Source organism: Gossypium raimondii, chromosome 1 (genome assembly GCF_025698545.1).
Source record: "Gossypium raimondii isolate GPD5lz chromosome 1, ASM2569854v1, whole genome shotgun sequence".
Lineage (NCBI taxonomy): Eukaryota > Viridiplantae > Streptophyta > Magnoliopsida > Malvales > Malvaceae > Gossypium > Gossypium raimondii.
In genome coordinates this window covers 25,834,755-25,906,843 of record NC_068565.1, presented here as the reverse complement: position 1 = coordinate 25,906,843, position 72,089 = coordinate 25,834,755, and the positions used below count along the sequence as shown (strand labels likewise).

Sequence of the window (72,089 nt, the reverse complement as noted above, 5' to 3'; positions counted from 1 at the left end):
TAGCCCAATTTTAAGCCTAGTCGGAACAGTGGTTTTGGGACCACAAATCTGATGAGGAAAATTTTATTTCTTATTATATTTTTATGGTCTACAATTTCACAAAAATATTTCGTAAAAATTTCGTTCGAAAATTTCGACGTTTGAGCACTCAATTTAATCGAAAGGGCTAAATTGTAAAATGTGCAAAAGTTGAGTTCTAGAAGCTAGAGGTGTCAAATTGCTATGAAATTTTAAATTGGAGGTCCTTAAATGGTAATTAGACCATTGTTTATGTTATGGACAAAAATGGACATGAAATAGGTGAAATAGGATATTTTTAAGTTAAGGGCATTTTGGTAATTTAGTAATTAAAACAAATTAAAAAGACAAAATAAGGCCAAAATCATCATCTTCTCCATGAGTGCTGGCTGAATATCAAGTGGACTCCATGGCTAGGGTTTGTTCATTCTTTCAAGCTTCATGGTAAGTCTATTCTAGCCCCGTTTTTCTTGTTCTTTATATTTTTAGAATCTCGGTAACTTGCTTAAGCTATTTCTATCATTAATTCAAGCTGGAAATTATGTTTAAAAAATTACTCATAGATGAAAAGTGTGAATTTTGATGTTTCATGATAGAATATGAAGCTTAGAATTATGTTAAACGATTTTTGCTAAATGATTTTCAGCGAAAACGAGTGAAACGGTATAATTGTTAAAAATTATTATTGTTCATAAGTGCACTTTAGAGAAAGAATTTGATGTTTCTATAGAAGGAAAAATTGTTCATCATGTCATAAAACATAAGAAAAAGGAATAAAATTTAATTTCCGAGCCTAGGGCAAAATCATAATTTTGTGAAACTTTAGGGGCAAAAATGTAATTTTGCCAAAATATGATTTTTGGACTGGATTGAATAATGTGAGTGTAAAATAAGTTAAATGTGTTTGATTAGTGAAAAAGAAAAAAAATGAGAAAATGTGAAAAATTTCTCGATTGAATATTTGGAATAAAAAGGGATACGAATGAAGTGACAGAAATGATCACATGTGTGACATGGACTGTGTGTAGGTCACTATGTGAAAGTGAAAGTGATGGTCACGTGTGTAGTACTATGTGTTGGCTACTACGTGTACCGGAATGAAAGGTCGCATGTATAGTACTATGTGCAGGCTACTATGCGTACCGGATAGCTTCGATCACGTGTGTAGTACTATGTGCAGGCTACTACGTGTATCAGATATTAATGGTCACGCGTGTAGTACTATGTGCAGGCTACTACGTGAACCGAAAATTTTGATCACGTGTGTAGTACTATGTGAAGGCTACTACATGTATCGAATGATAATAGTTAAATGAGTGGTACTATATGCAAACCACCGAATGTTCGCTATTATACAGACATGTTTAACGGGATATGAGAAATTGAAAACAAATAAGAATATGTGATTGAAATGCGATGAGTTGCAATAAAGTCACTGGAGTGATGAAGTTTTGTACCGTGCTTACAAAATAAATTGTTATAGTGTTATGTGAATGAGTGAATTTGAAATGTAATAGATTTGGACAAAGGATGTTGACGTTAGTTTGAAAAATCACCAAAAGTTATAGGAATTGAGCTAGTGGTTGAATGAGATATGGAATTAAATCTTAATGAGTCTATTTTTACATAAAAGAAACATAGCAAGCAAAATAGTTATACATTTTGAGATATTTGAATTTTAGTGGGGCAGGGTCGGATTGATTTTGGAATCCCCTGTTCTGACTTTGGAAAATAATTAAAAATTGTAAAAAAATAATTATGAGTTATAATTTATATGCCTAGAATTCTTAATGAGTCTATTTTTAAAGAAAACAAATGGAAATATCATCCAGAATATGTACAATGAGATAATTCATTTTTAGTTAAGAGAGGTCAGAGATGTTGAGCAGTGAAATAGGGGAATATTTAAAGAATAAACTGTACTAATTCGGCATTCAAAAATTCTAAAAATTTTATTCTAAGAAGACATGTGAGTCTAGTTTTGGGGAAAATTAACGAAACTTAATTTGGAGCTCTTTAGCTTCGGATAAAAATGATTTAGTGACTCTGACTCAAATAGACAGCTTTGAATTTAAAAATAAGTGAATAGTAAAATTATGTATAATGCTAATTAAGCATGTTTTATACATAAAGGATGTGGAATGAAGAGGAGGAGGAGGATAATAAAATGTATGAATGAATTGTGTATAAATGGTCATATGCCCGATTATAATCGGTAAATGTTAAATTGAATGGTAAATATGTATTGATACTGAAGGACTATTGCGGTATTGAAAAGCAATAGATCAAATGTTTAAGAAATTTAGTCTTGATATTTATATGTGTGAAAATAATGGTATATGGATGATTATATCATTGAGGTTGCATTGATTATGTAACAGCCCGATTTCGACTCTAATCGGACATAGTGGTTTCGGGACCACAAGTCTGAGTCAAAAAAAATATAATATTTTAATATTATTTTGTGTGTTTATTATGTGTGAATTTAATTGTATGAAATTTTCGTGTTTTAATTTCGTCGTTTGAGTGTCCGATTAAATAAAAGCATTAAATCGCGTAAAATAAAAATTTAATGGTTAAATATGAAAGTGTCTATTTGTTGTTGTCTTTATAATTTGGAGGATTTAAGAAGCAATTAGTCCACCATTAGGTGAGTGGACGGCAATGGTCAAGAATGACCTTATAATATGTGTTATATATTATAATTTAACAAAGGTTCATTAAGTAAATTAATTATTATGGTTAATATATGTTAAATATAACAAATTTAAAACCATGTTATTCATCTCTTTTTTTTACCCAAACTAAGAGAGAAATATAAGGGTTTAAAGCTTTGGAATATTCGGCACTTACAAAGCTTGATTAAGGTATGAATTTTGTTCGATTTTTGATAATTTTTATGTTTTTGAGATCATTGCTTCGAGTACTATCCGACCCATGCTAGAATTTTTTATTTTGATGAATATTTTTAGTTATGCTATTAATGAATAATTGTGTTTTGTGATGTTTGATGATGAATTATGAAATATATGTTTTGGATATATATGTTTTGTATTGAAATTTTGATGATTTTGAGTCATTAGAGCTAAATTGCAAAAATAATAAATTGAGGGACTAAAATGTGAAATAAATGAAATGTGAGGACTTGTATGAACAATAGGTACATTCGGCCCTTGTATGTTGTGAAAAAATTTTGTGTATTTTGTATTTTATCCAATAGGGATTAAATTGTAAAAAGTGTAAATGTTAAGGGCAAAATGGTAATTTTCCCATTTATGTATTTTTGGACTAAATTGAATGTGTTAATAATTAAACTAGCTCATTTTGAATATATTTAGATCGAGAACCAAAGAAATCGGAGTTAGATCGGGGAAAAGCCAAAGTAACTGAATAATTGCCTGACTTCGATTTTTCATCGTCCCAGGTAAGTCTAATAGTGAATAAATGTTATTAAATCAGAATATATTTATATATTTATTATATATTCAATAAGTTGAAATTTATAGTATATAATCTGTAATGAACTTTATTGATTTTGGTATATTGAATTTATTTTATAAATTAGGTGTATGTTAACCTTGAGTTCATAAGTTGAATTAGTATTATTATATATATATATATATATATATATATATATATATATATATACAAGTGGTTCAAGGTATGTTTCAATTCATGTGAATTGAATCTAATGTTATGAATTAAAGATATTTATATATTGTTCAATATATGTGTATATAAATATATAGGGTTTTGAATTTGATTGAAGTATGGAAGTTATGAATATATGTATATGAAGTCTCAATATATATGTATATAATTGTATAAATTTTGGAATTGATTTAAGGTATGTATGTTATATTGTATATGTGAGTTTTGTTATATATATATATATATGTATGTATGTATAGGTTTTCGAGTTAAATTAAAGATGTGAAATACATACACAAAATGTATGAGGTTGAAGTAGTAAATGACGTGTATGTATAAATTCTTGAAATGAATTTAAGGTATGAACTATATATTATGGAATGAGTATGGTTTGAAGGGGTATAAACGTATATACAATTATTTGTATTGAGCTAAAAGTATGGATTGTAAGTACAGATGTAACCGGGCTATGGTTTGCCAATTTCTTGAAAGTGTGGTTAATGCTACATGAATTATACATATATGTTTTAAACATGTGTAATGCCAGTAAGAGTTATATGAGAAATTATTCTCGTATTTGTGATATTCAAGTTCTGTACCTAGCAGGCTTAATGCCGGTGAATTATTCAGACTTAATGTCTAGCAGGCTTAATGCCGGTGAATTATTCAGACTTAATGTCTAGCAGGCTTAATGCTTGTGTTCTGAAATTAGATAATTGCATTGATAAATTGAAATATTATAAAAATGTGGTTGTGAATATTCGGTTCAATATTTTGTTGTGTATATGCATTCGGCTAAGAGTATTTGATAAGTTTATTTATGCATTTGGACATATGAGTTGAAGTGAACATAAATTAGGTTAAATATAATTGTGGGAAACATATATGCATTCGGTTATATGTTCTTGATGAACATAAATATTTGATTATAAATAAAATGATAATAGAAAAGTAACTGTTAAAATAGTGAGTGTATGAGGTGTGGTGTTTAAAATAAATTGGTTTGGAAAATTTTGTAATTCTTTAATTTAATTGTTAAAAACTTACTAAGCTATCAATGGCTTACTGTTTATGTTTGTTTCTGTTTATTTTCCTTGTCTTATAGATTTTTTTGAAGTTGTTACGAGATCGGGGATCGTCAGAAAAGCTTATCACACTATCGATGGATAATCCATCTTCGGTTCCTGTTATACCTCAAGTGAGTGATCCGATGAGATTACTTAAGCCTTCTGTTGATAAAATTCGAAAACACAGGGCCGAAGAGTTTAGAGCCACTGATGATGATGATGATGCTGAGCGAGCTGAATTCTGGCTCGATAATACTATTCGAGTGTTTTATAAGTTATCTTGCACCCCTGATGAATTCTTGAAATGTGCCATATCTTTGCTACGAGACACTGCATATCACTGGTGGAATACACTAGTATCGGTGGTTCCGAAAGAGCGAGTGACCTGGGAATTCTTTCAGACTGAGTTTCGTAAGAAACACATCAGCCAGAGATTCATTGATCAAAAATGCAAAGAATTTCTTGAATTGAAACATGGTCGGATGACAGTGACAGAATATGAGCGGAAATTTGTGAGACTCAATAGATATGCTCGAGAGTGTGTTTCGACTGAAGCTATTATGTGTAAAAGATTTGAAGATGGGCTGAATGAAGATATTAAATTGTTAGTTGGCATACTTGAGATAAAAGAGTTCGTAGTACTTGTTGAATAAGCTTGTAAAGCCAATGAGCTCGGGAAAGAGAAGAGAAAAGCTGACTATGAAGCTTAAGATTCCCGTAAAAGATCATTTAGTAAATCATTCTAGTCGGCCTCAAGGAAATTCAGAGAGGATCATAGCCGATCTAAAGCTACTGCAGGGTTTCCTAAACATGATCGAGATCGACCCCCTGTGAGTTCATGAGCTACTTCAGTTGCTAGCGTTGGTAGTGTTCGACAAAATAGATCAGAGTGCAAGCATTGTGGGAAATGGCATCCTGGAGATTGCAGATTATATGATCGGTCTTGCTTTAAGTGTGGTTAAAAGGATCATTTCATTCGAGAGTGCCCGATGGTAGCTGAGCAAAACACTGTGCAGAATACCAGACCGAGTAATGTGTCAGTACGAGGTAGATCGCCAAGGAATTTGGGTAATGTAAGTGGTAGTCAGAGAGGGACAAAGGACACGGCAGTTCCATCTGAGGCTCGTGCACAGGCCAGAGCATATGCCATCCGTGCTCGAGAGGAGGCTTCTTCTCTAGATGTTATTACTGGTACTTTCACTCTTTATGATATTAATGTTATTGTGTTGATTGATCCTGGTTCGACTTATTTTTATGTGTGTGAGACCTTAGTATTCAGTAAGACTCTACCTATTGAGTCTACTGAGTTTGTAATTAAAGTATCAAACCCCCTGGGCCGGTGTGTTTTGGTCGACAAAGTGTGTAAGAATTGTCCCTTAATGATTCGAGATTTGTATTTTCCGGCTAATTTGATGTTGTTACCATTTGACGAGTTTGATATAATTCTGGGTATGGACTGGTTGACTTTACACGATGTTGTGGTTAACTGCAAAAGAAAGACTATCGATTTAAGGTGCCTGAATGACGAGATTATTCGGATTGAATCTAATGATCTGAATGGTTTACCAGTAGTGATATCCTCGATGTTGGCTCAAAAGTATGTGAAGAAAGGGTGTGAATCTTATCTTGCATATGTTCTTGATAGTAAAGTGATCGAAAAGAAGATTGAATCTCTGTCAGTTGTGTGTGAGTATTCAGATGTGTTTCCTGAAGAATTACAGGGTTTGCCACCTATTCGAGAGGTAGAATTTGGAATTGAACTAGTACCGGAGACGACTCTGATTTCAATAGCTCCGTACTGTATGGCACCGACTGAATTAAAAGAGTTGAAAACACAGTTGCAAGAATTGACAGATAGAGGTTTCGTACGACCGAGTTTTTCTCCCTGGGGTGCACCAGTTCTATTTGTGAAAAAGAAAGACGGAACGATGAGAATGTGTATTGATTACTGGCAGCTCAATAAGGTGACTATAAAGAATAAATATTCGTTGCCACGTATTGATGATTTGTTCGATCAGCTAAAAGGGGCTTCAGTGCTTTCGAAGATAGATTTGAGATCAGGTTACTATCAGTTGCGAGTTAAAGACTCTGATGTGCCAAAGACAGCTTTCCGAACGAGGTACGGACATTATGAGTTCTTGGTTATGCCTTTCGGATTTACTAATGCACCTGCTGTTTTCATGAATTTGATGAATCGGATCTTTAGACAGTATCTGGACCTGTTTATGGTAGTATTTATAGATGATATTTTGATCTACTCTCGTGACGAAACTTAGCATGCCGAACATCTGAGACTTGTGTTACAAACTTTGTGAGATAAACAGTTGTTTGCAAAGTTCAGTAAATGTGAGTTCTGGTTACGCGAAGTCAGTTTTCTGGGCCATGTTGTATCAGCATCGGGTATTCGGGTTGATTCGAGTAAAATTTCAGCTATACTTGATTGGAAACCTCCGAAAAATGTCTCAGAATTTCGAAGCTTTTTAGGGCTCGCTAGTTATTATAGATGGTTCGTGAAAGGGTTCTCTATGATTGCAACCCCGATGACAAAGCTACTACAAAAAGACGTTAAGTTTGAGTGGTCAGAAAAATGTTAGAAAAGCTTTGATCAGTTGAAAGTTCTTTTGACCGAAGCTCCAGTCTTAGTTCAGCCAGAATCAGGTAAAGAGTTTGTTATTTATAGTGATGCATCTTTAAACAGTTTGGGCTGTGTTTTGATGTAGGAAGGCAAAGTTGTAGCCTACGCCTCGAGACAGTTAAAGCCGCACAAAAAGAATTATCCGACGCATGATCTGGAATTGGCCGCTATTGTACTTGCGTTGAAAATATAGCGTCACTATCTGTTTGGCGAAAAATGTCATGTTTATTCCGATCACAAAAGCCTGAAGTATTTAATGACTCAGAAAGATTGAATTTGAGACAGCGCCGATGGTTAGAATTGCTAAAAGATCACGAGCTTGTGATTGACTATCATCCGGGAAAGGCTAATGTTGTTGCTGATGCCCTAAGTCAAAAATCACTATTTGCTTTGCGTGCAATGAACGCACATATGGCTATGTCTGATGATGGTGCGATAGTAGCTGAGTTGAAAGCAAAACCGTTATTCGTTCAACAGATTTGTGAAGCTTAGAAAGTCGATGATGATTTAATTGCAAAACGAGCTCAGTGTCACGTAAATGTTAATTCGGAGTTTTTAGTTGATGTTGAGGATTTTTTTAGATTCAGAAACCGATTATGTGTTCCAAAAAATTCAGATGATTTTGAATGAAGCTCATAATAGTCGATTTTCTATTCATCTGGGTGGCACGAAAATGTATAACGATCTGAAACAGCACTATTGGTGGCATGGTATGAAACGAGACATTTCTAACTTTATTTTGAAATGTTTAATATGTCAGCAAGTAAAAGCTGAGCATCAGGTACCTTCTGGATTGCTTCAGCCAATCATGATACCTGAATGGAAATAGGACAGAGTTACGATGGATTTTGTATTCGGTTTACCGTTGACACCGAGTAAGAAAGATGCAATTTGGGTTGTTGTGGATAGATTGACTAAATCAGCACATTTTCTTCCGGTTCGCACAGATTATTCGCTTGATAGGCTAGCTGCATTATATGTGTCTCAGATTGTAAGGTTGCATGGTGTACCTATTTCTATTGTTTCGGACAGAGACCCGAGGTTCACATCGCGGTTTTGAAAGAAACTGCAAGATGCTTTAGGAACAAAACTGCACTTTAGCACAGTTTCCATCCGCAAACAAATGGTCAGTCCGAACGAATCATTCAGATACTTAAGGATATGTTGAGATGCTGCATTCTTGGGTTTGAAGGTACATGGGAACGATACTTTGCATATAATAATAGCTTTCAATCTAGTATCAAAATGGCACCTTACGAGGCTTTGTACGGTTGTAAATGTTGTACACCATTGTATTGGACTGAGCTTAGTGAAAATAAGATACACGGGGTCGATTTGATTAAAGAAACTGAGTAGAAAGTGAAAGTGATTCGGGATAGTCTAAAAACAGCATCAAATCGTCAGAAATCATATGCAGACTTGAAGAGAAAAGATATAGAGTTTCAGATTGGAGATAAAGTCTTTTTGAAAGTCTCACCGTGGAAGAAAATACTCAGATTCGATCGTAAAGGCAAATTGAGTCCGAGATTCATTGGACCGTATGATATTATAGAGTGTGCCGGACCGGTTGCTTATAAATTGCTATTGCCACCTGAGCTAGAAAAGATTCACAATGTATTTCATGTTTCGATGCTTCGTAGATACCGATCCGATCCTACACATGTGATTAGTCCGTCAGAGATTGAGATTAGATCTGATATGTCATATGAAGAAGAACCGAATTACATCCTAGCTTGTGAGGTTAAAGAGTTACGAAATAAGAAAATTCTGTTAGTTAAAGTACTGTGGCATAAACACGGAGTTAAGGAAGCAACCTAGGCGCTAGAGGATACAATGAAAGAACGTTACCCACACCTATTCACCAGTAAGATTTTCGGGGACGAAAATCCCTAAAGGGGGAAGAGTTGTAATAGCCCAATTTCGACTCTAATCGGACATAGTGGTTTCGGGACAACAAGTCCGAGTCAAAAAAATATAAAATATTTTAATATTATTTTATGTGTTTATTATGTGTGAATTTAATTGTGTGAAATTTTTGTGTTTTAATTTCGTCGTTTGAGTGTCCGATTAAATAAAAGGATTAAATCGCGTAAAATAAAAATTTAATGGTTAGATATGAAAGTGTCTATTTGTTGTTGTCTTTATAATTTGGAGGATTTAAGAAGCAATTAGTCCACCATTAGGTGAGTGGACGGCAATGGTCAAGAATGACCTTATAATATGTGTTATATATTATATTTGAACAAAGGTTAATTAAGTAAATTAATTATTATGGTTAATATATGTTAAATATAACAAATTTAAAACCATGTTCTTTATCTCTTTTTTTTACCGAAACTAAGAGAGAAATATAAGGGTTTAAAGCTTTGGAATATTCGGCACTTACAAAGCTTGATTAAGGTATGAATTTTGTTCGGTTTTTGATAATTTTTATGTTTTTGAGATCATTGCTTCGAGTACTATCCGACCCATGCTAGAATTTTTTATTTTGATGAATATTTTGAGTTATGCTATTAATGAATAATTGTGTTTTGTGATGTTTGATGATGAATTATGAAACATATGTTTTGGATATATATGTTTTGTATTGAAATTTTTTATTATTTTGAGTAATTAGGGCTAAATTGTAAAAATAATAAATTGAGGGACTAAAATGTGAAATAAATGAAATGTGAGGACTTGTATGAACAATAGGTACATTCGGCCCTTGTATGTTGTGAACAAATTTTGTGTATTTTGTATTTTATCCAGTAGGGATTAAATTGTAAAAAGTGTAAATGTTAGGGGCAAAATGGTAATTTTCCCATTTATGTATTTTTTTGGACTAAATTGAATGTGTTAATAATTAGACTAGCTCATTTTGAATATATAAATGGGCAAAATGGTAATTTGCCCATTTATGTATTTTTTGGACTAAATTGAATGTGTTAATAATTAAACTAGCTCATTTTGAATATATTTAGATCGAGAACCAAAGAAATCGGAGTTAGATCGGGGAAAAGCCAAAGTAACTGAATAATTGCCCGACTTCGATTTTTCATCGTCCCAGGTAAGTCTAATAGTGAAGAAATGTTATTAAATCAGAATATATTTATATATTTATTATATATTCAATAAGTTGAAATTTATAGTATATAATCTGTAATGAACTTTATTGATTTCGGTATATTGAATTTATTTTATAAATTAGGTGTATGTTAACCAAAGTACACCTTGAGTTCATAAGTTGAATTAGTATTATAATATATATATATATATACAAGTGGTTCAAGGTATGTTTCAATTATCGTGAACTGAATCTAATGTTATGAATTAAAGATATTTATATATTGTTCAATATATGTGTATATAAATATATAGGGATTTTAAATTTGATTGAAGTATGGAAGTTATGAATATATGTATATGAAGTCTCAACATATATATGTATATAATTGTATGAATTTTTGGAATTAATTTAAGGTATGTATGTTATATTGTATATGTGAGTTCGGTTATATATATATATATATATATAGGTTTTCGAGTTAAATTAAAGATGTGAAATACATACACAAAATGTATGAGGTTGAAGTAGTTGTACGTGTATGTATAAATTCTTGAAATGAATTTAAGGTATGAACTATATATTATGGAATGAGTGTGGTTTGAAGGGGTATAAACGTATATACAATTATTTGTATTGAGCTAAAAGTATGGATTGTAAGTATAGATGTAACTGGGCTATGGTTTGCCAATTTCTTGAAAGTGTGGTTAATGCTACATGAATTATACATATATGTTTTAAACATGTGTAATGCCAGTAAGAGTTATATGATAAATTATTCTCGTATTTGTGATATTCAGGTTCTGTACCTAGCAGGCTTAATGTCGGTGAATTATTCAGACTTAATGTTTAGCAGGCTTAATGCCGGTGAATTATTCAAACTTAATGTCTAGCAGGCTTAATGCCGGTGTTCTGAAATTAGATAATTGCATTGATAAATTGAAATATTATAAAAATGTGGTTGTGAATATTCGGTTCAATATTTTGTTGTGTATATGCATTCGGCTAAGAGTATTTGATAAGTTTATTTATGCATTTGGACATATGAGTTGAAGTGAACATAAATTAGGTTAAATATAATTGTGGGAAACATATATGCATTCGGTTATATATTCTTGATGAACATAAATATTTGATTATAAATAAAATGATAATAGAAAAGTAACTGTTAAAATAGTGAGTGTATGAGGTGTGGTGTTTAAAATAAATTGGTTTGGAAAATTTTGTAATTCTTTAATTTAATTGTTAAAAACTTACTAAGCTATCAATGGCTTACTATTTATGTTTGTTTCTGTTTATTTTCCTTGTCTTATAGATTTTTTTGAAGTTGTTACGAGATCGGGGATCATCAGAAAAGCTTATCACACTATCGATGGATAATGGTATTTTTAAGTTGAAGTTCCTTTTGAGTCTATGGCATGTATAGTCTAAGACTAAATGAAATTGTTTTTTTGTTAGTATAACTGTATTAAAGTCTTGAAAATGTGGCTAATTTAGTTGTTTTAATTGGTTTTGGTTTGAATGTTAAATTAGTCATATTTTGGTTGCGGTTTAGGATTATATAAGACTTGTTATATTTATGCTTGGTTATGTGGTTTGTTTACTTTAGATTCATATGATTATATATATATAGTACTTATAAATGTTTTAAATCTGGAATTGAGTTGATCGGGGTTATACAATTGGAAAATTGATCTCATAGGATTAGAAGTTAAATTTATATAATAGTATATATATTTAAAATGTACTATGAAATGCGTTGTTACCGGTAATAAAATGAAAGACTTTTATAAATTGATTTAAGTATAATATTTCGAATATATATATGTTTTTGGTAATTATAAATAAATTTGATAATAAAAATAAAATTTAAATTAGATTTGTATCTATAATATTTGAGATTAAAATAACATTTGACTTTGCATTTTCGATTGATGCATTTTATGAAATAAAATGTATATATTTATTTCCATAAATCACTTTGTGAATTATGTCTTTGTTTTAATTGTATTTAATGGTGTTATGTCTGATAATACCTCGTAACCCTAATCTGGTGGCGGATACGGGTTAGGGGTGTTACAGATTAATTCGGTTTATGTGATAGAAATGTCAAGAACATTTGTCTTTGATATGTGATGATCATGTAATGCCATGAAAATTTGTTTATTTGTGTGGTTTAAAATGTATCTATATTTTGTTATATAACTTATTTTGTAATCTATTTGACAAATGATAAAATTAATTCGGTTACTATGTGAGGTGAATTATGATTTGTGAAGCAAATCTATATTAAATCTATAATGGATAAAATATATTTATGTCATGGGTGAATGGTTAAACACTTGGGTTAGTATAAAGTGTATATTTAGTAAGGTTTGTTGGAAAAGAAATAACAGGTTTTGGTTTATATCGAATAGAGAAAATTTGTACTATCTTTGTGGCTAATTTTGTTAGCTTTGTGGGAGATGAATGGATAATGTATATATATGTGACAATTAGCTTACTAGATAGGGAGTAATTGATATAACATTAGTTAAAAAGGAAAATTTGACGATATGAGAATATGTATTGATACGAATAAATTCAGGTACTCAGGACGAATTCAACAAGTAAGTGAAAATTTATAAATTCATATGATGAGGAAGTGAAAGATTGTGAGTATATTTAGCCAAGAAAACCCTAATTAACGACTCGAGAATAACAACTTGAAAGTTTTAATTTAGATGAAATTTTACAACTTGGTTTACTACGGTTAAAAGTGTATATGTTCTGGTAATACCTCGCACCCTATTCCGGCATCGAATACGGGTAAGGGGTGTTACAAAAACGACTGCCTAAGTTCTAACAAAGGTTTACTAAAGATAATAACATGGAATGTTTTCAGCGTAACAACAAGGTTTCAAAAACACTATCGTGTGACATTGCCAGATACGGCCATAACGTTTAGGCTGGGTTTGAGGTGTTACAGGTTGTTTAAAATTTTAGAAAATAATTTTAGTGAAGAACCATTAAAGCCCTAGATATTGTGAAATTAAATTAGAAAATCCCAATAAAATTATTAGAGTTAAACCAATGATCTATACTAAACAAGATATAGATGAATTTGATATACAAATTAAAGAATTATTAGAAAAGGATTAATAGAAAAACTAATAGTCCACATTCTAATCCAGCTTTTATGGTCAGAAATCATGCTGAAATAAAAAGAGGAAAAGCTAGAATGGTTATTAACTATAAAAGACTAAATCAAAATATTATTTTTCATGGATATTTTATTCCAAGAAAGGATGTTTTAATTAATCAAGCTAAACAAGCAAAATATTTTAGTAAATTTAACTGTAAATCGGGATTTTGGCAAATCATGCTAACAGAAGAATCTAAATCTTTGATAGCTTTTAGTGCACCCAATGGACATTATCAAGGGAGAGTAATGCCATTTGGATTATGTAATGCACCGCAAATATTCCAAAAATGGATGGATTATATATTTAATAAATATAAAAAAATCTGTGTAGTCTATATAAATGATATTTTAATATTTTCAGATACATTAGAAAAACATAAAAAACATTTAAATATTATTTCTCAAGAGTTCCTAAAACATGGAATCATATTAAGCCCTAAGAAAATAGAGTTAGAAAAAAGAAATAGAATTTTTAATATTGAAATTATCTGCAGAAGATCTTAAACTACAAGATCAAATTATAGTAAAAATAAAAGAATTTCCTAAAAACATTGAAGATAAAAAGCAGCTTTAACAATTTTTGGGAATAATTAATTATGGAAGAAATTTATTTTCTAACTTATCCGAAAAAATAGGTAAGTTACATGAAAAATTAAAAAGGATAAACATTTTATCCGGTCTAAAAAGACTCGAAATTATACAAAACCTAAAATTTGAAATAAATCATATTCCAAAAATTTATTTACCTAAATAATGTGATAAATTAATTTTAGAAACAGATGCCTCACAAAATTATTGGGGATGTATTTTAAAAGCTAAAACAATAAATGATGAAGAACTAATATGTGGATATAGTTTTGGAAAATTTAAACCAAATGAAATTAATTATGTTATATAAGAAAAGAAATATTAGCAACATAAAAGGAACAAAAACTTTCTTATATATTTAGCACCTGAAAATTTTATTATAAAACCGATAATCGCAGCGTTAAACAATTTATTATATATTTCTTATAGGTTCTACAAGCTTATGTTTTATTAATGATTTAGATGAAAAATTTTCTACTATAAAATTTAGACTTGATCACGAACGATTTGATATAAGCAGATTGAATGGGGTTTTGTTAAAGAAATAACAATGCAAAATTTCTCTTTTCATTTATTAAAAGATTTTCCGCATTTATTAAATCTATATTATTACGCATGATATATGAAAATGATTTTTACTGTTATTTTTATCTTGAAATAAGTAGTCTTATTGGTATAGATGAAAAGAAAAATTTTATCAGCCGTATCAAATTTGAATTATTCAAAAAATGATTAGAAGTCCCAAATTATCAGCAGTCAAAGAAGACAAAGGACATTTGACAAAAAAAACATTGACAAGTGTTACAATAATCTCAATTATTATCAAATCCAAGCAGAGATAGATTTAATGACAAAAGCCCAATATTTACTTCAGCAAAAGAATTATAAACTCTGGACTGATGGAAGAAGAATATTGGCTTATGATACTGGAAATATCCAAGATGACAAAGATGAAAAATCCGTACAATTAAAAAAGATAGTTGACATGGAGATAGACGATTTTCCTTCACACATAATAGAGGAAATCAAGAACACGTGGGAGATTTGGAACTCATCACCAAGACTGTCAACAGATTCATTACATCTAGATGACATAGAGTTAATGAATCTAGATAATATTCGACAAGGAAGCCACGTGGGAGAATAACAACCAAGAAAGGAGCATTCTAATTTGGAGGTTACTTAAAGGATAAGACATCTATATACAAACAAAAAGATTGCAACATGGAACAAACCATTAATGATATGACAAGACAAAAAGAAAGCTACGTGGAAGTAACCATTAATATCATCCTTATCAAAAACATTGTGCGGGATTCAAAGAAAATAAAATAGAGTTTAATAATTCTCTTATAAACAAGGACAGAGGAAGCCTAAACAAGGCATCGAAAAATAGTTTAGAAATCTTTCTTTTTACTTTTCAATTACCATCCTCTTCTTGTAAAAATTTTTCCTTTACTTCTACTTTTGTAATAAAATCTACTGTCTTTCGCATTCCCCTTTCATATATGTAATTAATAATAATTTTATTATTATTAATTAGAAGTTAATGTTGGCGATGAAGGTGGCTCTTGGTTTCTCATGATCAAACTCCGAACCTAAAAGCCTGATTTGATTAGCTTGAATTTATATCAACACAATTTTATTTGATTACAAAAAGACAAATAACCTAAATCTATCCAACTTGAACTTGCCCTAATTGGATCTAAAAATGATTTAAGCTCAAAATGATCCAAAGTTGACATGGCTTGAATCCCGGAATAAACCAAACAAGTAATCCAAAATAGTTTGAACTTGAGTGCCATTGGTAAATGAAAAATATCCTAAATGACTAGAACCCAATTCAACCCAAAAAAATACAGTTTGCAAACCCGAACAACTTGAACTTAAAATCATCTAAGCGTAAAATAAATTGAACCTTAAATGACTAAAACCTAAAATGATGTCAAAATTTTAGTCCAAATAGACCTGACCAATATCGACCAAAGCCAAAACTAACACATCCTACTCAACGTACATGTCGATTCATTGTTTTCAACATTTGTACCTGTTAGTTTAACCTCCGGTTAATTGGCACTATTTTTTTGTACAAATCAGGAGAACAAGGAGGGCTTGAAATGTTAAAGACTGCCATTGCTAATGCCCGTTACACGGGCAAGGTTAATGCCCTCCTTAGCTACCCCTTATGAATTCTCTACTGTTTTGATGTTAGGAGATGGCTGATTGAATGTTCTCCCGTTATTCTAGGTTGTCATCGGAATGGATGTTGCTGTGTCTGAATTTTATGGACCGGATAAAACCCATGACTTGAACTTCAAGTAAGAGGTGAACACAGTCGCAACAAGCAAGATATTCAAGCATTGTGCCTTTATGAGATCCGTTTATGTATCGCGACTGTATCGTTTTATGATAAATTGCATTTTCAAGTCATTTGCTCCTTCATTTATCTGTTGTTTGGCATTTGCAGAACAATAATGGTTCACAAAAAATCTTAGGAGACGCCCTCAAAGATTTATACAATCATTCGTTTCTGAGTATCCTATTGTGTCAATTGAGGATCTATTTGACCAAGATGATTGGGAGCACTACTCCAAACTAACCAATGAGATCGGAGAAAAAGTTGAGATAGTGGGAGACGATCTCTTGGTCACCAATCCCTGCAGGTGTGATCAGGTTAATACCCTCCCCTTTTAAGCTAGCATATGTTTATTCTTGAACGATATATACTACTGTTTCAGAATTGGACTGAACTAGTTAAATCGAGACTTGATTGGGCACGAGTTTGGAATAATATGTTGAATTGGTTGATTTACGAATCAATTAAATGAGTTTAAAATTATTTGAACTCGCGTTTGAACAGTTTTTTTTTAATTTCATGATTTTTTTAAAAACAATTTATTCAATTGAATCGGATAAATTTATCTAATAGAAAATTGGTTGTTTGATTAGTTTAATCACCAATTCGATTATGAAAACCTTGTAATATACAATGGTACAGATCAAGTTGGTTTTAAAGTTTCAATTTTAAAATTTTTGAATTAGTTTTATTTGAATAATTTTGGAGCTGGAAAATTATTTGCAATTGGGTTTTGACTCTGTGATTTGAGAATTTGAGTAATTTTGGACTACTTTTGGTAAGTAGTATTCAAATTTGAGTAATTTTAGTTACGTAATTGTATCATTTTATATTTGGGTATGGATTGAGCGGGTGAAATTATTAATTATTTTTTATAAAATCAGATTGGAGTTGAATTTTAAATTGGTGACAACTGTTCCAGATTTTATTTGTGTTTGATTATTAATAAAAAAGATTGGAATCCAGCTTTTGTTTGTTTGAAATTTATTGGTAAGAGCAAACTTCCGTGCTCCTGTTCAACTTTCATAGATAGAGCAATTTGCAATTAATAAAAAGTAAAAATTTTCTAATAAATCTTGAATCTGAATTTTAGTGTTATATAATTGCAAAAGGACTTTTAAACATATAAATATAGAGGTAAGTCTTTTCATATTTATATCTAGGAATGAGAGGAAGGTTATCCCTAAATCAATATGTTTGACTACAAATCTTCTTTTTAAGTTTAAATTAATTTCGTAGAAAAATGAATTAAACGAAAGAATTTCATTTGGGTTTTCGCCCAATAACTTAAGGAAAATAGATTCTTCATATACGCGCTTAATTATTAAAAGGATTCGCTTAAAAAGTAAATTACTTAATAATTAGTCATCAAACTTACTAACTTTTCATTTTCATCTCAAATATAACATCTTTCTTAATTAGTTTTTCATTTTACTACTCATCTTAACGTTGTATGTTTGGTCACTTTTTTTTAATTTATCATTTTAGGCATTCATTTTATTTTTTTAATTTCTTATTTCTAAAAAATTAATTTTAGTGTTTTTCCTAATAAAAGAGAGGAAAATCTAGGGTTTTTAGGAAACAGAAAACATTAAAAAAGTGCTTGAAATTAAAAAAAAGGATAATTCCATATTTGCCTCCTATACTTTAATAAAATTTTTAATTTGGAATCTAAAGTTTTTAAATATTAAAATGGTACCTGAGTTGATTGTGCACTTGCTATTAAAGGGATTAATGATGACTCGAGAAGGTGTGCTCACGGGAATTTAATTTTTAGAGTTCAAGAGTTAAGAAGTTGAGATTGGAATGTTGCCTTCGAGTATATCCCAAGAGAAATGAATTCTGTCACACACTCGTTAACTAGTATGATGAAAGATTTCCTAAATGACACACAAATATTTTATATGGCTCCCTCTATCATCTGTCACCGTGTTGGGACGGATAGCATGCATATGACCTCGATTCCAATTATTTCTTGCTAGATTATTAATCTTTTCTTGTTAAAAAGAAAATATCTGAGTCTAACTAATGGGACAGTAAACATAGACCACAATTGTACTTCCACGTGGCATTTTTGCAGAAAAAAGTTTAGCCAAGTCAAACTTAGGGGACCGCTGAGCAACTTGTCCCTTTTTATCTAAATTAAATTAAAAAACATAAACTTAATGTTTTTATACTAGAAAAAACTTTTTCATTCTATTTTTCCTTTCTTCTGGTTTTTTTTTTTGCTTCTTTCCTTCTCCTCTTTCTCTCTTCTCCTCCCATAAAAAACTTAGTCACCGCTGCTCTGTCCAACCTTTGATCAGTCGAATTTTCACATCGGCTTGAATTTCCTTCCTTTCTCTTGCTTTCTACATGTGTTGATTTCTTAGTCTTGAAATTCGAAAGGTGAAGGTATGGCATTTGGCTAAGGGGCGAAGTTAGAACAATATTTTAGGGGTTATATTTTTATTATTTTTAAAGGATTAAATTAAATTTTTATAATTTTAAGGAGAGTCAACATATAATTTGATCTTTATTAATTTAAAATTTTTAAAAAATTTAAAAAACTTAAATTACAATTTTTCATTTTAGGGGCCGGCCCCATGCCAGCCCCTAGAATTGCCTCTGACTAAATTCAGATTTGATGATTTTGAGAATAATTTTTGAAAAAAAAAAATAGAAGCCCAAATCCAATCCAACAGCTTGAAAACCGTTGGCTAATGAAGTTTGGCGACGAATTGAGGCTTCGTCGTGGTGCTTGACGGTGATCGGACCTCATGCAAGTATGGATTTCTCTGATTGACGACGACCGGAATTGAGTTTCTCTGTTTGATGATGAGCGAAGCACATGCAATAGTGGGTTTCATTGTTTGTTTTTTGATATTTTCTTTCTTTATTTTTTGAAACTGGGTCTTGATGACTTTACTTGATTTCTTTTCAAATTAGTATTTTTTTTGAAAATTTTGGGTATAATTTTTGGGTATGTTATTGCAGACGATGAAATGTGGGTTTGTTGTTGAAACTGAGAAACGAGGTCCATTGTGGAGAAGATGAGAGGCAGGAGCAGTTGGGTCTTCCCACCAACCAGGAGATTGAGAACCAAAACATGCTAAAAAAATTCATGGCATAGAATCCAAATTTTGACTTCACCAATGCTAGGATGATTTGGATGTAGATTATCTGTTCCTTGATTTTCGATTACTACGACTTTCTTAATTAGGTTTGTTCTTGTTTATTGTTTATTAGTGTTTCGAAATGAAAAGAAAAGAAAAACTAGATTCAGATTTTCCGGGAAAGAAAACAAGTTTTATTTGTTAAGGGGAGGAAAATAAGCAAAATTAATAGTTTAGGGTTATCATTTTTAAAGTTATAAAATTTATTAACATATTCTATTTTAATTGCTTCGAAGTCCTTCCATTGACTTGGCTAATTGCTATTTTTGCAAAAATGTCATGTCATCCTATAACGCCAGGTACCTTTTAGATACTACATTGAATTTTTTCTTTTTTTGGAAATGAAAATATCTAAAATTAGAAAATATTAAAATATTTTAAAATAATTTTAAAATTTAAATTTAATCCCTTGTTTTTAATCCATTTATTTTAGGATAAATTATCAAAATATTAACTTTTGTTTGTCTCAAGTTATATTTAAGTCATTTATGTTTGATATGTTATGTTTTAGTCACTTACGTTATCGTGTTATAACATTTTAGTCATTGAGCATTAATTGTCATTAACGATTGTAATGATAAATCGATGTGACATATTAAATCATCATTCGAACAAAAATTTTAGGTTAAATTATACAATTGATTTCTATATTTTTTCATTTTGAGTGATTTAATTTTTTTCTTTTATGTTCTTTGAACTTTTATATTTTTTCTTTATTTTCATTCTTTTCTTTTCTCTCTCTGTTTTATTTCATTCTCCATTTTTTAACGTAGTTTTTTTATATTTTCTATTTGTTAAAACAAGTCCCTATACTTTTATTTTTTTTGAACAATTTATTTTTTCTTTTTATTTCTTTATTTTCCTTTTCTTCCCATTTATTTTTCTTTCATATTATTCATTGCGAAACATAATCTTTACCCACTAAATAAACTAAGTCCTTATTTCTTTCACATTATTCCTAAATTGAATTTCACTCACAACTGAAAATTAATTATTCTTAATCAAATCTTGATTTGAATATAACCTAATTTTGAAACTAAAATTGATCTAACTAATCAACATAAAAAATCACATCTTAATCAAATCTAAAAATAAATTGAATTAATTATATTCAAAACAAATTTTTTCTGTTTCTAAACTTTTACAGAATCGTGTATATTATTCCTTTCATTTTCTTTTATTTTTTAACGAATAAAATTAATCTAAATTTTCTTGGATATTCCCAAGCAAGCTTGATTGGAAGTCGAGCATGGATGAACCAAAGAGAGAAATGGAGCATGGAACCAAACTGGTCTGGGTAAAGTTGAGAGTAAGTTTTGTATGGTGGTCGTTTTAGTCAGTAAGAGTGTAGAACTCGTTTGAGGAATTCTTGAAATAACATAATTTCGAGAAGGCAAGAATGTTGCAGATAAGATAGATAAGGTGATCGTCAGGGTTGGTTAGGATGTTAATGGAACGGGCTCAGGCAGTGGCGAAGCCAAGGGGGGCTTGGCAGGAGCCCCGATCCCCTTAAAATGGAAAATTTTCTATTTATGCCCTTTATACTTTATAAAATTTTAAATTAGTAATAGTAAAATTGCACTTTGACCCCAAAAATAATAAAAATTTGATTTAATTCTTTAAAAATTATAAAAATATAGACTATTAAATGGTGAAATTGTATTTTTACTATCATAAAAATATACAATTTAATATTATCCCCCCCCCAAAATTTTTTTTGCCTCCACCACTAGGCTCAGAAAACTTTGTTGAGATGGACTACCATAAGTCACGATTGACGAGGTCTTCGAGTGAGGCGAGCTTGTGGACTAGGTCATTGAGAGATCCAAATTGGTTCATTAAAGCAATGATAGACGATGAGGGTTTGTACTTGTGGGGTGAGAATACGCGAAACAAGTTTTATTTTGGTTTCAACTTTTGCATTTTCTTTTTTCGTAAACATAAAAAAATTTTAATAAATGGAAAATATAGAAAAACTACGTTAAAAGAGATAGAGAAGAGAGGAAAACAAAGAGAGAACAAAAAAAAGAAAAAAAAAAGAAGTTAAAAGAACATAAACGAAAAAATTGCTCAAAATGAAAAAAATATGGGGACCAATTGTATAATTTAACATGAAATTTTTGTTTGAAATGATTATTTAACGTGCCACATCAGCTTACCGTTATATCGTTAACGGCAATTAACGGTTCAGTGACTAAAATGTTACAACACGTTAACGTAAGTGACTAAAACATAATATTTCAAATATAAGTGACTAAAATGTAACTTAAGGTAAACAAAAATGACTATTTTAACAGTTTACCCTTTATTTTATTTCTCATATTTTTATGATAGAAAAATTAACATCAAACATATTTTTATGATTTCATTATTAATGTCGAAACCATTTTTGATAAAACAAAAAATTTAGTCGTCGACTTTAAAAACAAAAATTGGAGTCGCCACCGATCCTTTATTGAGGTGTGATCGGCTCACCTTAAAAACGATTTCGGTCTGCGAAATTTGAGAAAATAGGTTCGGGAGTCAGTTACGCACGAGGAAGGGGTTAGCACCCTCGTAACGCCCAAAATCGGTACCAAATTGATTGTTTAATGTCTTGGTGTCGAAAATTTGAAAAGAATTTAAAAGAAAAACTTTTTATCTTGAATGAATTAAAATAAAAAAATATTTTTATTTCAAAGAAATAAAACATCACACCCAGTGAGTTAGGGCACAACGTTTTTAATCTTCAAAATTAAGTTTTCCTTTTTGATTTTTAAAACTCATGCATTTAAACCTAAAAAGGATATTCGGTTATTTAGGTCAAATGAAAAAAATCGAAACCCAGTAAGTTAGGGCACAATTTTTCAAAATTCCAAATACCGAATATTACCTTTATTTAATTATTTTTAGAAATTCTTATTTCGAGGTGACAAAAACGTTGTGCATGGTAAGTTAGGACCCAACATTTTTGAATTCCCGAGAATAAGCTTTTGTTTTGAAATCTGTGTGATTTTATTGCAAAATAAATACTTGGCTCTCCAAATTCATTGAAAAACAATCGAAATCCAGTAAGTTAGGACACGATCTTTCTTGAGAATCCTGAATGCCAAATATTTTGAAAATTTACAAAATAAGATGATTTTAATGCTTTGACAAAACCAAAATATATTTTCTTTAAAAGTATGATAAAATGTGGATGTACAACATGAAATCAATACTTTAATTTAAATTATTCATGTATATGTGTTTACAATATATATATATATATATATAAGTACAATATATTAATAAATTCTGAAAATATGTATATGTATATATTAAGATACGTATATATAAATATACACATATATAAAACATGAATGACATGTACAAAACAAAAAACTTATAATAATTTCTAAAAATATGTATATATATTATAAAAATGCACATATACATGCATGGATTTTAAAATATGGAAAATGCACATTTATTATAAAATGTAAATGTATATATATGTATATAAAAGTTATGAAAATAAAATAAACATATATGTAAATAATATATACATGTATTTATAAAGTCTAAAAAATATATGCATATATATTAAAAAAATATGCGTGTATATATACAGAAACTTGGAATAAAAATGTGATAATAATAATTATAATAATAATAATTTTAAAAAAAATAATATTAGTGTAAAAACAGAAGGACTAATTTGTAATCAAAACAGAAATTTAAAGGCAAATTCGAAATAATCATAAATGCGCGAGCCCAATTGAACACACACACAATAGATGGGGACCAAAAGGGAAATTAATCCATACACCCCAAAACGCTACGCAGCATTGGACCAAACTAAAACAAATTCAATGTTTCAGGGAAAAATTTGAAAACAGAAAAATCAGTGGTTTTGAAATGATGAAAACGTGAGAGGATTAAAAGCATAAATAACCCATTAGTGCCTAAAACACGCGGATCTGATCGGGTTTTGGGTAAGGGTCACACGGTTTTCAGGTTACTTCAATACAGCGTCGTTTTATGTGCTACATAAAAGCCATCTAAAACTTTAAAAAAAACCATAAGCTATTCTCTTCTTGCGTGTGCCGCTTCTCCCAAAACCCCTTCTACTCATTCATTCTACTCTCTACACAGAACGAGGAAGAACTTCGCAAGCACGCCCTTCAGGTATGGTTCTTCCTCTTCTTTTCTATTTGTTTCGTGTGAAAGAAAGAAAGAAGAGAAGACAAAAAACAAGAAAAGTTGTAAGATGCAACGAAAAAACAAAACAAAGAAAAGTTAATCACCTTCCCCAAAAATCCTCCTTCGATTCTTTGCTTTTTATTTCTTTTCAATCATTTTCTGGATCTAAAAAAATGTCACCTTTTTACAAAAAAAACAATTGGCTTTATATAGCCGAAAAAATAGAAAAAAGCTATTTTCCAAAAACTGTCCTCCCTTTTTAAATTTTCCTTGTATTTTTCTACTATTGTTCGTGGCCGTGGTTTGTTGTCTGCTGCAGGAAGAACGTGCTGGAGCACGGGACAACATGTGCGACGTGCAAGGGCGACGTGCGGGAGCAGCTGTGGCGATCTGCTGCTTAGGGTTTCTTTGCTCGTTGTCATGTAATGGGAACATAGCAAAGACTTTAAAAATAACCAATTTTGCCTGGTCATGCTAGACCTTAGTGCTCTTCTTCTTCTTTAAATAGCCTCATTCCAACTTACTGCATCTTCAAAAGTATAGAAACTAGTGTTTCAATCTACTCCACTGAAATGTCAGGGAGATAGAATTTGTACGTTGTAGCTTCTCAAAAAAACAAAATTTGCTATCTTTAATCTGCTCTACTGCAACTTCAGGGAGATAAGACTTGTAGCTTCAACTTGTTCTGCTGCAACTTTAAAGATAAATCTGATGCGATCTGTTCTTTTGAAACTTCAAAGAGATGAGATCTGTCATGGGGATTTAATCCGACCTACTGCAACTTCAGAGGTATATGATTCATCATTTTAATTCGCTCCACTGCAACTTCAGGGCGATAGGATTAGTTTCTTCTGTCTGCTCCACTGCAACTTCAGGGAGATAAGACTGGACGCGATCTACTCTACTGCAACTTCAGAGAGATAAGATCGGATGTTAATCCGCTCCACTGCAACTCAGGGAGATAGGATTATTTTCTTTAATCTGCTCCACTGTAACTTCAGGGAGATAAGACTGGATGTGATCTATTCTTCTGCAACTTCAGAGAGATAAGATCTGATTTTAATCCGCTCCACTGCAACTTCAAGGAGATAGGATTATTTTCTTCAATTTGTTTGACTGCAATGTCGGGGAAATAAGATTCGTCTTCGTAGCTTCAATATGTTTAACTGTAATGTCGGGGAAACGAGATTCGCCGTCGTGACTTCAATCTGTTCTACTACACCGCCAGGGAAGTAAGATTCACCGTTGTGGCTTCTATCTATTCCACTATAATGCCAAAGAGATAAGATTTGCTACCCACAGCTTCAATCCGCTCCACTTCAACTAATCTAAGCCTTAACGCCAGGGAGATAAGATCCGCCGTCATGGCTTTAATCTGCTCCATTGTAACACCAGGGAAGTAAGATTCGCCGTTGTGGCTTCAATTTATTTAACTGCAATGTCGGGGAAATAAGATTCACTATCGTGACTTCAATCTGTTCCACTACACCGCCAGGGAAGTAAGATTCGTCGTTGTGGCTTCAATCTATTCCACTGTAATGCCAAAGAGATAGGATTCGCTACCCACAGCTTCAACCCGCTCCACTTCAGCTAATCCAAGCCTTAACACCAGGGAGATAAGACCCGCCGTCGTGGCTTCAATCTGCTCCGCTGCAACGCAAAAGAAGTAAGATTCGCCGTTGTGGCTTCAATCTATTCCATTGCAATGCCAAGGCGATAAGACTGGTGTCTTCGATATGCTTCGCTGCCAGTACAGGAAGACAAGATCTACTATTTTCAACCTACTCCACTACTGCTCAGGGAGATAAGACTGAAGTTTCAACGATTTGTTCTCTGGGGAACATGACTTGTATAATTCAATTTATGAACCTAATTATGCCTAGTGATTAAGATGTCATGATCAGAATGAATCAAATGCTCCTAACTAGACGTGTATGAATGACATTTGAATGAATGAAGAATATTATTCTTTCCCGAGAATGATCCCGCTTAGGTTGTCATTGCTCAAAGTTTATTAAGATCTTATTACTGACGTGCTACAACACCTTCTTGCTTGACTGGCATCTCCAAAGAAACACTTGATCGGATTGCCCCCACTGTAAACTTTAAAGTTTAATCCACGGGGATACAAAATTTGTATCATCTTTTCATTGTAACCTAAGGGTAGAAAAACATAACTTTTCTCAATCTTCTCTTATCGCAATGTGATGCACTTTGGTCCTCTATACCATTCTCGGGTGTCATACCAAATACCTATGCACAAATGAAGGATTTCCTTTTCCGAGGAAACCTTTTCCTAACATAAGGTGATCACTGCTTATTTGTTCAATGAAGCTTTGTCACCAACATCACATCTTGTCATTTTTTTCAATCATTTCTTTTGATAACAAAATCCAAAGAGATAGTCTTAATTTAGACTCTTCCTTCTCAAATTTCAAACATTTAAACCTGGTGCGTTCTAAACAATAGTCCTGTTTCAGGTCCCTATATTATTTAGAAACTTCCAGAGTAATACGCAAAACTTCCTTTGTAAAAGTATTATTAGCCCATTAATCGTTGTTTCAATGGAAAATGCTTGAACAAGACTATCGAAATGGACAAGATGAAATTTATTGAGAATAAAATACGAGATAAATAAATCATCAAGAATAATAAGAATAAAAGAAAAAATTGATTGGAAACACGTATCTTGAAAAAAAAAGTATTCCAAGATAGCAAATTTAATATAAATAGTGGGATGGCTAAGCACCCCAGATATCGCAGCTTGAACTTCTCTGTGCAGACTTTTTGAAGACCATCCTGAGTTTGACATGTGCCTAGAAGACCAACAGTGCTCTGTTGATGCCCCAAGATGTCGCGTCCCCTTTCCCACTGATTCAGTCATAGTAAAATCACCAGATGCCCCACTTGATCAACATTTGAGCCGCCCTTTTCGAGTTTTCAACTCAAATCCCCTCTAGTCTCAAAGCGCCATTCGCAAGTTTTCGCCTTGGCCTCTCCTTTTTTTTTTAAGAAAAGTACTTCTTAACCGAATTTGAATTTACAGGGTTTGGCAAATCTTTTCCATCTATCTTGCTCAAGATCAAAGCTCCCCCTGAAAAGGCCTTCTTTACAACATATGGACCTTCCCAATTTGGCATCCATTTTCCTTTAAAATCCCTTTGTATAAGAAGAATCCTTTTCAACACTAGCTCCATCGTGGAATTCTCTGGGACGAACCTTTTTTATTATAGGCTCGCATCATTCGCCTTTGATACATTTGACCGTGTTGAATAGCCTTTAGCCTTTTTCCTTCTATTAAGTTCAACTGATCATAACGAGATTGAACCCATTCTGCCTCCTCCAATTTCAACTCAGCTAATACTCGAAGAGAAGGAATTTCCACATCAATAGGTAAAACTACTTCCATCCCATAAGCTAGAGAGAAAGGTGTTGCCCCGGTCGAAGTCCTGACACACGTTCTATAAGCAAAGAGGGTGAATGGTAATTTCTCATGCCAGTCTTTGTAAGTCTCAGTCATCTTTCTCACAATTTCCTTGATATTCTTATTGGCTGCTTCTACTACACCATTTATTTTTGGGTGATATGCCGATGAGTTATGATGTCTGATCTTGAATTGACTACAGACCTCCGTTATCACACTATTGTTCAAATTTAGCATATTATCAGATATGATCTTCTCAGGCATTCCATATCGACATATGATCCCCTTTTTTAAGAATCTGCTAACTACTGATTTCGTGACGTCTGCATATGAAGCAGCTTCTACCCATTTGGTAAAGTAGTCAATAACCACAAAGATGAAGCGATGTCCATTAGAAGCTTTTGGTGATATCAGCCCAATGACGTCCATACCCCATATAGAGAAATGCCATGGAGAAGTCATAACATGAAGAGGTGAAGGAGGTGCATGCATTTTATCGCCATAAATTTGGCATTTATGGCACTTCTTAGCATAATCGATGCAATTTCTTTTCATATTAGACCAGTAGTACCCAAATCTCATGATCTACCTAGCCATTGTGAAACCATTTGCATGCGTTCCACAGATACCCTCATGAACCTCTTCTAGAATTTTTCTAGCTTCCACTGCGTCCACACATCTTAACAATACCTGATCCTTCCCTTTTTTTTGTATAAGATCTCTCCATCTAGGACATAGTTCATGGCCGTTCTTCTCAATGCTCTCTTATCATTCTTCGTTGCCTGATCTGGATACTTACGATTTTTCACATATCACAATATATTCAGATACCAGGGGTGGTCATCTTTCTCTTCTTCCTCAATATTATAGCAATGAGCTAGGGTTTCAGAAATACTCATCTGAATAGGCTTTATGTCTTTCAACTTGTTCACTCGAATCATAGAGGCTAGGGTGGCCAACACATCAGCCATCTGGTTCTCATCTCGCGGAAGGTAACAAAAAGTGATGTCATCAAACTCATCTATCAAATCAAGAACCATCTTTCGATAACTGATCAATTTAGGGTCTCTTGTTTCCCATTCTCCCTTGAGTTGGTATATCACCAATACGAAATCCCTATACACTTTTAGCACTTTGATTCTACGTTCAATAGTTGCACGAATGCCCATAATGTATGCTTCATATTCTGCCATATTGTTCGTACAATCAAAATCTAGTTTGCTAGCAATAGGATAATGATCTCCGCTTGGAGATACCAGGACTGCCCCAATTTTGTTACCCACAGCATTTGAGGCTCCATCAAAATTTAGCTTCCACACATAATCCATTTGGGGATTTTCTTCAGTGGCTGCCACATACATCAAATCCTCATTTGGAAAATCAAAATTCAAAGGCTCATAATCCTCCAAGGCTCTGCTAGCTAAAAAGTTAGCTATTGCGCTCCCTTTCACGGCCTTTTGACTCACATACATTATGTCAAATTCAGAAAGTAAGATCTGCCATCTGGTCATCCTTCCATTCAAAGCAGTCGACTCCGTCATATACTTTAAGGGGTCTAACTTTGAAATCAGCCACGTCGTATGATACAACATATATTGCCGTAATCTCCGAGTTGTCCAAACCAGGGCACAACATAACTTCTCGATAGATGAGTATCTCGCTTCACAATCAGTGAATTTCTTGCTGAGATAGTATATTGCCATTTCTTTTCACCCTGTCTCATCATGCTGTCCTAACATGCACCCCATAGAATTGTCAAACACTGCTAAATACAGTATTAATGGCCTATCCGGACTAGGTGGTGATAGCACTGGAGTATTGGACAAGTAATGTTTTATTTTGTCAAAAGCCTTCTGACATTCTTCATCTCATGCACCTGAATTATGCTTCCTTAGAAGACGGAATATAAGGTCACATTTCTTAGTTTGTTGTGAAATAAACCGAGCAATGTAATTCAATCTTCCCAAAAAACCTCATACTTCTTTCTGAGTGTGTGGTGGAGGCAAATCTCATATTGCCCTGACTTTGTCTGGGTCAACCTCAATTCCTTTCCCATTGACTATGAAGCCCAGCAACTTCCCTGATCTAGCTCCAAAGGTGCACTTTGTTGGATTAAGCTTGAGCTGGAAATTTCTTAGTCTCAAAAATAATTTCCTCAGAACTTGAACATGCTCCTCTTCTGTTCTGGATTTTGCAATCATATCATCAACATAAACCTCAATCTCCTTGTGCATCATGTCATGAAACAAAGTCACCATGGCTCTTTGATAAGTTGCTCTTGCATTCTTCAATCCAAAGGGCATCACTTTATAACAAAACGTTCCCCACAAAGTGATGAATGTGGTCTTTCTCATGTCTTCCGGATGCATCTTTATTTGATTGTATCCAGAAAAGTCGTCCATGAAAGAAAACAGTGAATATCCTGCTGTATTATCCACCAAAGTATCAATGTGAGGCAACGGAAAATTATCTTTTGGACTGGCCCTGTTCAAATCCTTGTAATCCACACACATTCGCACATTCCCATCTTTTTTAGGAACAGGGACAACATTGGCTACCCATTCTGAATACTTGACTTCTTGCAAGAACCCAGCATCAAACTGCTTTTTGATTTCTTCTTTTATCTTTAGCACAATATCGGGCCTCATTCTCTTGAGCTCCTGCTGAACTGGCTTGCAATCTTCTTTTATAGAAAGGCAGTGTACCACAATATCAGTGCTCAACCCAGGCATATCCTGGTATGACCATGCAAAGACATCTTTGAATTCACAGAGTAATCTGATGAGATCTCGCCTTGTCTTGGCAGTAATGTCAGTTCCGATCTTTACCTCCTTTCCCTCCTCCAAGCTCACACTCTCCAATGATTCCTTCTGAGGTAAGATTTACTTATCCTCTTGTTCTACCATTCTCCATAAGTCTGGAGATACACCACAGTCTACGTCATCTTCAAAATCATGTGACCCCTCTAAACACATGTCTTGCTCAAAAGGGGATTCTGAGTCTGAAGCAATGTCATTCATATCATTGATATCCGGGGACCTATGGTAGGTGCCAAAGAATATACAAAGAATGTATGAATTTATGAACAAATATGAATGAATAAAAGAATGATGTGGAAAAAGAATAAAAGAATAATTACTCAAAAAAGAATGAAAAGACTACTGGCTCCAAAAATGAATACGAAAAATGTATTTATTAAAATCACAATGTTAAACATATGCATATTCCATAAAGAAATTTACTCTGAACAAGCTCTAAATAATACAGGAATCTCTTTCGCAGTCCAATTGTTCAGCTTGCTTCCAAGTTCGTAAGGGCGAATCTTTGGCAATGTCTCTCTCTTAATTGCGTCTATGAGATTGATGTGGACTTCTCCCAACATTTCTTCAAGACCTTCCTCTTTAAACATTCTTTGTGCAGGATAAATGAACCCCCTCGATACAAAGGTCTTGGATATATGAGGAAAAACCATAGGCTCCCACTTAACCTCATCTCCACTCAGGCGTGCCCTTCTCCTCTCATGTCTTTTTTCCATTTCCCTTCTTCTTTGTTTTATATCTGGTCTATAGCCTAGACCAAAACGATCAAACTTCTCTTTCATCACAGGTGCCTCAACTCCTCCCTGCAAATGCCTTCCCAGTTCTCTTCCTGATACAGCTCCTCTTCCGACCATTAATTGGAGACCCATTCTTGTAGTCCTGGATATCTTTGGCACTAGGATTTTATTCCCCTCAGCAATAAATGTTGCATTCACGAGCTCTAGAGATCGGAAAGAACACTCCACCGTCTCCTCATCAGTCTCCACGTATGGTGCATTACTGGTTACTAACACGATAATACCCTCCTCGTCATTTATTGTCACCAACCGTCCCTCTGACACTAACTTTAACTTCTGATGCAACGATAAAGGCACAGCCCCTGCCGAGTGTATCCAAGGTCTCCCCAACAAATAGTTATAGGAAGGTTCGATATCCATTACAATGAAATCCACTTCATAAGTATTTGAGCCAATCTGCAATGGTATCTCAATTCTCCCTATAACTTTCCTTTATGTTCCATCGAATGCCCTTACTACATTTTTGACACGTTTTCATATGTGAGCTATCCACAGGAAGCCTATTGAGAGTAGATAAGGGCAATACATTCAATGCAGATCCATTATCAATCAAAACTTCTGGCAGCATGTACCCTTTACACCGAGTAGTAATGTGCAGAGCTTTAGTAGAACCCATACCACCAAATGGTATTTCGTCATCATTAAAGAAGATAAAATTATCGGAGCTTATATTGTTGACCAACCGATCCAATTTGCTAACAGAAATATCCTTAGCCACATATGTTTTGTTCAACACCTTCATTAGCGCATTTCGATGTACCTCTCAACTCATGAGCAAAGCTAACACAGAGATACTTGCTGGTTGCTTATGCAACTGCTCTACAACACTATACTCACTGTGCTTCAGAAATTTCAAGAATTCAGTGGCTTCTTCCTCCTTAATTAGTTCATTAATCAATGGCCTAGATTCAACTGTCCTCTCTTCCTTTTTCTCTGCCGCAAAAACTTTCCCTTTCACCGATTCTGCTTGGGCTTTTATCAAATCGTAGTGCTTCTCACTACACGCATAAGAATCTATCTCTTGATTTTCTTTTGCAATACTAACCAAAGCTTCCTTCCCCGTGACTGTTATATTGCACTCATAGTTCCAGGGGACCTTTTTATTATCCTTATACGAAAAATTTGTCGGCTTCTAAATTACAATCTTCAGCGTCACCTGTGCCCTGGCCTCATTAAATTTAAGGCGCGAGATGATAATCACAGGACGATTAACTTTCAGAATCCTTGTCATTGACTCCGATGCATATATACTTCCTTTTTCCTCCACTTCTTCGAAAAACTCCACCTCTCTATTATCCATCATGCTCTGGACCAGAGTTTTGAATTCTCCATATCTCTGAATTTCGTGTCCACCTCATGATGGAACTCACAATAATCTCGAGTCTCACAACATCTTTCTGAATCCGAGACAATCAATCCTTTACTCGTCATTTCTTTCCAAACCCACCTCAAAGGTATTTTTACTTCAGCAACGCTCTCATTGACCCTTCTCCTCACATTTTCACTCATCATCATGTTTACCCCACTATCAGTGTGATTGGGTAACAGATTTCCTGTGCCAGATGCATCATCTACCTTGACAACGCCTATACTGATGAGTTTTTCAACAAGCTTTTTAAAAGTTGTACAATGTTCTATGGAATGGCCCGTTATTCTTGTATGGTAATCGCATTGTGCATTCACGTCATACCATTTGGGATACGGAGGCTGTAAAGGGGTCAAGTAAAAAGGGGCAACAACGTGTGCGTTGAATAAATTCTGATACAACTCCTTATATGACATTGGAATTGGTGTGAACTGGGGCCTCCCAATACTTGGCCTCGCACCAGATTTCTGTTTTGATGAACCCTGTTGATTAACCACTATCTTTCTGGGCTGATTCACCATAACTGATTTATTGTATGTATTCACATTGTTCACCTCACTTTCTTTTTTCTTTGAGGCTTGCCTTCTATTATTTTCTCCCACATCAATCTTCCCACTCCTTATAGCACTCTCAATCATCTCACCATTCATGACTATGTCAAAAAAGCTTTTTGTGGCACTTCCCAACATATGTTTAATGAATGGGGCCTTCAGCGTATTTATAAATAGCATCGTCATTTCTCTTTCAAGGAGCGGTGGTTAGACCTGAACTACAACCTCCCTCCATCTCTGAGCGTACTGCCTGAAACCTTCATTCGACTCCTTCTCCATGTTTTGCAAAGTAATTCTGTCAGGAACCATTTCTGCCACATGATTATACTGCTTCATAAAAGCCTAAGCCAAATCTCTCCAGGAACTAATCCTAGCACGGCTTAATTGATTATACCATTTAGATGTTGCTCCTGTGAGGCTATATTGAAAGTAGTGTATCAATAATTGGTCATTATTGATATATCCGGTCATTCTCTTACAAAACATGGTGATGTGGGCTTTCGGGCAACTGGTTCTATTATATTTCTCAAACTCTGGCATCTTGAACTTGTAAGGGAGCACCAAGTCTGGAACCAAACTCGAATCCTTAGCATCAACCCCACCATATCTCTCAGTGCTTTCCATCGCCCTAAATTTCTCTTCCATCCACTTCCACCTTTCTTCAAATTGCCTTGGCAATTCTTCTTTTACTTTTTCTTTTTCAACCGCCTCATCGAAGTCGGGGATAACAGGATTGATAGGATTATTCTCAGGGCTAGAGCCTGATCCAACCTGGTAATTCATCGACCTTGAAGCATCGGTCTGAAATTGCTGAGGCCTAATCGTGACAGAAGATTTACGATGGTATACCTCAGCTTGGGGCTGTGCATGTGGAGGGGTGAAGCCCGGAGGATACAGGGGTCCATCATCACCTTCCTATTCAACATTGGCCACATGACCCTTTCCTTTATCCTTTCCTTTAGTCAACAGTTGCGTTAACTGTGACATTATGCTCCCTTGAGATTTTACCATTTTGTCTATCATTTTCTGTTAGATCTTTTCAAGCTGCTCTTGTACCTGTTGCTGAAGTTGATCCTACATTTCTTTTTGGAACTGCTCGAGCTTTTCCAATCTTTGGTCCATATTTTTCGATTTCGCTCTTGTACCGTAACGGTGTTGGGTTGGCTGGTTGGTTTCCAGGTTAACTGAGGAACGATTTTGATTAATCAGAACCCTTTAAAAGTTTTTAATGCATATGATGCGATGTATGAAAATGAATGCAAAAAGGCGTTAATTCTAATTTCAATTACTTTCAGAAAACTTTATTAGAAAATAAATCTCTTTACATAGAATGAGCTACAAATAAGGCTTTGCCCTAATATTCAAGACCTTAATCTTTTTGAGTAACGAGCACAACTCTTGTCCCCAGTCTAACTCCAATTCATATTTCACGCTCAACGTGTCGGCCTGTACTGCCAAAGCTTGTAGGTGATCTGTTACCTCTCGAATCTGAACCACAGCTTCTCCCATAACATGATCCCTGTCCTTAACTTGATTTTGGAAATAATGAAATTACTCATTCTGACGACTTTCCTTTGCCTCTAGATGCTCAATCCGAACCTCACAATTTCGTAATGCTGCTTCTAACCCTTCTATTTTACCCTTCATCTATTCAATCTTGCTTAGACTTGCCTTTAGCTCCACTACATAATTTCAACTTCTGTGTTAACGAAGAGACCTTTCTAACTCAACTACCCTGCCTTTTAGTTCGCACTTTTCCTTTTGGCCCTCTGACATGCTCTTTTCTAAGACTTCATTTCGTGCTTGAACTTCTTGAAATTTTCTTTCCCACCAGTCTGACTTGTTTCTTTCTTCTCGAATCTCTTCACGCCACTACTCTGAAGTTTTTCCAAGCCTGGCAGTTCTCATTGACAGACGCAGCTTCTTATAATCCGTTTTCAAACTATTTAGCTCTTCTTCGGCCTTATTCTTCCCTTTCCTTAGTCTATCAGCCTCAAGCTTCTGAACATCCACATCCAGTCTCAAATTCATCTTTTCTTCCTCCATTTGCTCTATTTTCTTCTCTAATTCTACATTTCTTCTTTCAAAGTCCTGCCTTATAATTTCCAGCTCAGAAGGGACGACCTGCAAGTGTTCCTCTATCGACTGACTATTTTCTGAACTTGGACCAGGAATGTTATCGTTGATCCTCTTAACCCACCACTCGCTATACTCGGAAGTTGTCATTGGACCCCAACTAATCCCTTCATTCAACGAGTCTAATTCCATGTATTGGCCATCTCACGAGCTTTTTTTTATAACCTTCACCCCCATAAGAGAATTCACACTCGGCCAGTCCCTGAGTTGCGGGCACAAACTGCCTTGATCTGTATTGCCTTAGGCAATGTGGCATAACCAACAACTCTCCAAATTCCAAGCAAAGGAACCCAATCAAAGTACCCACACCGATATAGGATCTTACCTGGAAGCAACTATGGAGCTCTCCACTCGATATCATCATTTTGCAAGTTATGAAAAATTGCCATTCATTTCTCTTCCGAGATGTCATCCCTCCTTGGTGTAGCCACTATCTCCTTCAATGGTGAGTAACTTTCAGAGAAAACCCGATACGAAACTTTATCAACCTTCCAAAAGTGACTGTGGAACCATGCAAGTAGGAGCTGCACACATCCAATGAATCTACCCTCTCCTACTCTCCGGCATGCATTTAGTGACCTGAAAGTTTCTGCCAAAATTACCGGGACTAGTGAAACTCTCTTATCAAGCCCATCAAATAAGTCAGAGACCGCCTCGTCAACATGTCCCAAAGTCTTAGGGAACACAACCAAACCATATATACTTATAGCAAAGATATCTACCTTCTTCCTCGCATCTGGGTGCGCTAAAATGAGGCCCTTCAAATTTTTCCAAGGAATGTACCTGCTATCCCCCTTTTGCTTGATCCGAGCTGTAACCCACTGCTCACTCATCCCCATTATATTCATCAGCTTCCTCAAGAAGGTCGGTACATTTACCGCTTTCGAGTAGATTCTGTCTACTTGAATCCTCAAACACCGAAGTAAAGCCACGTATTCTTCTATTGTAGGCACCAAATCGACCTTCCTGAATGTGAAGCAACTGTAGGCCGGATTCCAAAATTGGGCAAGAGCTCGAAACAGACGCTTGTCTACCTTCGCATCAAGTAAATAAGGCAAATCCCCATAATTTGAATAGAATAACTGTCTAACCTCATTATTCCACTGATCCCAAATCTCCTTCAACTCCTGCAAGTTGTTCTGGGCTACGCTAACACGGGTGAAGTCCCATAATTCTGATACGTATCCCACGGCCAAACTATTACCTTTTTCGCACTGTGTCATCTCAGCCCAAGTTCGGACAGCCGCATTGTCCTCCACTCTATCAAGAAACCCATTTCCCATGATAAACTTTCTATCGAGCAACCGAATACGAACCAGCGCCTTTATAATGAAATGCCATGTAATTGTAATGCCATGCAATCAAAGTAAAATACAAAAAAGTCAGTATCAATTAAATACAATACAATCAAGAAATAGTAAAAACTCCTAATTAGGTGTCTACTAAGGTTAAGAGTAATTCTACCTAGGGTGAGTTCTTAAGGTTCATTATATGAGGTTTGGCTTCTAGATTAAGGGTACCTGAACCAGCAGATTCCTCGATCCTCACCCATTATAGGCTCATATGGACCAAGTTCAGTTCAGGGGAATACATTTCCCTATGGCTGCACGGAGATGAAAATCTCACGAAGACATAGGTACGGATGTATCCCGAAAGCGGTCCACTACCCTGCACGGAGGTGAAAACCTCACGAAGGACTAGCTTCTCACTCCCACTTAGAGGGGTAAAATTGACCATGAAATGCAAAATGCAAATAAACCAACAGACTTAGGCCAATCAAGCAAGCACATGATAAAACCAATGAATGCAAAGGGGGAATCATGATTTAAAACAACTTTTGATTTTCGACAAAAAGACAAAAAATAATCAAATCATGGCTCGACTCTCTTGAAGTCCCCAGTGGAGTCGCCAAGCTGTCGAAACTATTTTTGATAAAACAAAAAATTTAGTCGTCGACTTTAAAAACAAAAATTGGAGTCGCTACCGATCCTTTATTGAGGTGTGATCGGCTCACCTTAAAAATGATTTCGGTCTGCGAAATTTGAGAAAATAGGTTTGGGAGTCAGTTACGCACGAGGAAGGGGTTAGCACCCTCGTAACGCCCAAAATCGGTACCAAATTGATTGTTTAATGTCTTGGTGTCGAAAATTTGAAAAGAATTTAAAAGAAAAACTTTTTATCTTGAATGAATTAAAATAAAAAACATTCTTATTTCAAAGAAATAAAACATCACACCCAGTGAATTAGGGCACAACGTTTTTAATCTTCAAAATTAAGTTTGCCTTTTTGATTTTTAAAACTCATGCATTTAAACCTAAAAAGGATATTCGGTTATTTAGGTCAAATGAAGAAAATCGAAACCCAGTAAGTTAGGGCACAATTTTTCAAAATTCCAAATACCGAATATTGCCTTTATTTAATTATTTTTAGAAATTCTTATTTCGAGGTGACAAAAACGTTGTGCATAGTAAGTTAGGACCCAACATTTTTGAATTCCCGAGAATAAGCTTTTATTTTGAAATCTGTGTGATTTTATTGCAAAATAAATACTTGGCTCTCTAAATTCATCGAAAAACAATCGAAATCCAGTAAGTTAGGACATGATCTTTCTTGAGAATCCTGAATGCCAAATATTTTGAAAATTTACAAAATAAGATGATTTTAATGCTTTGACGAAACCAAAATATATTTTCTTTAAAAGTATGATAAAATGTGGATGTACAACATGAAATCAATACTTTAATTTAAATTATTCATGTATATGTGTTTACAATATATATATATATATATATATATATATATATATATATAAGAACAATATATTAATAAATTCTGAAAATATGTATATGTATATATTAAGATACGTATATATAAATATACACATATATAAAACATGAATGACATGTACAAAACAAAAAACTTATAATAATTTCTAAAAATATGTATATAAATTATAAAAATGCACATATACATGCATGGATTTTAAAATATGGAAAATGCACATTTATTATAAAATGTAAATGTATATATATGTATATAAAAGTTATGAAAATAAAATAAACATATATGTAAATAATATATACATGTATTTATAAAGTCTAAAAAATATATGCATATATATTAAAAAAATATGCGTGTATATATACAGAAACTTGGAATAAAAATGTGATAATAATAATTATAATAATAATAATTAAAAAAATAATATTAGTGTAAAAACAGAAGGACTAATTTGTAATCAAAACAGAAATTTAAAGGCAAATTCGAAATAAACATAAATGCGCGAGCCCAATTGAACACACACACAATAGATGGGGACCAAAAGGGAAATTAATCCATACACCCCAAAACGCTACGCAGCATTGGACCAAAATAAAACAAATTCAATGTTTCAGGGAAAAATTTGAAAACAGAAAAATCAGTGGTTTTGAAATGATGAAAACATGAGAGGATTAAAAGCATAAATAACCCATTAGTGCCTAAAACAAGCGGATCTGATCAGGTTTTGGGTTGGGTCACACGATTTTCGGGTTACTTCAATACGGCGCTGTTTTATATGCTGCATAAAAGCCATCTAAAACTTAAAAAAAACCCTAAGCTATTCTCTTCTTGCGTGCGCCGCTTCTCCCAAAACCCCTTCTACTCTTTCATTCTGCTCTCTGCACAGAACGAGGAAGAACTTCGCAAGCACGCCCTCCAGGTATGGTTCTTCCTATTCTTTTCTATTTGTTTCGTGTGAAAGAAAGAAAGAAAGAAGAGAAGACAAAAAACAAGAAAAGTGGTAAGATGCAACGAAAAAACAAAACAAAGAAAAGTTAATCACCTTCCCTAAAAATCCCCCTTCGATCCTTTGCTTTTTATTTCTTTTCAATCGTTTTCTAGATCTAAAAAAATGTCACCTTTTTACAAAAAAACAATTGGCTTTATATAGCTGAAAAAATAGAAAAAAGCCATTCTCCAAAAACTGTCCTCCCTTTTTACATTTTCCTTGTATTTTTCTACTATTGTTCATGGCCGTGGTTTGTTGTCTGCTGCAGGAAGAACGTGCTGGAGCGCGAGACAACGTGTACGACGTGCAAGGGCGACATGCCCGGCGTGCGGGAGCAGCTGCGGCGATCTGCTGCTTAGGGTTTTTGTGACTTCAGGCCAATTGGGCCTTGTAATTGGGTTAGGATTGGCCCAAGTTTTATTGGGTTTGATTTAGAGGTGTTCATGGGTCGGGCGGCCTGGCCCGGCCCGACGGCCCGCCCGAAATATGGGAGTGTTCGGATAAAAATATAGGCCCGAAATATGGGTTTGGGCAAAAATGAGGCTGTTTAAAAAGCGGGCAGACCTCAACACGACTTTTTGGCCCAGGCACGGCCGAATATATAAAAATATTTTTTATATTTTTAAATTTTAAAATATTTTTAAAATATTTTTAAAATATTTTTTTATATTTTTTAAAAAAATTGGTGTTTATTTAAAAAGCAGGCGGACTCGGCCTAAGAATTTTTCTGGTAGGGCTGGACAAAATTTCAGGCCCATATTTTGGGCCGAGTCGGGCTCGGGCCTAGTATGCGGGCCGAAATTTTTTTTATGGGCCCGGCCCAAACCCGACCCGGCCCGACCCATGAACACCTCTAGTTTGATTGTATTTAATTTGGGCTGTGTAAATGATTTTGGGCCCTGGGCAATAATTGGGTATTACAATTAAAAATGAATTTTTATTTTTTATTTATATTTTCAAAAACTAAATTAAGATTAAGTTTTGTCAAAGAATTACGTAAGTTTTATAGGAAACTATTTGAGTTTTGTAGAAAAAAACTTGAGTTTTAAAATAAAACTTGCATTTCTTATTTATAGTTAAGTAACGCAATTTTTAGTAATTTTTTAAAATAATAAAAGAAATTAAAAAAAATATCTAGTTGATTTGGATATTGTTACCCATGCAAGAGGACATGTATTTGAGTGTGCTGAAACTGATTATTCTTCTATTTATGAGTTGGGGAAGGAATATAAACAATTATAAATATTGTGTCAAAAAAATAGATATAATCAAAATTTATATTGAGATCATCAAATAATCATTATTTAAAAACAAAAACAAAGAATGATTAAAATGAATTTCCGTTAATTAAATTAACAACAAGCGATTAAAGCAAGAAAACAATTTAATAATATTATTTAAAATTTTTACTAAATTTTAGTGATTAATTATATAGTTTATTCGAGAATAAAAAACAAACGATTAGGCCACCGAATAAAAATGGTATCTTTTCCCTTTTTTTTTCTTTCTCTCTCCGACAATAGAATTCTAGAAAGAGGGAAAACTAGAAATTAGTAAAAAGAGTTCAGGAAAAAAAAACTAGAAAGGCTTGAAATATTCAACAATGGCGGTTCCTAGGGTTTCTAGGGTTTTGTGATCAATTCCTTTAGAGTATCAATGGAAATGCCCGGACGAAGATCTAATTACTCTCTCCTTAGCCAGTATCCCGACGACCAGTACACCGTGTCCATATCAGGAGCTCCGCCTCCCTATTGCGATTCACTTTCAAGCGAAGCCACCAGTAATAAGAACAAAGTGAAATCAGAGAGAGGTTTAACTGATTGGGATCAGAGTCTCAGTCAGAACCAAAACCAGAACCAGCTACAAGTTAATCGAATCTGTGGCGGCGGCGGGGGAGGGAATACTTTTGCTTCGTCGATCAGTCTTCAACGGCAATCGAGTGGAAGTAGCTTTGGTGAGAGCTCTTTATCGGGAGATTATTATGTGCCGACCTTTTCTACGACGGCCGCCAACGAGAGTGATGGGTTCGTTTATGGTCACGGCGGGAGCTGTGAGCATGTGGATTTAAGAACGAAAATTGGGGGTTCGTCCTCTGGAAAAAGCTGGGCGCAGCAAACGGAGGAGAGTTATCAATTGCAGTTGGCGTTGGCTTTGAGGCTTTCTTCGGAAGCTACCTGTGCTGATGACCCGAATTTTCTGGGTCCGGATTCGGATGATTCTGCTATTCGGGGAACTAGCTCTAGCTCCGCCTCAGCTGAGATAGTTTCCCACCGGTTCTGGGTATATTTCTAGTGATTTCTTTGTTCATTTCACCATTAGCTTGTTTAAATTAACTTAAATGAACAGTAAGGCTAGGAGATTGAAGGAATATGCATAGGCAAATATAACGGTCGTGATAGTGAATGGATTTACTTTTTAGATGATTCCAAATATCTGTTACGAGATGAACTGGATTGTGTGAGTGAACTCTTACATTTTGTTGTGAACTCTGAATGATTCAAAGGATAGGATGTGACAAGTTGGTTGGTCAAGAGTAGTTTTTTATTGGTTCGGGTTTAGAACAATCTTGTCGATTTATGGCAATATTATTTTTACATTTGGATCTAGTATGCATGAGTTGGCAATCAGAATCTATATGGATAAAATTTATAGTGGGATCTCAAAAAGCAAGCAATTTCTACTGGGCCTTTATCCTTTTTGGTTCAATAGGGTTTTTATTAATTCAAACTTCTAGTTATCTTGGTAGGAAGTTGTATGACAAATGCTCCTCTAGGGCCTTTAAATTCTGTAGGTGGCGTAGCTACCAGATCAATGCAGTTACTTAAAGTAGTAAATTACTAAAAAAATTAATACATAAGATAAATACAATAATAGATAAAACGAGATGCGACTTGCCCCTAGATATTTTATACTTTCTCCCACAAAAACATTTGTAATGCTTACTCCATTTGTAATTCCATCGATTACTCGCCTATCAAAAAATGAGTTAGTTCTGCTAATCTGAACATTTGGAGTGGGGATGATTATTATTATTATTATTGTTAATTTTGTGAATGGTGAGTTCTTTTATTCTGATATTGGCAAGCTTATGTATTTTAAATGTGGGTACAATGGGAGTATATAGCTGCAAATCACCTGAATTACATGTGTGGAAACTAGGATTTACTGTTTCAGGATTTGAGTGATAAAAAATTGGAACTTTAAATATCCTGCTGTTTCGATGTTTTTGTGCATCAGGTGAATGGCTGCTTATCATACTTTGAGAAAGTTCCTGATGGGTTTTATTTAATTCATGGAGTTAACCCATATGTCTGGACCATGTGCACTGATTTGCATGAACATGGTCGAATTCCAACGATCGACTCTCTAAGATCTGTTGATCATGTTGTTGGTTCACCGATAGAAGCGATATCAGTTGACCGAAGAAGTGATCTTGGCTTAAAGGAACTCCAAAATAGAGTCCATAACATTTCTTGTAGCTGCATAACCACAAAAGAAGTTGTTGATGAGTTAGCAAAGCTTGTCTGCAGTCGCATGGGGTGAGTTCTCTACACCATTAATGCACAAAATTTCAACATTCATGCAATTTCTATGCACCTTGGTGATGAATTGTTTTATTTCAAACCGAAGGGGTTCATCTGCAACTGGAGAGGATGATTTACTTTTGTATTGGAGAGACTGCAGTGATGATTTAAAAGATTGCTTAGGCTCAGTTGTGGTTCCTATAGGTAGCCTGTCTGCTGGCCTTTGCAGGCATCGAGCTTTATTATTCAAAGTAAGGTCCTAAATTTTTATGGTGTTTTCATTTCAGCAAAGGTTTTTGGAAGTACTTTTTACTTTAGTTAGTTATCTTTTTTTGCCTTCACCACTCCTTGGTGAAGCAAGTTTCCTGTTAAATGTGTTGCCCTTTGAAGGGGAAAGGATTTATTCACATTCAAATATGACTTATCCAGGTGCTAGCTGACACAATTGATCTGCCATGTCGAATTGCAAAGGGATGCAAATATTGTAAAAGAGATGATGCTTCCTCCTGCCTTGTTCGCTTTGGGCATGACAGGTATTTTATATCTGCACCATGGTATTTGGTTGTTAATTATCTTCATTTTGGTTCTGATTTGCAACCTGTTTCCTTTATATTCTTAAGTTGTCATTCTTTTAGTAGGATTGTTCAAAGATGACAATATTTTGCTGACAAAAGAACCCTGCATTTTCTATTGATGTTGTTTTTCATGTAGAAACTGAACAATTTCAAACAATAATTGCTTAATTCTACCTGCTATTCCTCTTGCTTGGTAGTGCTGCGTTTGCATCTTGTGGTTCTTTCTTCCTATTGTGGGCAACAGTTTGTGAAAACTGCCTAACTTATCTTGGTTAAAGTTTTCTATATACAAGTGTAGTCTCATGAAGCCAGTCTGATGGGGAACAACCATCCAAGTTCTAGCAGGATGTCTATCCTAGACATAAATTTAGAAGGGTTTCATTCACTAGTGGAGATGGACTTTATTTTCTCATGGGCTTAAAACCAGCTTATATATATATATTTTGGTTTCATGTTGTTTGGAGATTGGATTTTGATTATTGAACGACTTCGATATTGAGAATGATTGGATATATTATTATTCTGGATAACTTTTCTTACTTCATGGTCTTGGTGATTTCAGGGAGTATCTAGTTGATCTAATTGGGAACCCAGGTTACTTATGCGAGCCCGATTCATTGCTCAATGGTCCATCTTCCATCTCAATTTCTTCCCCATTGCGCTTTCCACATCTCAAACCAGCTATACCTGCCATTGATTTCAGGTCATTGGCCAAACATTATTTTTCGGACTGTGAATCACTTAATCTTGTATTTGATGATGCTGCATCAGGTAAATTTTCAGCTACTATCTGTAAAAAGAGCTTCATTGGATGTGCCTTATCTGCTTTGAGATTTTAGGCTTTAGTCTTTCATTTGGCTCGAAGTCTGCAGTTTCTTTTGCTCATCTGCTTTCGAATGCTGGAAAGCTTTTCATATTTATTGAAGTGCCTTCATTGCATATGCTGTTAGGGCTAGTTTAGCAATGCTTTTGAAAAGTGCTTTTGAGAAGTGTTGTGGAAAAGTGCTTTGAGAAGTGCTTTTGAAAAGTTTGGTTTAAAATTTGAGTTATTAGCATTGCTGTTAAAAAGTACTTTTGAGAAATAAAATGTCCGTTTTAGATATGTTATTATTAAGTAACAAATATGCATTTAAATAATATTTAAATTAGTCAATATTATTATATTTTAGTAAGAATATAAAAAAATTATTATAACTTGTTGTTAATATTTTAATATATGAAATATAAATTTTAAATATTTTAAGCAATAAATATTAATTATTTATAAAATTTAATTAGAATATATAAACTATATTTTAAATATTTAAATATAACCATTAAATATTTGTAATTAGTATTTAAAAAAATATTTTTTTATTTTTAATTAATGATTTTAACACATTTGTAATTAAACACCAAGAAAAAAAAAGGGAAAGTACTATGTTATTGGAGGGTGAAAAAATAATTAAGCACCAAAAGTGCTTTTGGGAGAGGAAAAGCTAAAAAATTTAGCTTCTCCTTTTTAGAAGTGCTTTTTAAAAGCACTTTTGAAAAGCCAAAAATTTCAGCTAAAAGCAGCTTGTTTAGCACAGTTTTTCTTCCAAAAGTACTTTTGGAGTCTAAAGTGCTTTTTTTAAGCACTACTAAACAGGCCCTTTGTCAAAGATGAAGTGCAGTGTTCCCAGTCATTATAAAATTTTTTTGCATCTTCGCTGATAGATGATTACATCTCTAACTTAACTGCTTCTTATGAATCTTGCTACTGAAATATTTTGCACGGGCTTTTCAATTTTGTCCAAAAATGTTCATCCTAGATCCAAATGAAGGTGTTGTCATATTGCTTTGAGCTACAAGGGAAAACCTGAAGTGATCCTGGCAATTATTTATGTGAACAAACATTAACAGATAAACTGGTTTTGATATTGTTAATTGCTTCTTTTATATCACTGTTGAGGATGCTATTTCTGTATCCATAACACATCAGATGTTTGCGACTTAAAATTGATGCCTTTTATAGGGATTCAGTAATATCTTAACCTTACATGGTTAAGCTTGTGTTTCTTTATTCATCTTGTATGCAAGTAAGCTATAGTTGCTTGTCATTTCAGGCACTTTTGTGGATGAAGAAAAGAAACTTGGTAACATTGGCACAGACAGAAATAACCTTGTGCAGATGTCGAGTAATATGAATGATGTCTCACAGTTGCCCCTACGTAATATTGCTAAGCCACCTGCTCATGATAGAGATTCACAACATTTGCAGTCTATAATAAGTTCAAAGAACATTATTAAAGATCCTTTAAAGTGCATCCCTCCTCTAGGGCATAGAGATGTCCCAGATCTAATCTTCTCTGACCCAATTGAGGATTCTACTAAGGATTCAAGGTTTGCTAAGGGAAATCAACTTGTTCCCAGCAAAAAAGGTAGAGAACTTGTCCTCGAGGTTGATGATTTGGACATTCCATGGGGTGATCTTGTTTTAAGAGAGAGAATTGGTTCTGGTATTTTCTTGTCTTTCTTAAGTAACATGTATATTTTTAACAGGATAGACTACTCAGACTATATTCCTTGGTCATAATTCTTGTTTTGGTTTGGACTTGGTTCTTTTCAGGTTCTTTTGGAACTGTCCATCGTGCTGAATGGAATGGCTCGGTAAGAATCCTTTTGTTTATTTATTATTGTTAAAGGATAATGTCAAATGTTATGGAAGTTCTACTCTTTATATCTTTTGTGCTGCATATTGTTTATTGTCGACATCTACTTCTTGTATATCAGAAACCTAGTTGTCTTATGGAGGTTCTGGGGCCTATTTTGTTTGTGCTCTTCCTTTTGAATGAGAAAATGACAACAATCATTGATATATATTTGACAAATGGAAGTAGATAGATTCCTTAGTGACATGTACCACCATATCTGTGAATTTGCAGAATTTGTTGTCTTTTGATTCTAGGAGATTGGCTATTTAACAATATATTGAACTTTTAGATTTTCTAGTATGTGTTAAATTTTATCTGTGCTGATGATAATTCCTTTCTATCCAATTTTTTTTTTCTTTTTTCTTTTGTTTTAATTACAGGATGTAGCTGTGAAAATTCTCATGGAACAGGACTTGCATGGTGAGCGCTATAAAGAATTTTTGAGTGAGGTATGTGTTGCATGACATTCTGAACAACTTTGTTACTGAGATTAAGGAAACATCAGTTTCTCATTCATGTTCTTGATATGATGTTGCTTTCACCTCAATCGTTTGTTAGGTTGCAATAATGAAACGACTACGGCATCCAAATATTGTTCTTTTTATGGGAGCTGTTACTCATCCCCCCAACTTGTCCATAGTTACAGAATACTTATCAAGGTTTGTTGCTTCCTGTTTCTTCTTATTTATTTTCTTGGTGGGAAAGGGGGTTATTAAGGGAAATGCCCCTTTGTTTGCATTCCTCCAGTTGAATAAAGAAGATGAGAAAAGAATTTTGTTTACTAATGTCTGCCTTTTGGAGTTTTGAACTGTTAAGTGGACTAAAAACTTGACTCTAATTTGCAGAGGTAGCTTGTATAGGCTTTTGCGCAAGCCTGGTGTAAGAGAGGTGTTGGATGAGAGGCGTCGCTTGAGTATGGCTTATGATGTGGTGGGTTGCTAAGGGTTTACTTTCTTTTTCTTTATTTTCCAATTTCTAAGATGTCATCTTTATATTTGTTAATGTTATGGTCTAAATCACCATCTTCTTTTTACACACAGGCAAAGGGAATGAATTATCTTCATAGACGCAATCCCCCTATTGTTCACAGAGATTTAAAATCTCCAAATCTTTTGGTTGACAAAAAATACACAGTGAAGGTAAGTCCCAGAATGCTGCTGCTGTGCCTCAAAGAGCATAGTGTTCTCTCCTAATGATTCTGTCATATGAAGCATAAAAATTTTGCTGTTTCAATTTATGTATTTTTATGGAGTAAATGCTAAGTGATTGACTTCTTTGTCCTTGTACTGATAATGGAATCGAAATAGTTCTCTAGCCGTATAATGTCACTGCACTTGTTAAAAATAGCCACAGGTTTTTACTATTGAAAATGCTTCTCAACTACTTTTTCTAATATCCAGCATTGTGTATAGTTGGAGCCAGCCACATTTACTTTTCTTTGCTGCTTTGTTTGTAATTATATCCATTGCTCTCTTAATGCAAATTTCTCTCAAAAGTTCACAGAATTCTTCCTCACATTGCCTGGTCTGTACATTCAGGTTTGCGATTTTGGTCTTTCTCGTTTGAAGGCAAACACATTTCTTTCATCCAAATCAGCAGCTGGAACTGTATGCTAATCTAGTTTTTAATAATATTTTTGCTATTTCTATTTGATTTACCATAGGTCACTGTTTATGCTGTAAAGTATTAACAAATACATCTATTTTTATATTAGCCCGAGTGGATGGCTCCAGAAGTTCTTCGTGATGAACCATCAAATGAGAAGTCCGATGTATACAGTTTTGGTGTAATATTGTGGGAGCTTGCAACATTGCAACAACCATGGGGCAACCTAAATCCAGCACAGGTTTGTTAATAAATTATAGATTGTCCCCTCAAATATCTCATTTGCTAATGATTTTAGCTTTTATGAGCTTAACAAGGAGCATATTAAATCTTCGCTTAAAGGAGAGAATAATCTGATGGCAAATAAAATTTTCTTGAAGAGGAGCAAACCATTTTTGTAAGCTTCCTTGAATATCGCATGCTTGAATGCCATTTGAAAGATGAATCCCATGGGTATCTTCATCCTGAATATAGGCATCCCATGTTCAGATAAAGTTCAAGTTTGTCTATTTAACTTGATGTTTGTAAATGTGCCTCTGAAAAAGGTGTGACGGGAAGCTCATTTCAAAAAGGCAGTTCTTTAAATTTTTGCAGCTTGCAATGAAGTAGCTAAGTTTGCACTTTGTGGACCAACATACCCCTCAAAGAACATTAACTATTGATATATCTGTACTTTTTGTCTAATTAATGCCTTTGAGATTTGAGTTTTTACTATTTTTAAATTTACATAATTGTCGGGCAATGATAATCTTCTGGAGCTTAATTCTAATAAACATAGCCCAATGTAAACGGTATTGTAGGTTGTAGCAGCTGTTGGTTTTAAGGGCAAAAGGCTTGATATTCCTCGTGATTTGAACCCTCATGTGGCTGCCATAATTGAGGATTGCTGGACCAAGTAAGTAGAAAAGCTTTTGTGATATGGAGTTTGCTATGCAAATTTTCCTCTTTCCCCCCGTGTCATTGTTGATTTTATTGCAGTGAGCCCTGGAAACGTCCGTCATTTTCCAATATCATGGAACGGTTGAAATCGTTGATTAATAAACCTTCGACCACTCAACCAGGGCGTGCTGACATTCCAGTGCATACCTGAATGGTCAGAACTCCTGCGATTTCGTCTTCTTGCACATAATACAGCATTCTTTTTGACATTATATGCGGTGGAAGGATACATGCTGTTAAATAGTCTAAGGTACAATCCTGTAACTTGCTTCTGCATCCTAGGCATACTGGCTACTTTAGGGTTCGATAGTGAGGTCATTGTTAGCTTTAGAGTAGATTTCACAATCACCAAATGCTCGAGGTTCAAGGGTGTATAATGTTACTAGAAACTTCATGTCTCTCCTCCTTGTCATGTTTACATGCTCATTGATCTGTGCATATTTGCAGAAAACACGCACGCTTTTGTCAATGCATATGCATTTTCCCTTTCATTGTTTAGGAGAGTTATTGTTTTAACTGCAAGGACTTCGAAACAATAATACTCTATTTGATTGTTTGCAGAAGTAGTTGTACATGTCTCTCCCCATAGCTGAATGGGACTTGCTGATTCTTAACATGGGACTTGCCGGGAAGTTTTTTTCTTCATAAAGTAAAATTTCACATGCAATTATGGAAGTTGTATCATATTTATTTTTCTTTTCTAGTAGTTTTGTATGTAATGGTTGTGACTGAGCTTAGTTAAATGAGAAGCAACTCATCGGCATTTACATGACTTTTATTTATTTATTTTATAATTTAGGTTATCAAGGTTTGATCCCTTGTGACTAGAATTAAGAATTCATCATTCTATTTGTATTATTATTATTATTATTATTATTATTATTATTAAGATGGAGCCAAGTAATAAGTGTGCCAAAAATAGTGAACTAAAAAGAGGGTCAAAGATGGGTGCTTAGGGTACAAAAATGAGTACATTATAGTCATCTGGTCTCTTGAAAGGGCTAAAAATGGCTATTATATGACCATATCTATCAGATTGGATTGTCCATTATGGCTTTCACTGGATTTTTATCCTTCGGTGAAAAAAGCCCGTATGTATTCTTATATCAGTAGGGGTGTTCATTCGCTTAATCGACCCGAAGTAGTATTAACCGAATTAGCCGACCTTTTAAAATTTTTTACTGTTAATTGAACCGAAATTTTTTTAAAAAAAATTACCCGAATTGAAATTATTTTGGTTAATTCGGTCAAACGGACCGAATTAATCGAAAGTTATATGTTCTTTATTTTTAGTTAAAAAATAACTGAATTATTTGAATTAATCGAATTACCCGAATTACTAGAATCGAATTACTACATAATTAAAAATATTACATAAATTTTTAAATCACTACATAATTAAAAACAGGCTGAAGAAACAGCTGATTATAAATAAATATCAATTCCAGTGCACTTATAAATAGAAACAGAACTAAGCTGATGAAACAGCTGATTGAAGGCGGCCATTATAAGTGACACCAAGTTTCTAGCCGATATACTACAGCTAAACTTCCCAGTTACAAGCTGGGTCACCCAACACATGTACTACTTTCAGAAAACCTCAATGTGCCTTGCACTTGCATTACCCTAAAAAAGAAATGGTAAAATTATAATAGAGATGAAGCCAAGAGGGGTTTATTATATTTCTCAAAGAAGAAAAGAATGAAAAAACAAATATTTAGAGTTTTCCATTGGTGAAGGACTGACCAAAACTGAAGGGGAAACATGATTCAGCTCCAATCAGAAAGATACGTGAAGGAGGAATATACACTTAAAGACATGGCAGCATTGAAAAGAAACAGTTTAGGCACCAGTCTTGGAGACTAATGGAGTTCCTCTGTGCAATTCCCATTCGTGTTTTAACTAAGAAAAACATAAATAGCTGCTATCTTATTCTACGTTTGTATCACACAAATTTTCTTCTTCTCTATATTTTTTATTTCAGAGGGTACTTGTCTTCTTCCATACCACAGTGATTTGAGGAACTTCATAACCTTCAAAACCCTTAATTGAAGAATACATAAATATCTTCTCATACTTTGTTTTGTAGAATACATCTCAGATTTCCCATAATTGAAGACATGCAAGGTTTCAAGGAAATATCTCATTTAATATGTATTTAAACACACACACACACACACACACACACACACACACATATATAATGTTTTCTTAGAGAAAACTAAAAACTGGGTAGGCATTGTTCACCCTCGTGTAATCTAAGCTGAGATGGAAAAAAGCTGTTCAAATGAAAAGCAAGTTATAAAAGAGAAGTAAGCTTAAAACACACAGTTGAAAACAGTGTTCCAAGTTAAGTCCCAAGTACATGAGCAGCTAAAAATTTGAGAAAGAAGGGATGGAAACTCGATTCTTCTTCATTTACTGAGTAAAAGGTGGAAAGGAAGTGAGAGATAGTTATAAACAAGCTTTTGGAGTTCAAGGATGAAGTTACATTTTCTTTTCCCAGAAGAAAATAACAGAGAAAATGAGATTTTTCTTGAAAATAATAATGAAAGAAAAGCACAAAAGGAGACATTATTACTAACATAAAAGTAAGCAAAACCCAGAAAGAAATTGACAACTCCTCACACATTCTTACACACATTGAAATAAAAAGAAATAAACAAAATAAAACAAAACCCTAAAATATATCTGCCAGAAATATCAATTAAAAAAAAGAAAGAACATGATAAAAAGATAAAGAAAATGCCAAAATAAACTAAACACTTGCAAATCATTACCACTGAAAAGTTCTACTACTTACTAAACATCAAAGTTAATGATCAATTTCTAGAACTAGAGATTCAATAAAGACCCATTGAAGAAATTGAAAAAAAAAAAAGGAAAGGACAATTGGAAGAAAGCAAACCTGGGTCTGGGTATTGGTGTGGTGGAACAGAAATGGACAGCAAAAAGGTGTGAAAATGGTGGGTTTTCCCGATTCGACTGAGATTGAGATACGATTTGTGTTAAGTGAATTAGTGAAAGTCAGCTGCTGCCTGCTAAGAAAAAGTTCGGTTCTTGGAGGAGAGAAAATTAATTGGACTGGGTTTAATTTGAACTTTTTAAGCCTATGGTATTTACCCTGCAAAATTCAGTTAAACAGAAAAAATTCGGTTAACCAACCGGTTTCGAACTAAATTAACCATTAATCGAAAAATTAAAAAATACTTAACCGACCCCCGACCGAAAAATTCGGTTAACCGACCGATTAACCGAATTCGGTTGGTTAACCAAATTTTTTCAGTTTTACGCAAAATTTGCACACCTCTATATATCAGTGTAAAATTTATATGGTTTTACATTTTTATTTATTTATGATTGATATTTTAGTAATTCAATATTTAGATTATCAGTGTACTCTCAATAACGATAGGAGCCGAGGCTTCCTTTCGTGCACGAATGACATACGTTCTAGTAGGAGTCCTAGCTTTAGGTTTGGTTGCTGACTCTTCCTACCTCTGTTGACTCTAGTCGAAGTGTTATTTCTAGGTCTTCTACCTCGAGTAGGAGAGGTCATCAATTTCTCATTATGCTCTTTAATAGGCTCTTCGATTTGGACACTCTTTTAAAATGGTCTGGAGATCCAGATATAAAACATGTCCCTTCATTAACTCTGCAAACACCAAGGTGAAATCGTCCTCATTGCTTGCACTTTGTTCTATTTGTTTTCTTTACATTGCCTACACTAGCTACTGAAGGAGTCGGAGCTTTCTTGCTACTTTGTTTCGATTGATCCCTTCTTGACAGAGTAGAGAACTTATTACTAGATTATTTCATCTTCTTCTGTGGAGAATTTGAGAAAGCTTTAGACCCATTGCATTTATCAAAATTTCGTCTCTTTTTTTACTTTCACAGATCTTTTCCATTTTCTGGGTTCGATCAGACACCACAAGTTCACGGATCTCCAAAGTTCTTACTAACATTCTAATCTCATCTTTCAATTCATTCTCAAAACATACACACATATCTTCCTCGGTAGGCACTATCTCTCGAGCATATTTGCTAAGCTGAACGAATTGTTTCTCATATTCTACCACTGTTCTTCTTCTTTGCTTCAACTCAAGAAATTTTTCTTCTTCCGCTCCAGATAACGCTTGCTAATATACTTCTTTCGAAATTTAGACTAAAAGAAGTCCCAATTGATTCTTTTTTTCTATACGATTGTCGTTAATGTGAACCACCATTGAAATGCCTCATCTTTTAATAATGCACTACAGCAAAATAGACTTTTAGCAACGTTTTTTTAGGCCTTTAGCAGCGTTTGTTACAACGCTACTAAATTTAGCGGCGTTTATGGCGTTTATGTGAAAAAACGCCGCTAAAGATCATGACTTTTAGTGGCACTTTGATCACAAACACCGCTAAAGATCATGACCTTTAGCGGCGCTTTTGTCACAAACGCCACTAAAGAACATAACCTTTAGCGGCGCTTTTATCACAAACGCCGCTAAAGAACAAACATTTAGCGGTGCTTCTAGCAAAAACGCCGCTAAAAACATAACCTTTAAAAAAAATTATTTTAATCAAATAATATTTATTTTTATTGTAAATATTATATTATGTTTTATTTTTTAAATTTGAACTTTAAATATATTTTTAAGGATAAATAAAAAATATTATTTAAATTAAATTTTCTATGACTTTAAAATTAAATATAAAATTAATTAATTTAGTTTTAGAATTTAAAATAATAAATTAATAACAAAATTAAAATCTAAAAGTTAGAACTCAAGTTGTCGTAAATATTAAAGTAAAAATAAAAATTTAGAATCAAAACTAAAATAAATAATACATATGAGAAGCAGACTGACTAGTTGAACCTGCCTATGACTATACACATTGCAAGGTAATAAAAAATACAATGCATTTTCTTAATCAAGTAAATCTTGGTAATAAAAGATATAATACATTTACTTAATCAAGAAAATCTTATAATGAACTCAAAGCAATGAGCCTTAGAGAAAAACTTTTGAGCATGGCTTCAAATTTGAACAGTAGATTTAGTGCCTACATGCTCTGCATGAAAATAAGAGTAAACTGTTCAACCCATAGTGAACATGGCAAAGATAAGTAAATCAGTTCAACTCATTGTGCACTTACCTTCTATTTGGCGCCAGCCACGGCCATACAACCTTAAAGCTTCAAGAAACCTCTGATGCTTCAAGAAATGAAGATGAAGAAATGGATGCTAATGTCATGAGTTCAAATATCAACATGTATAAAATAAAATAAAAATGGTTTTATTTGAAATGTAAAAAGACAAAAATTACTGTGATATTTGTCAACAACTCTGCCTCCTGCACGGAGATTTCGTAACCTTGTCATCCTTGACAGCTCTTGCAAAGATAATAGAAAAAAAAGCTACTAAAATTGTTAAGAAAGCAGTTCTGTCCCCAGTTTCGTCCCCCAAAATTGTTATGTAGTTAAGAAAACCATCTTACTATTCATAGGAAAACTTCCACAAATAAAATCCATTAATTAAAAGGCCTATGCTATGGATGTGTATTTTGATATGAAATATCAAACACGTCATAGATACTTAAAACTTTGAGATAGTTATACTATTTTTTATTTCACTTATAGGAACCTCATATACTCAAGCACTGCAAGTCTTTTGTGAATTAACCAATGCTTATGAAGATCTACTACTTACGGTTATCAATGCCAGTTGGAATCACAAATATTAACAAGAATCAGACATAAATAGCAAAATTAATCAAGCACTTTCAAGGGACATCATTCTAGCAGTTCTTTAAAGAAATGGATTTCAATCCAGAATTCAGCAGTTCTGTAACTAGCCTAGCAGACAGATGGAAAAATAATATTTATTTTAGAGATCAGTCTACCTCTTAAGTGGAATAACTTTCTGTAAACTTTAACCTTGTGAACTTTTTTATTAATATATTTCTTCTAATACTTCTTAGAGATAATCACAGTCAAGAGATTCAACCATTATGATTCAATGGATGGTTAATACAAGACCAAACAAAGACAATGGATCTAATTTAATAAGCTAAGTAGTGCTCATGAACAAAGCAAAGAATGACACCAAAGCTAAATACAAAAGCCTTTTCGGGAATTGTTGGAAGATAAGACAGAAATCATCACAAACAAGCATGAAACAATTGATAACAATGATTTCATCTCTGCCAAAAAGTCTGCAAAACAGTTCTCCCGGCAAACATGTAAAATCACAAGTCACCTTTCTTACCAACCAAAAACTCCTAATATCTCAAATACTTCAATTTCACCTGAAAGCCCATTAGCTGAAACTGCAAGCCATACAAAATTATCTGAAGGTTTTGCTCTTTAACTTTTTAGAACATCAGAACTTTTTATTTTTGTTTCTGAGCAAAAGCCACCTTCAAGGGCAATTAAACTCTTACGATATTACCTTAATCCCGCTACTTAAAAGTTAAACCCTTGATGTTCCTTTTTGTCCAGCTCATTTTATAACCCTCAACAGTAATCAATAAAACAGAGTTCAGTATAAACCATTTCTATTTTTTAAACTTCTGTTCACTTTATTTAAAGACCTACATTTAGTTTGCCCAACCTCCAAATATTCCAACGTAAAATTTTCATTCTCAATCACAACACCAATGCCCAAAAGATGGAAGAAAACAAAATCAAGTCAGTAAGAACAGATATTTCACTTATGAAACTTTAAAGGGACGCATACCATCAAGATGATAGAATTTGGACAAACGTCTATATGAAGTCTTTATCTGTTCTTCATCATCATTCCTTTCTAACTCTGTTGTTTAGAAATCAAAGTTCCAATATAATTACAATTAGCAGACCCAGAAAAAGAAATTGTTAGAAGTATTTTGATTTCTGGAATATAACCAAACGATAAAAAGAACGGTGCTTTTCTCATCGAGCTAATAGCGGATAAGGGCTAAAACAATTACCAAGAGTTTCATAGGGAGACTTTTGATTGGACCAATTCAATGCCCTAACGACAGTTCTTCTTTGATTGACCCGAAACCAAGGCTCCTTCCTCCTCAAACCTCTGGACAAATGGAGCCACGGAGAGAAGGGAATGACATGAAGCCACCTTTGTTTGTTTTTTTCTTCAAAATTTCAATGACTAATTGTATATGGTCTGATTATATAGTTTTAACTATATACGTGCCTTCAATTAGAGGTAAAATTGTGGAAAACCACAAGCTGCTGTCAGTACTGCTGGGACATTCAAACTGACATAAATTAAAGCCAAACTCCGATCAAGAAATGAGTCTATAGAAAACAATCGAAGATTCTTCAAATATGAAAAAAAATTAAAATCAAAATAAAGAGGAAAAATACTGGAAAAACAAAATAAAATCTCAAAGAAAATGAAGCGAAGAAAATAAAGAGGAAAAATACTGGAAAAATAAAATAAAATCAAGGATCCCCTTGGTGATGCGAGCTAACTCCTTCAGCCACCGCCGCAAGCAAAGAAGACGAAAGAGATTCTACCACCGCACGACGCAACGGCTCCGGTGGCTTCTTAAGCGACGAAGATCTAAGCCACAAATCTTTATGTGATTCACTAGGTGAGACTTTTTGCACGACTTTTGGGGGGTTCTGTTTCTATCCTTGAGGTGAAGTTAACATCTCCACTACTTTGTATGTCAAAAGAACAGTCTATAACTAGTATTTTCCAGAGAAACAAACGGTTTGGGGGAATTTGGGATTTTTGCGTGTGTTTGCAAAGTTAGGGGTTTTTGGGGGCCGGGGGAGGGTGGAATTTGGGGAAAAATTTGTGGCTTTTTTATAAAAAAATGTTGTTATTACTTATTTTTTTGTAGCGTTTTTCACAAAAAAAAATATTTTATTTTGAACAAAACGACGTCGTTTTGCTCTGTTAAAAATCATTTATTTTATCTGTTGAAAATTATTAGTTAAGTGATTTTATTTATTTATCAATTTTTTAAAATCAAACAATAAAATTTATCAATATAAATATTTTAAATTTCTTATATAATTAAATATTAATAATAAATATTTTTAGATTAATTATTAGTTTATTAGTATTATGGTTACATATAATTATGATTAAGATTTATCAATATAAATAATATTCAATTCTTAAATATTGTCATTTCCGTACCATCTAAAAATATAATATTATTAACATTGATAAGCGATATATTTTATATCTTAAATTAATATTGATTACTTAATACATTGATGTAACTAATTTATTTATGTCGATTTTACATACATGTCCATCTTTTAAACATATATAACTTCAATTACTTAAATTTTGATTTCAAAATATTTATTTTGAATATTATATGTTTTAATTATTTTAATAATTATTACTTACATTAATTACATGATCTAAAAATATTTTATCAGATAAAAAATATATGTACATTTAAGTGCAAGGTACCTAAAATCTAGTATATATAAACACTGTCTTAACTCAATGGAGAATATAATAAGTAATTAATAATTTGTGTGTTTTGAATAATTTATTAAAACTGTAATTAATGTTAATAATATTATGAAAATGAAATCATTGTTGAATTTATAATAGTATAAATTATTTTATATTAAAATAATTTTATTTTATTTTAAAATATAAAAATTTACCAACAAGTGTTAGATGCAATAATAAAATATATGACACTCTTAAGATTATTGCTACCAAATTTGTCTAAAAAAGAAGAATCACAAAATCAACCTTAACGATGTTCACATCATCAACAACGTCGTTATCAATTAGATTTATTAATAATAATATTATAAAATAAATATGTCAATGATAAAAAATTAAAATTTCTAACATACTAATAAATTAATATTATCTCTTTTACAATTATATAAGAAATTGTTTAATATATAAATTAAAAAATATCAATTAATCTAAACCCTAAACCCCTAACCTCAATTCCTAAACCCTAAATCATAAAACATAAACCTAAACCCATAACTCCTAACCCCTAACCCTTAAACCCCAACCCTTAAACCATAAACCATAAACCATAATCCATAATCCCTAAACACATACTCCCTAAACCTTAAAATAGTAACTCTTAAATCTTAAACCCTAAACCATAAATCCTAAACTATAATGATAATTAATTCAATATTTTAAAATTAATACTGTCTCTAGAGATAAAGCATTGCTAAAAATAGAGCATTAGCAGCGCTTCTTCAAAAACGCCGCTAAAGCCCGAGCATTAGCAGCGCTTTTCACAAACATCGCTAAAGCCCTGAGCATTAGCAGTGCTTTTCCAAAACACGCCGCTAAAGTCCCGAGCATTAGCGGCGCTTTTTCAAAAATGCCGCTAAAGGCTCGAGCATTAGCGACGTCTTTTTGAAAATGCCGCTAAAGGCTCGAGCATTAGCGGCGCCTTTTCGAAAACGCCGCTAAAGCCCCGAGCATTAGCGGCGCCTTTTCGAAAATGCCGCTAAAACCCCGAGCATTATCGGCGCTTTACTAAAAACGCTGTTAAAGGCCCAAGCATTAGCGGCGCTTTTTCAAAAACGCCGCTAAAGCCCCAAGCATTAGTGGCGCTTTTTCAGGAACGCCGCTAAAAGTCGCAAAACCTGAGAAAATGGCGTCGTTGGGCTTAGGTTTTTCACGGCGATTTTGGAAAACGCCGCTAATGATCATTTTTAGCGGCGTTTTCCAAAATGTGTCGCTAATGCTCGATCTTTAGCAGCGTTTTTTGGAAAGCGCCGTTAATGCTCGATTTTTAGCGGCTTTTTTTATCCAAACGCCGCTAAAAATGCCGCTAAAAGCCTATTTTGGTGTAGTGATGATACCATACACCGTAGATAATCTTCAAGGGAACACAACATTTCGTCAAGCACCCTTTGAGTATGTTCTAACCAAAACTCAGCCTTGGTTGGGTCGTCACTCACGTTACCACAAAATTCAATGTCTCCACACTTTCTAACTTTATCTATAGTCACTCTATGAACACATTACTTACTCGAACCTTGAGGGTGAGAAGATTGAGATTGTGGAACTATAGAGTTTAGCTTTAAGTATGCATCATACATGTCGTGCATCATACGAAGAAATGCATTAGGTGCTACCTCTCTAGATCCTTGCGGTCCAGGCTTATTCCGTGTACTTTCCTCATCAGTAGGTGGAGTAGAACTTTCTATCTCATTAGGACCTGCTCAATTGGATCCTGACGACATCTTTTTATCTATATGCAAACATTTTAAAATTATCAAAAGCTATCACACTATCATCGTTTAGTTAAGTGGCATGTATTTTTAAACTCTATACATGCTACGTTCGGTCTGAGAACTGACTAAATCGTAGCTCTGATACCACTAATTGTAACACTCCTAACCCGTATTCGTCACTGAAATAGGGTTATGGAGCATTACTATAAAACATAACTTTAAAACATACTTTTCAATCCTCAACATAAACATATCAACCATCATTCATATACATGCATAATGTCCCTTAATCGAGCCATCGGGGCCTTAGAAACACTTTAGAAATGATTCGGGACTAAATCAGAAACATTTGGAACATTTAAGAAAAAGTAGGAAAAATTGAATTGCAAGGGTCAAATGGCTGTGTGGCCTGGCCGTATGACTCACATGGATGAGACACACGCTCGTGTCTCAGGCCATGTAACAATCGAAATAGGGACACACGATCGTGTCCCAGCCCATGTCCATGCCCGTGTAACTATCTGAGTTGGGTCACACGACCAAGCCATACTCCCGTGTGCCAGGCTGTGTAACATTCAAAAAGGCCTTACATGCGCGTGTGCCAAGCCGTGTGCTAGGCCGTGTTACTGCCTGACTTGCAACCCTTAAAACCTACAGGAGACACACGACCGTGTCGCATGGCCATGTGTCACGCACGACTGAGACATACGCCTGTGTCTTATGCCATGTGGACATGAAATTAGCCAAATTCAAATCATTTCCATTACCAAACCAAACATGTACCTACAAGCATTTTGTAACCAATTTCAAGGCATAAAAAACATACCAATTCATGCATGAATCAACCAATTCAATAGACGATAAATCCATCCAAATAATATGCCAACAAGGCACCTCAAAGGCATTCAACCATATCTTATCTAAACAAGTTAAAAACCTATCACAAATCAAGCACCATATCTCATTAGTTACTAAGCTACTACACACAATACAATTAAAGTGTTCATACTCCAACACTTTGCATCAAAAAGCTTTATACATCTACTACATATAAGTGATAAAAAAAGGATTATCTAGTTATGCAACACAAGTTCAAATACCATTTGATACTAACAAGCATAAACATATCAACTTTTAATATTTACATATTCACCAAAATATTGTATTACTAAGAACCTTTGCTAATACATGCCACTTTAACCAACTACAGTAAGAACCAAAATGACTACCGAGATGATGATGATAGTGTGTGAGCTTCCGAGTCGATCCAATCAAAGCAACAATTTCAAGGGTCCTACAAAATCAAATCAAATTAATAAGCACAAGAGAGCTTAGTAAGTTCGATAATAGACTCATTTGCTATCAACAAATAATTTCCAAATGGATATTAACTTTTAATACACTGGCACATAGCCTGCTAGGCACAAAGCCTGAATAACACCGGCACAAAGCTTGAATAACACCGGCATAAAGCCTGCTAGGCACAAAGCTTGAATAACAACATACTTCTATATTTAAACATAGTTCTTAATAAAATTCAAAGATCACAATTAAGGTATTCAATTCAATTCAAAATAAGCATATAACGAACTTAAGGGACTAGATCGTAGAAATTGCGAAACATAAGAATTACTCCGAAATCTTCCTTTCTCCGCTATTGTCAACCTGTTCGTGATCTAAAGCAATAGTTTCATTAAATTGAGTGCTTTCAAATATCAATTTAATCCACAATTAATTTTTACGCAAAATTACTATTTTTCCACTAGTATTTTAACTTTTTACAATTTAGTCCTTAAGCTCATAAATTGAAATCTAAACATTCTAATCCCCCATTCAAACTAAGCAAGTTTATTAAGGACTTATATTCACCAAAATAAACCTTTATTTAAAAAAAGCATATATTTTACCATTTTTACAAATAAATCCCTAAATACAAATTTCATCAAAATTCACTTTACAAAACTTGTTTATTCCACAAAAAAGATTCATAACCTAGTATTAAACATAAAAAATCATTCAAGAACAATCATGGCATAACCCTCAATCTTTCAAAGTTTTACAAATTGATACCCAGGCTAGCTAGATTAAGCTACAACAATCCCGAAAACTTAAAAATTATTAAAAACATAACTCAAAATCATACCATGCAAGTGGATTAGGCCTAGCCGAATTCAAAGCTTCCTCTCCCATGGAAAATTTGGTTGAAACAAGAAAAAAAGAAGATTACATCTTTTCTTAGTTTAATTTTAACTTTAATTACCAAATTACCATTTTACCCTTTAAAACTATCAAAATTTCAAATAAACCTTGCCATGAATGTTCACTAACTACAAAATGGTATAATTACCATATAATTCTTTTCACTTTAAAGTTCTATAGCCATTTAACCCTTTTAACTAATAGAACTCTACTTTTACTCTTTTAGGATTTAGTCCTTTTACTTAATTACTCATGTAAACATAAAAATTTCTTAATGAAATTTTACTATGACCTTAATAATATCATATAGACATTAAAATGATAAATTAATAATTTATTCAACATTTGTAGTCCCGAAAAAACATGCTCGATTTCATTAGAAATGGGAACATTACACTAATAATGAACAACAAGATCTAAAATTAGGAAATATAATCGGAGAAGAAAAGACTTTTCGATGAAATGGTAGAAAAGATTAATAAAATCATATTTCTAATGAGGAAATATATAAAATATCTAAATATAAAATCGATGTCGAGACATATAGAAAAAATAAGTGGTATCTGAGTTGCCAAAGATCTGCAGGAGGATTAACAAAAATCCCAATATTTACAAAAATAAAATTAAGAGGATCAAATAGAAATATACCCAGGTTAGACATATGCATTTAGGAATTATAATGATAACTATAAGAGAATTATTTAGAAGAGGACATGATATACCAATACTAATAGTATTATTAGATAAAAGATTTGAAAAATCCAATAAAATCACTTATTGGAGGAATCCAATCAAATTTGCATTCGGGAGTAGTAGGATTTAAAGTTAAACCAAATTACTTTATATCTATTACAGATCCTTTGATAGAAGAATGTTTATATCTTAGGATTCATACAAAAATTCGAAATTAATGATTTAGTTAAAGATCTAGCAATCAATTGGACTTCTATTAATGAATATATTAATACATCAAGTAGAAATCAAAGAAATTAATAACAAAATTATTGAAGTCTTTGAACCTAATAAAATCGCTACTAAAATACAACCAAAATTGTTACATCTAAGAGATCTATCAATTCCAAGAGATTGGATGATAGAAATAATTAATAGTTCAAGTACATCTAAACCAGTTAGTACAATAGAATATGTGTCGTTGGATGATAAATTATATTTTAAAAATACAAAAAAACAAATACAAATGATAATCTAGTTTTGCCTTAAAATACTCAAATAGATAAAGATGAGGAAAATCCAGGTAGAAGTTTTATATCTTCAACACCAATTGGAATGAAAACAGTTTGATACGAACTCACCTCGGTGATGATTTGAGTCATTTAGATTGCCTGATCGTAAAATGGAGAAGTCCCATTCAATTCAAAGTTTGATTGAATTTGGCTAAGTGCAGGCTTAAATGAAAGGTTTTCAAAGAGTTTTAGGATGGATTAAGGATAGGTGAATGACGATGAAGATTCGGGTAAGGTTTTGAAGCAAACAAATCAGAATGTTGGATAGAACGGAAAGTTGAGCTTAAGGACAAGAGTGAACCAATACTATAGAGAGTATTGACTCGAAATTATAAGTCACTTAAGGTGCTGGAAAGGACCTTGACGCGCCAACTATAAAGAGTTAGGAACCAAAGGTATCAAATGGTTGAATGCCACACTCGGGATTGGAGTGATAAGATCAAATAAACAAGAAAGACGCCACTAGCAAGCTAGATAAGTCTACTTGAGTCTTAAACGAATTTAGAGAGTTAAATAAACTCACAAATGAATTAAAATTCATAAAAATGTCAAGGTATATTGTCTAACTCGAAAATGATTACAAAGCAAACTATTTATAGCTAAATTCCTAGGATAGCCGAATGGACATAAATGAAACTAAATGGACAGCTTCTAATCAGCTTTAAATGAGCAGAAACTTTTTAGCATCTTCCTAAAACGTCCCATGAAGTCTCCAAGGTCAGATTAGCTTTAATTGAGGTGAAATGGAGCTGCACCTAGCTGAATACAACTAGCCAAATGTGTGAACAGCCTTTAAGAAGCTGTCTTGGGTGGCCGAATAGTCATGACCTTTAATCGGTAGCTTGGGCACTTCAATGGACTTACAAATGAGTCAACTGAATATGAGCAACCATGGAGTGTGAAAGCTAAGAATTGATTAGTCATATGTATGAAAAGAACCTTCAGCCAATTTTAACAAGTGTGAAAACACTTAGGCTGTTGATATGCATGAAAAGGCTGCTTGGGAAGAGAAAACAACAGCTCAATTGACATATGCTATAACTGAATAGTCTCAAGGTGTGAACATGATTATTCAGCTAAAGGAATAAGTGTGAAACACTTGATGCCTTGCTGAATCCCGAAATGGCTCTTGGGAGATGGTGTTCAGCTCATAAATGTGCCATACGAACAACCAAAGGAAGCTTTCTAGTAGTAGCCAATGTGAACATCTTAATGCCGTCCATTCATACTCGTACAAGACGAATTAAGCACAACTTTAAACATATTTAATTGGTCTAAACTCAAACATGTAATTAAGATGTCTAAAGCTAAGACACATTAAAAACAAATAATAACTAAGACTCAAATTAAATTCAACAGCAGCTAAGACAAATTAAATTCGGTTGGACAAAATTAATTGAAACATGAATTAAATTTGTCTCAACTTTAGACACATTTAATCACTTCTAATTTTAACATGTTTAGATTAAGACATATTTATTAACACTCATTTATTAACTTAAGCTAAGCTAACTAAATTAACTAAACATATTAATTTATGAGCTGAAACTAAATTAATTGACTTAGCTAAAGCATGAAATTATTCCAGCAACTAAAACGAATAAATTCAAAAGGAGAAAATTGAGCTCAATAAGTTAGAATCGAGCTAAATTGAGCTTCATTGAGCTGGAATCGAGCTAAGTCAGGTTGCAAGAGTTTGCAAGCCACACTTGGTGAGCTGGTCCAAGACTGTTCTCGGGCGTGGCTGTATCACAGTTCATATTCCTATTTTTCCTATAGAACCATGTAGAAATTCTGTATCTTCTAAAAACACTAGAATAGAAGAAATACAAACTTCAATAATACTCCAACAAATGAAACTTAGAACAAGTGATGTTATTACATTCTCAAATTTCCAATCTAGGAAATATTACACATATATTGAAATTACATTTCAATTTAGAGAATATAAAACATATTCTTTACATGCTTTACTAGATACTGGAGCTACAACTAGTAGTTGCAAAAAAATACTATTCCTTTAGAAAAATGGGAACCTATGAAGCATCCAGTAAGAGCCATAGGAATAGATGGTAACGAAACCATTATTGAATATAAAGCTAGAAACGTACCAATCTACATAAATAATGCAAGATATGTGATACCTAAATTATTTATGTTTTCGAAAATGCATGGAGATATATTATTAGGAAATAATTTTATATATCAACATTTGTCCTTTTCTATTGATAAAAATTTAATTATGTTATTTGTAGAAAACACTTCTATAGAAATATCATTAGTAGAAAATCATAAATTTGTATGTGGAAAAAATTTTCACCATCAAGAAAGAAACAAATTAAACAACTAGAAACAAGTCATTGATTGTTTAAAATATTAGATAGTAATTTTAGTGAAGAACCATTAAAGTTATGGCAAAATAGCCCTAGATATTGTAGTATTAAATTGGAAAATCCTAATAAAATTATTAGAGTAAAACGTATGATCTATACTAAAGAAGATATAGAAGAATTTGATATACAAATTAATGGTTTTTAAGCGTAACCAATTGAGTCATTAAGGGAAAGGTGTATCTATGAACTACATAGTAAGGTATTATATAAGGTTAAGAGTCAGAATTGAAGAGACAAAGAGATGTAATGTGTTAGCATTGAAAATGCATCCTCATTAAGGGCATGGATTTGTATGATCAAAGGAAGTATTTGTGATATACATATGTGTTTCTTCTTGAACCGTGATGAGGTGATGACTTAGTGAATGAATGATGTAAGTGATACATCGAAGGCATTTGTTAAGAAAAAGGAAATAATTTTGAGGTATAGTATCAGACAAGTATGAAGGAATAGAACTTGAGGAAGTATCCACCAAAAACAAAGTTGAAGGTCAAGAATGATAAGATCATTATATAAATTACCGGTTGCAATGTACAATTATGACTCAGGTAAATGATGTTCTCCTCACTATGTTCTTATGAACTTATTTGTGTGTGTTATGTTATAGGTGAGTTGATGTGGGTCTGTGACAATAGGGACAAGGCCAGGACTATGCTAAGAAGTGGCGTATTAGGTTATTAAGCATACAGAGTGAGTTTGTTGACATGTTCAAGGTCTAAATTGTCACTCAGAAGACCCTACCTTGGGGCATCTATAATGGAATATGATTTCAATTTAGACATTGTTGTCATTTAATTACCATGTGATGTAGTTGTGATTACCTATTGTATATGTATTAATGTATTTTAGTTAAAATTTTTTAATTAAGTTTTCAAGCGATTGTAGTTGGTATAAGTAGATTAAGTTTTGTCAGTATTCATTGGTAATGCCCAAGATCCTAATCCAACAAATCGGATTCGGTTGAGGGTGTTACAAGTTGGTATCTGAGCATGATTTAGCCAGTTCTTGGACTGAGAAGAAGTGAAGGAGCGTTGCATGCAAAATATGCCGAACTTCGTAGAGTTTCTTAGGTATGTTGAAATTATTCATTATGTGATAAATGTATTAATAAGAGTTTAATAAAGAGAAATAATGCTGAAGAAAATGGGAAAAAATTAAGGTAGATGATGTTTTCATTACTAAAGATAAAATACATTAACAGAAAAAAAAGAACATAATTATGCAAAGAATATTTCAGTCCCACCCCCATTAGTCTTATTAGTAGGTGCAACTGGGACCTCTTCAGTTGGAAGAGGATCTTTAGGATTCTAAACCTCAGACGTCGAACCCACATCATGTTCTTCAGCAATGGGCGTATGAGAAATGATAAATTCATTTGATTGTTTCCAATCCCATCGAAATGTTTCCTATTCTCCGCCCTTTGGATGATAAATTTAAAGGTCAAATGACTTGGTAGAAATGTCTTTCAGGCAGTCGAATTCTACTCTTTTAAGACCAAGAGGACCTACGACCATTTTGGGTGGGTAGAATAAAATTTGATTTCTATTCTGGTAGAGTCTCAATGAGATTCTTTTGATTATACTATTGAAACTTTATGAAAGTTTCCTTATGAGATTGGCATGGCCTCTCCAACTCTCTTGTGACTTTCCTCTTAAGCCTTAAGCTTCTCTTCTAAGACAACTTTTTCATCCTTCAAGTGATTGATCTCTTTCTTCATCTAATTATTTTCTGTTTGAGCATCCCCGTGCTTACTCTTTAGAGTTGTGATATGTGCATACAACCTTGAAATAAAATTGCTTGAATCCTAATATTTTTGGTGGAGCGTAGCCAAAACGTATTCACCAGATTTCATAGATTTTTCCAAATATGCTATCATTTTGATGAAACGCTCACCAGCTTCCTTGAGAGCCCCACTCCAGAGACCATTTTCGATAGACATGATATTTGAGATTCGAGCCATAAATGATAGGGGATCCTTAGAGGAATTAGATGCAAGGTAAGAGAAGAAAGATTCTCTTAATTGTAGAAGTAGCAAGCTTAGTTGTTACTAAAATATGGAGTTGAGAGATATGAAAGATGACACTAACTTCAAAAGGTTGCGCTAAGGAAAACAGTTTCCTGCTTCATTAGGGGAAATATTTTGCATTAGAGGAGGGATAATTAACTAAATTAGAGGAATTTTCTGTGGGATTCTTGTCAATAAGGGATTAGAGGACTCTTTAGGTACTAAAGGAATCTCAAGGAGAGTAGGAATCAAAGATGAGTGGGTGATTGCAGCAACATTCTCCTTACTTGATTATTGAGTGCTCTTAGCTAATCTGGCCCTTTTATTTGCTTTTCTTGCTGCTGCCTTACTTGGTGGAGCAACAATAGTTTTCTCTTCGCCACGAGCTCCCTAAAAAGTCGAAGAAATGTTCATGTCTTGAGAATGGGAATGCAAGGAAGATCTTGCACCATCAACAAGAGAATTAACCTGATTTGAAACAAGGATAGAATTTGTAACAAGATTAGTCATAATTTTCAAATTTCTTGGATGAAAACTGCAAATACGGTAAACGTACAATGAAGGCTCTCTGATGTGCCCCAATAAAATGTGTGCCAACTCACTGTCTGAGTTACACGGCCAAGCCTCGAAGGTAGACAACATAGAGGGATCAATTGTCTGAGCAGTGGAAAAATTTGGATAGTAACCATTTGGACTTAAAATTTTCAAACAATGTTGATATATGTTTTTGACTGAAAGCAACTCCACCAAATCAAGTATGCGACCCCTTTTCAATCTTCAGTATTACCTTTCAACAATGTAAGCATCCTCTAACTTGCGTTTGGTGCAGACGTTTTCCAGAGGAAGGGATCATTGAGTCGGGAAACCAAAACCATAATTGAGTTTACTAACAACTTTTTATATTTATCCTTTCTTAGATCAAGATTGGAGATCTTATTCTGAATGAGGGGTTCATACCCTTATCGTAAACTAAAATGAGTACTATCAGTAGAAGTTCCAGTTCTCTGTATCTTGAGTTGATAAAATTTTTGGAAAACACCCAATAGTGGATGCTCACGGTGTATACAACAATCAATGTAAAACACCACCAATGTCCACTAGGATAGGGCTGAAAACTATCTTGGTGTAATTTCATAACTATTAAGTACGACACAGAAGAAAGGGTTGAGTGGCAGATGGAATCTAGACTCCAACAAAATGTGTGGTAAGATGAAGCCTGTAGAACTATCACTGGGATGACAACGATAGGGAAGCTAAAAATCATAGGAAAAATTTGGATTTTGGAGAATCTAGACTCCTAATTATCAATTCATTTCTTCTCATGTGGTATTACAGTTGTACATCTCAATTCCACGCGCGGTGGAGTTTCACGAGTGACGATTCAAATAGTTTGGTCACGAACCCTCTCTTTGATACTATTTCTTCTTATGTTGGGAACAAAAAGTAAAACTTCAAAAGAAGAAAGAAGAGAAGAGGTACTTTTGAAAAAAATCAAAAACAAAAGATAAAGAATATAGAAAGGAGTAGTAGAGGAAGGTTAGGGTTTCGATTGATTTTGCAAAAGTAACTGAGAAAGTAATTGAGTGCTTGTTTTATAGAAACAAACATGCATAAAAAGTTTATTTCAAAGGAGCTGTTCAGTTTCTCCATTGTAATTTTGATATTTGTAAAAAGGGGGTAAGTTCATAATGTTTAAATTTTCGTAGAAGTTATCGAATTATGAAGGTGCCTAACTTATGATACATGTCTGGTGTGGTGGTCAGTTATCAGGTATATGTTACGATTTTTCAAGTTATAAATTTGAAGGACAAAATTTTGTTAAATGGAGGAGAGTTATAACACCCAGTTTTGGCGGGTCCTAAGTTTTGGCGAGTAGGTTGAAAATAATCCGTGGGATGCGACTCTATCCGTCGAATAGTTTTTTTAGTGTATAAGATCGAACACATATCAGATGTTAGATTATTTTGTAGGGGTCAAACTCAAAATGTGTTGAGCTATAAGGAATGAGAGTTTGGCAAGAGTATTGTGAATTTTGTAAGTTGGAGTTATCGCCGAAGGTATTGTGTGCCAAGTTCATTGAGTTACTGTGCTAGTTACGTTAAAAATGATTTGCTTAAAAATGGATAGAACCAAAGAACCAAGTTTATAATTTATTGGATTTTTAATTAGGTTCTATCTACAGATGTAAACCATTTATATAGGTAGTCCTGAAAGTTGTGACACGTGTCAAGTTCCAATAAGGACTTAGGTTAAATATGTGGATATTAAGGGAGAGTTTTTCTTCTTTCTTCTAAAGTATTGTCATCTGAAGCTGGAGGAACCAAAAAAGTATTTCCTTCTCCTTTAGGCCAGGGTTGTAAATCTGGATCTTTGTTATTGACTACTCCATGTGAAGGAAAGTACTGTGACTCTGTATGTTAAAGTTATGAATGATTATGTATGAATAAGTGCATGAATAGTAAAATGAAGAATTAAGGCTTTATATGAGGGTTATCTGGGTTTGAGAAGATGGTAAAGTATGAATGAGTTTTAATGGTGTTATCCTGTTTAATAAGCAGTGGTTGTAGTTTTTGGTTAGATCTAGAGTTCGAGCTACTATTTGTGGTTCTCAGGTAAGTTTCTGTGCTGACTCTTGTATGTGTACTACTGGTACTAGAAGATCTACAGAAAACTAGTTAAAAAGGTGATGATGAGATCTTGAAAGTTATAGTATGACATGTTTTTGACTATATAGGAGACCACTTAAGGATATCTATGATTATATGTATATATTAATCCTTTTTCTATGAAGAAATAAAAAGAGGAAAAGCTAGAATGCTCATTGATTATAAAAAAATAAATCAAAATATTATTTTTGATAGTTAATTTATTCCAAGAAAATATGTTTTAATTAATCAGGCTAAACAAGCAAAATATTTTAGCAAATTTGATTGTAAATCGAGATTCTGGCAAATCATGCTAACAGAAGAATACAAAACTTTAACAACTTTTAGTGCACCCAATGGACATTACTAATGGAAAGTAATGCCATTTGGATTATGTAATGCACCACAAATATTCCAAAGATGGAAGGATTCTATTTTTAATAAATATAAGAAATTCTGTGTCGCTTATATAAATGATATTTTGATATTTTCGGATACTCTAGAATTACATAGAAAACATTTAAATATTATTTCTAGAATTCATAAAATATGGAATCATATTAAGCCCTAAGAAAATAGAGCTAGAAAAAAGAAATAGAATTTTTACAAGTACAATTATCTACAGATGGTCTTCAACTACAAAATCATATTATAGTAAAATAAAATAATTTCTGAAAAGATTGAAGATAAAAAGTAACTTCAACAATTTCTAGGAATTATAAATTATGAAAGAAATTTCTTTCCAAACTTATCAAAAAAATGTATGCTATATGAAAAATAAAAAAAGATAAACCCTTGATGTGGTCTAAAGCAGACTAAAAATTATAAAGAAAATTAAAATCTAAAAGCATCGATTCCAAAAGTTTATTTACGTAAACAAGGAGATAAATAAATTTTGGAAGCAGATGCCTACAAAATTATTGAGGATGTATTTTAAAAGGAAGAACAATAAATAATGAAGAATTAAAATGTGGATATAGATTAGGAAAACTTAAACCAAATGAAATTAATTATGTCATATTTGAAAAAGAATTATTAGCTATAAAGAAAGGAATGAAAAAATTTCTTATATATTTAGCTCCTGAAAAATTTATCATAAAAATTGATAACCAGGTAGTTAAACATTTCCTTACTAATAAAAGTTTGGAAACTGTACTAAGAAGAATTAGATGGTATAATTAATTATGTACTTTTTAATTTTGAAGTTTTATATGTCAAAGGTACTGGCAATATTATTGCTGATTATCTTAGCAGGTCTTATGGATAGAGGTAAACAACCTTTGGAAAAAGTCAGTGAATGGAGTAACGCCCAGAATTTTGGGCTAGGAGAAATGGGCTTTGAGTATCGAAGCAATTGGATTTTAGTTGTGTGAGGAAATTTCACTAATTAAATGTTTAGTCTAGTGGCTAAGTGATTTGGAAAGAGTTGGGAGTGTTGGAGAAGTCTTAGGTTCAAACTAGAGCTCTAGCAAAAATTTTTAGTTTTTCCTTGAAAGGGAGTTGGCGTTAGTTGGAAGGCCTTATAAATTTGTTTGGTTAAAATATGATATAAGGAAGTGAGTGGTCTAGTGGCAAGGCGTTATTAAGGTTGTAAGGAAGCATGGGTTCAAGTCTTGGTGCTTGCAATTCATTTTGCTTTTTCTTTTAAATGAACTTAGACTTCTGCCCATAGGCTTATATTAGTTGTGCTTGTTTTGTTTTACAAGGAGCTAGTTGTTAAGGTGGCTAACAATGTGGATTAAGTTACAGGGGAGCCTAAGTTTGAAACCTTTTGCATGCAAAATGTTATTATTTTCTAATTTCAGACTGTTTTGGAGGATTGATGGAGGGATCCCACATCGGGAAGCTAGCATGAGAGTAAGGGAGAAGCTGGCTTTAAATAGAGCGATTTATGAACATAGTAAGCATACCTTGGTTGGTGTTTTGGCATAGGAGTGTTTGGAGCACGGATTAAGTCTAGATTCCTATCAGGTGTGTATTTCGCACTACTCTAGCTGTAGAGTGGCAAATGCCCAAATGCCGGTCACACGACGATGGTAGCCACACGAGCGTGCACGTGTGAGAGCTTCGATGCGATAGTTAAGGCCATCATGAGTGTTCTTATGGGTTTAGGCTGTTTGGGCCACGATGTGCCGAAAGGCCCCATGTGGGGCCAATGGGCTCGTGTGCCCAATCAGATAAGTTGTATGATTGTGTAGTAAATATTGGACTGGACTATGTGAATCTCGTATCTCTGGCTAGATTTGGGCTAAATGGGCCACACGAGTGTGTGGGCTCATTTTGGCCGAGAATGGGCCCTAGGCCCATTCGCATCGTTATCTTGGTTTAGAATACTTTGGTTTACAAAATTACTGAAATACCCTTGGTTTACAAAATTATTTAAATACCCTTGGTTTACAAAATTACTGAAATACCCTCGACCTGTAAAATTACTGAAGTACCCTTAGTTTACAAAACTACTGAAATATCCTCAGTTTGCAAAATTACCAAATGACCTCTGAATTGCAAAATTACTAAAATACCCTTAGTTTGGAGAATTACCGAAATACCCTTATAGGGTAAAATGAAAGTTTTTCCTTTATGGGTAGACGACTGGCTTGGTCTATGAATTTGACTGACTTAACTGTGGTCGAATGGCTGGTATGTTTTTAATATGTGTGTAAATGATTGTTACTTTGCATGGCCATATTGCATACACAGGTGATGGTTGAGCATGGCATTCACGACATATTGCATGGGGTTGGGATTCTGTTATGGAGGAAGTCCTATTACTGGTGGCTTTGCCACATATACTGTTCTGGCATCTTTGTTGCGTTATAATTACTAGCAGCTTTGCTGCAATATTGGTGTGTAGGGCTAGGTGGGTCGACTTTGTCCACACATGGTGTGTAGGGTTGGTATGGGTGGTGTGTTGGGCTGGATTGGGGTGGGTTGCATACTTGCATCACATTGATACTGTTTTGGGCTTAGGCCCACACTGAGTTTATATAAGGCTAAGACTGCACTGTACTGGTATGGTATTGGGCTAAGACCCACCTTGTTCTGTATTGGGCTAAAGCCCACATTGTTCTGTTCTGTTACTGATCTGGGCTAGGCCCAACTATTAATGATGCTGAGAATGGGCTAGGCCAATTGATTCTGTTATGGGCTGTGACCCAAATGATATTGTAGTGGGTTTTGGCCCATGTATGCTCTAAATTGACAAGATCTGAATTCTTGATAAAAGGGCATTGGTCTGTTGTTTCTATTTCGTTTTCATTTCAAAGATCTGAGACTATTTTTTAGTAAGGGGATTACACACTGAGTTTTCATAAATTCACCCCGTTTATTAACTGTGCAGGTAATCCTCAGCATTAGGAGGATCAGTGTTGCAAGGG

At 33.7% G+C, this 72,089-nt stretch overlaps 1 protein-coding gene and 3 long non-coding RNA genes across 5 annotated transcripts; 2 read left to right on the top strand and 2 right to left on the bottom strand.

Moving 5' to 3' along the window:
* The first annotated feature begins 18,733 nt into the window (after positions 1 to 18,733).
* Positions 18,734 to 19,919, top strand: LOC105785486 (uncharacterized). The gene is made up of 2 exons (XR_001131029.2): positions 18,734 to 19,383; positions 19,522 to 19,919. It is a non-coding gene; the product is annotated as an uncharacterized LOC105785486 (long non-coding RNA).
* A 20,293-nt stretch (positions 19,920 to 40,212) lies between these two features.
* On the top strand, positions 40,213 to 48,816 carry LOC105785485 (serine/threonine-protein kinase CTR1). The gene is made up of 16 exons (XM_012611586.2): positions 40,213 to 41,006; positions 41,964 to 42,265; positions 42,357 to 42,501; positions 42,680 to 42,783; positions 43,388 to 43,596; positions 44,913 to 45,305; positions 45,416 to 45,456; positions 45,881 to 45,949; positions 46,059 to 46,159; positions 46,346 to 46,430; positions 46,541 to 46,639; positions 47,039 to 47,107; positions 47,215 to 47,346; positions 47,906 to 48,000; positions 48,084 to 48,294; positions 48,606 to 48,816. Exons 1-15 carry the CDS (start codon positions 40,383 to 40,385, stop codon positions 48,193 to 48,195), a joined length of 2,580 nt encoding a protein of 859 aa, XP_012467040.1. The 5' UTR covers positions 40,213 to 40,382; the 3' UTR covers positions 48,196 to 48,294; positions 48,606 to 48,816.
* Positions 48,817 to 49,371: 555 nt separating this feature from the next.
* On the bottom strand, positions 49,372 to 52,541 carry LOC128042260 (uncharacterized). Its single transcript, XR_008197444.1, has 2 exons — positions 50,953 to 52,541; positions 49,372 to 49,670 (listed from the first exon to the last, which is right to left on the bottom strand). It is a non-coding gene; the product is annotated as an uncharacterized LOC128042260 (long non-coding RNA).
* A 266-nt stretch (positions 52,542 to 52,807) lies between these two features.
* On the bottom strand, positions 52,808 to 55,781 carry LOC105785484 (uncharacterized). Of its 2 annotated transcripts, XR_001131025.2 has the most exons (3): positions 55,001 to 55,774; positions 53,187 to 54,843; positions 52,808 to 53,102 (listed from the first exon to the last, which is right to left on the bottom strand). It is a non-coding gene; the product is annotated as an uncharacterized LOC105785484 (long non-coding RNA). The 2 variants fall into 2 exon arrangements; XR_008197440.1 differs by having other exon boundaries at positions 53,187 to 55,781.
* Positions 55,782 to 72,089: the final 16,308 nt, after the last annotated feature.

Coding starts and splice junctions, on each gene's coding strand:
- LOC105785485 (XM_012611586.2), top strand. CDS start 40,383: ATGGAAATGCCCGGACGAAGATCTAATTACTCTCTCCTTAGCCAGTAT. Junction 41,007..41,963: donor TAGTTTCCCACCGGTTCTGG/GTATATTTCTAG, acceptor TTTGTGCATCAG/GTGAATGGCTGCTTATCATA. Junction 45,306..45,415: donor AAGAGAGAGAATTGGTTCTG/GTATTTTCTTGT, acceptor GGTTCTTTTCAG/GTTCTTTTGGAACTGTCCAT.